This window comes from Cibotium barometz, chromosome 30 (genome assembly GCF_041138505.1).
Source record: "Cibotium barometz isolate CiBa-2024 chromosome 30, ASM4113850v1, whole genome shotgun sequence".
NCBI classification, from domain to species: domain Eukaryota; kingdom Viridiplantae; phylum Streptophyta; class Polypodiopsida; order Cyatheales; family Cibotiaceae; genus Cibotium; species Cibotium barometz.
This window is the reverse complement of record NC_141075.1, coordinates 23,133,980-23,206,068: the sequence shown is the minus strand read 5'-3', so window position 1 is coordinate 23,206,068 and position 72,089 is coordinate 23,133,980. Positions and strand designations below refer to the sequence as shown.

Here is a 72,089-nt window from a genome sequence, read left to right as displayed (position 1 = left end):
GGGCTTTCATTATGCAATGTAGTTATGAACCTTTGCATAGGGATGTATGCATGGCTGTTATAGATGTAAATGTTTGGTATTTTGATAGTGGTGCTACTTATTAGTAAGCACATCACTTCTCATCACACTTTGTTCTCATCGCTTGAATCTACTCCACAGGAAAACACTATAACATGTGCAAACAACTGCTCATATTATGTAAAAGGAGTTGGTAAAATTATTTTTACTGCTACAAATGGTGAAAGAATCATGCCCTCAAATTTATCATATGTACCAGGGATCAAGAAGAACTTGTTATCTATCTTTGCCATTACTAAGGTTGGCTTAGTGGTTCAGTTTATGGATGACAGATGTATTATTCATGATCACAGTGATGGCAAGATAATTGTTGCTTTTGGTACTTTGTCTCATGGCCTTTACAGACTAGATACATATGAAAGACAAGTGCATGTTGCATGTATAGTTTCTACCACAAAGGCAATGGGTGATGCTAAGCTATGGTATGCACGCTTTAATCACTTAAACTTTGGCAGTTTGTTGCATTTGCATAAACATGACATGGTGTCTAAGCTACCACATCTTAAAGCCTCTATCAAACATGTTTGTGAGGGCTGTATTCTTAGAAAAATGCAGCGGGCATCATTTTCCAAAGATGGTTCAGTTAGAGCTATCCAAAAATTACAACTTATACATAGTGATATATGTGGTCCTATGAGAACACCATCTACCTCTATTTTGTCACATTCATTATGATTATTCCAAATATACCTGGGTATATCCTTTGAAAAACAGAAATCAGAGGTTTTATATGCTTTAAGCACTTTGTTTTGCTATGGTTGAAAATGTTTCGACATATAATATTGATACCCTGCGTACTGATCAAGGGGGGAGTATATGTTTAAGGAGTTTCATGCATACATTGCTAATCATGGGATAAAGAGGGGATAAAACACCAATGTACTATGCCATATACATCTCAGCAAAATGGTGTAGTTGATCATAAAAACAGGGCTCTTATGGAGATGGCACGTTGTATGGTCAAAAGTTAGGAGTTATTTAGGGTATACTTATCATCTTTCTACAGTACACTATCATTATCTATCTATCATCTCATTGTGTGCTCCCTCATACTATTATACACCCACCTTAGGTTATACTTATCATCTTTCTACAGTACACACTCATTATCTATCTATCATCTCATTGTGTGCTCCCTTAAGCTTCTCCATTGTATGTGTGTGTGTGTGCATTTCTTAAAATCCTATTTCCAATAAAACAAGCATCTCTCTCTATAAAGCCATTAAATACAGCCACTAAAGGTATCAATGATAGCACGAATACCAAGGCCTTTGACCAACCTGGCACTATTCCTTGACACTAACCACATAAACCAAGAGCATAACTACTCTTACCTCTCATTGGAGACTTTGTGTTCAGTTAGAAGCCCGCTATATTGAAGAAGCCTAGAAAACAATCACATTTAGCCATTGATGAAAGGGATAATACTTGGAAGCCAGGAAGCCAATCGAACACAATTGTAGTTTGATGAGGACATGATGACCCTACCACAAGGATCTAGGCATGGCACCTACGAGACAAAGATTACCAAAACAAAGATTCTTAACAGGACCAAAATGTACCCCTTCTACCGACTGAAATGTGTCGATATACGATGGGGCCATGGGCATCCCAGATCACCTCATTTAATGGAATTATGTAAAAGGTCTTCCACATCGCCTTCAAAATGATTTGATGTCCATCGTCATACATGTTTACCCTCTTCTTTTTCAATATTTAACTTCGCTTTGGATGTCTTTGAGTTTCACCTTCCCTCCTAATTGTCTTTTGCAAGACATTATATAATAATTGAAGCAAAAGTCATTTTAGATAACAATCTTCCTCACTTCTTCTTTTTCTAGCTCATTGACATTAAGGAGCTACTATATCCAAGCTTTGTTGCTATCTAAAAAAAAACTTTTTCTTGGAATACTACCCCAACATCAAATAAAAGGGTTTTAACACCCTTCATATCCACTAACTTGGCTGTCGGAACACTGTACTTCTACAGGGCTAGATCATACTAGATCACCAAGCCATAATTAGCTGCACAAGTTTCTTGAGTCTCCAAAGACTTCAAATCAAAAGGCAACGTTTCTTCCACTATATGTTGTTCCCCAAGACACTCAAGGACACCCTCAACCTTATTGCCATCGTGTAAAACTCTCCACAGTCTAGGAAACATTATTAGAGGATTCACCCCAACATCATCCCCCATAATGAGCATGTGGCTGGTGTTGAGACACCACAATGGTCCTTTAGAGACTTCCCATCATCCTTGACTGCTTGGGAGCTCACCCTTGTCCATGTTTTATTCCTTAACCAAATTCAAGTCATCTTCAGGCCTCAACGTTCATGTAAAACTCTCCATAATCTGTAAAACACTATAAGAGGAGGCCACCCCATCCTCATCCACCACCACATCGAAGCCTGTTAATGATTAGATGCCATAACTGTCGTGGTGGGAAAACTTCCCATCATCCCTGACTAGTTGGGAGCTTACTATTCTACATGTTTTATTCCTTAACAGATTTAAGCCATCTTCATTTATATTTGGAAACTAGGGGCCACTTTTTCGTGATGCTTTACAACTGGTGTCCTTCTCCTTAACATCCACTTCTTCCTTCTTCTTTGCAACCGTTTCCTTCTTCTTAGCATCCACTTCTTCCTTCTTCTTTGCAACCATGTCCTTATTCTTGACATCTAGGTTTACCATGCAATCTGACCAAAGTTCATCACATTAGAAGCCACATCAGAGGCGAATGCTCTAATCTTATGCACAATTACCAATCTTTCTGCATCTATAACAAGCATCGGGAAAAGAGGAGAAAGCTTCTACAAATGCCTAGATTTTTCTATCCATGCTCCCAAAAATGCAGACTTTCATATCATCTCCCTCACACATAGTTGCCTAGGAACAGCCAACACCCTGCCAAAGAACCATTGTAATCCTAAGGATGTGGTCTCTAAGAAACACTGACAAAGCTAAAAGTTACCCAAAACAGATAGATAGAGAGGAGTTCCTCTCATAGATTGAAGTAGGGGGACTAAGTCTCCTTAGCAAAGACCCCTAGAGAATGTCCTTGGAAGCACACTTGGCCAATTAAAACCACTTCCCAAGGGCAATAAAGCTATCTACTACCTGTAGATCTAGATCTAAGGGCACCCAACACCCAAGCTCTCAATGAAGCTTTAGATACCTAGTTCCACAAGCTTTTCTAGGTTGCCAAGAGCCAAATCAACATCAAGCTTCATGTTCATTGCCCTACCCACTCATTAGGGGCCCCTTGGAGGTCCTTAAAAGGGTCTCCTAAGAAAATTCTTATTTTTACCTTTTGGTGCCAAGGTGAAAATTTCAGCTACGTTATTTTTACCCAAAAATTAAGCATGCCATTGTTTTTGGCTTTTGGTAGTAGCGATTGAAATTCTTTCTTAAAAGACACTTCACTATGTTAAAACTAATAAAAATTTATTACCATATATGTAATGTTTCAGGAACAAAGTTTTAACCATTATAACACAAAATGTTAAAAGTTTATGAGGGAGAACATGAACCATCTTGCCCATTTTGTGTATCTCAAAATATGTTATGGGAACAAAACCACAAACAAGAAAACTCAAATTATTTCAATGTGGAAGCATCACAAACAACCCAATCAACTCTTGAATTATCCTCAAAATATATTCTACATGTCTAATAAGAAAGAGAATATGGTCAACCTAGGCATCTCATTGGTAGAAGAAAGTTAGAAGCAGAAGAAGTGATGCAACTTAGACGTGAGGGATCTAAAATTTTATCTTTTTAGTGGTGATGGTTCTCTCTATCCACACGATAAAATTTCAAAATCCTATACACAATTAAATAACCCAACATCATTACTACAACATAGACAATGGGGACTTAGGCTTTCTTGGATACAATAGGTGATTAAGATAAGAAGCTATTATTGAAAGATAACAAAATAGTTTTTTAAAACAATTAATATCATCAACTCCATATTCATGTTCAGTCATTGTTGCAAAATTTTTAATATCATCAACTCCATATTTTAGAATTCAAAAAAACCATATAAAATCAAGATACAAAAGTATCTAAACTATCAAGACTACAAAACTAGACAAATGTTCTTCAAAGGGAGAATCATAACTTGTAGAAAAACTGTTAATCCCATTTTAGATTAACAAAGATACTCCTCCAATTGAGGACATTAGTAAGTATCATGTAAAGGCACTATAAAAGTTATACATTTTGAAATACCCAAGGCCTTAGTTAGTAAGTTTTGGGCACCCAAGTGTGAATACGGGCCAGTTGTATAAAAGGTAAATTCTCATAATAAAAATACATAATCCCCCTTTGTGATATGAGAGCTCTTGCTTTGTCTTGTGAGTGAGTGAGAGAGAGAGAGAGAGAGTGAGAGTCTACTCTAGTGCATGCTCCTTTTCTATGCATGTGGGTATGGAAGAGTGAGAGGTAAATTGCCTTGCATTATGGTGTGAGCGACTCTGTGGTGACAACGTGGAGGTGGAGGTGGAGGAGTGAAGCTTCCAAAAGCAAGCTTGGGGAGCCTCAAGGGATGTGAGCTTGAAGCATTGGTAAGTACCCAAAAATGGTTGTTGTCTATTGCTTCTTCCGATTGTGAATGGGTAGAGTTCTCTCTTGGGAGGTGTGGTAGCTTATAACAATAACTCTCAAGACTTAAGGCAAACAAAATTGTACTATAAAACTAGATAAATGTTATTCAAAAGTAGAATCACAACTTGTAGAATAACTCTCAATACTTAAGTAAACAAGACTACAAAACTAGACAAATGAGGAGAATCATGAAAACTTGCACAATAACTCTCAAGATTTAAGCAAACATCACTGGAAATTCAAAGTAGACGTAAGAACTTTCAAATTATTCATCAATTATCAATCCAAGAAGGTGCAATAAAAAATAAATTCAAGCAATAAATTAAGTAAAATGAATATTATGTCCTTTGTAAGTTCATTATAATATTGATCTTGTTCTTGGGTGTAGGATAATAGCACCATCATCTTATTCTTGTGTGTAGGAAAATAGCAACAGTATCTTATGCCAAAGATGATGCTGGATAGTCTAGGACTATAAACACAAGTCTTCCATTACAATTTTTACTGCATTACAAATTCTCACAGTCCTTAGAGACTCAAGCAAAAAGAGAGTATGAAAAATTGTGGTGAATGATGTACTCAAGGAGATTACAGAGTTGATGCTGCATAGAAATGATTTTGTTTAGGCCTGTGTGATAGAGCTAGAATGAGAGAAAAAAGGATATGATGCTATTTATTCTATCATAAGAGAGACATTGCATTCTCAAGGATATTATTAATATTTGCTTTTGATGTCAAAAGAGGTATCTATGTCCCTTTATAAATCCCATTAAATTTATATGTATTCTTTATCTTAGATATTCTTAGTGTGATAGGTTCAAAACAAAAAGAAACTCTGCACAAATATAGTTTAAGCTAAACTTGGAGAAAATTTTTACGTAATGTCTCAAAAGGTCAGTCAAGTAGAGAAACATGTTTTCAAGCTTTCAAAGTAGAATAACCTCTTTCTTAATATTGAGAAACTACAAGAGCAGATAGTAGGCTTCTATAACATCACTCCACAATATTGTTTCTTACCATGTCATAAGGAATTGTCCTAAGGAATTAATTGAGACTAGCTTATTACCATCAATATAGGGCATAAGAGGTTACAATTTTGTATCAAAATGGATGAATCCGAATTGAAGAAAGGTCAAAATCTTGCGTGGTAAGTGAACTTTATCTTGATGAATGATGGATCAATGGAGGTGCAATTTTGTATCAAATTGGATGAATCCAAATTCAAGAAGGTCAAAAGATTAAGTGGGTGGGCCTTATCTTAATGAATGATGGATTGATGGATGTTACAAATAAATGCTCAAGGTTGATCCTACACTTTTCAGTGTTCAATATAAGGAAGGAAGGTACATGATGGTTATTTGGTTTTCAAGTTTCAAAAAGGAGAGCTATGATGTTTGATATTGGGTGGTTTTCTCCCTCTTTGATATCCCTTTGGTCATTCCAAGAGAATCAAGTGGTGATAATCTTACGATCTTAAACATAGGAGTCAACCATAAAACTATCAAATGTTTTAATGGTTGTGAGCAAGGAGCCAAGGTAAAATTTTATTACCCATTTTTCAAGATAAAGTGCATAATACATGAGTAAAATCAAGAAATAAGGTGGGTTGATACTGTTATTGAACATGATTATGAGAACCACCAGAAGAATTCATGATGATAATCCAGAATATAAGTGAAATCCCATCTTACAAATAGAGCTCAAATAATGTATTCTGTATGCGAAGTCTAGACAAACTACATATACATTATGCAAATACAATGCCAAATAGAAATTAGAAATTAGGCTTTCATGGACATAGAAACCATCACATAGAAGCTATACTCAATGAGATAGGTATTCATGGAAAAAATACAAAATAGGTAAATACATTAAGTTTTAGATAGTCTTTATAAGGTGTCCATAGGTGACTCAAAGGGAAGGAGATTCCTTTCAACACCATTTGGCAAGTCAATCACAAAGTATGAGTATTGGAAGCCATTATGTGATGCTACAATGTCGCAGGTCAAGATAGCAAGAGAGGAACTTTATCTAAAGCAATTTGGATAGAGTTTGACAAGTTGGAAAATTTCTTAAGAAAGTATGTGGAAGGAAACTATGTCATTTCAAAAAGTAGTCACGAAATTCTCAAAAAAATCATTAAGGTTTAGGGAGAATCTAAAGCAATCAAGAAGCCAATGTCTGAAAATAATTTAAGAACATGGGTTGCAAGAGGTTCAAAAATAACTTTCAATCACTATATTAGAGTTAGAGAGGGGAGAAATGGGAACCAATGATTTAATAGGAACAAAATGATTGTACAAGGATTTGGTGTTCAATTAAAGAAATGCTCGGTCTAAACCAATTCTTATGCACACACACAAATAAACATAATCTCCTCTCTCTCTCTCTCTCTCTCTCTCTCTCTCTCTCTCTCTCTCTCTCTCTCTCTCTCTCTCTCTCTCTCTCTCTCTCTCTCTCTCTCTCTCTCTATGTGGATATAGCAAGCGAGGTTGAAACTAAGATTCAATACTACCAAAATGATTTTACAAGAAGTTAAAGTTGGTTTTTAGCAATCTATCTAGCTTAAAAGAATATTACTTATACATGCCCTTCGGATAAATTCACGTGTCCTGCATGGAGGGAGTTTGTTAACACCAGTCCCAACAAGCATAAAGGAAGAATAAGTTGTTTAGTACGCGGGGAGCTCTCTATTATTATCTATAAAGAAACATAATACTCTTAAATCTATATTCTTTTCTATTAAGATAACTTTAATATGAGCATTTGTATTGATCTCAAAGCCTCCCATAATTCTTGACAGCTATATTGAGATATTTCCCCACAGCTTCACCCTCTTGATTATACGTGCAATGGAAGACAACTCGTTGATCGTCTCTTGAATGGTCTTTTACCATGCTTCCGTCACCCTTTACTTGATATGGGTAGAAGCATGCCAAAGTGGACCTTAAAGTGGTGTCAAATTTTTTTTGAAACATATGAGATAATTTGATTTCAGCTAATTTGTAATGACACTAATGCCAACACTTTTTTAATGGTAATAATAATGTGTCCAAATGGATTTCAATTACTTCTTTGCTCGACTATGACAACCTTTAATTCTTATGTTTATCATTTTTTAAGGCTCCCTATCTTTGCTCTTGTATTTCTAACTATTCTCTCCTCTTTTCTTAGGAGCTTTTTATTCTCAACCTTTAATTCTTTTGTTTATTATTTTTTAAGGCTCCCTGTCTTTGCTTTTGTATTTCTAACTATTCTCTCCTCTTTTCTTCGGAGCTTGTTATTCTCAACCTTTCTTCTATTCTTATTTAGTAACCATCATTCAACCTATAATACTTTTGTATTTCTAATTATTCTCTCCTCTTTTCTTCGGAGCTTGTTATTCTCAACCTTTCTTCTATGCTTATTTAGTAACCATCATTCAACCTATAATTCTTTTGTTTATCATTTTTTAAGGCTCCTTGTCTTTGCTCTTGTATTTCTAACTTTTCTCTCCTCTTTGCTTATTAGTAGCTTGTTATTCTCAACCTTTCTTCTATTCTTATTTAACAGCCATCATTCTATTGTTTTCAACTTACACAAGGATCCCCATCTAGGAATTCGCAAAAAATAGTTGCTCAAGAAAATAATTATTTAACAATTTAACTTAAGCTATTGCTACAAATTCAGCATAAACTAAGCTTTAAAATTTAATGCATAAAAATAATTAGCTCTTGTACGACACAAACATTAGGTGTAATCTTCCCCCCTCACATGTGTTGCCTATTCCCCACACATGAGTATTTTGAGCATTCAATTGCCAAAATAGGTAAAAGTTGTGCTTTTTCTTGCATGGTGCTCTCTCTTAACCCAAAATAGAGAGCTCTTAAACAATAAATTACATGGGGCTAGGGGAAAGCTTTTAAGATTTACAAAATAAATGTTTGAAAGTCTATGATTCAAGTCTAAGCTTGTAGAAATAAATAAATGGATGTGCACAAGCTAGCACCTAAATATAACCAAAATTATATATAAGCCTTCCAAAAATAATAACTTGTATGCTTTCATCTCAATCTTCTAAGTCCTCTTCACTTATAAAATATCAAACAATAAATTGGTAAACAATTATAACATAGATATACAAACCATCACCATACGTATGTTCATAAGGTGTGAATACTCCAGGAATCACCCTGCCATAAAACCAATTGTAATACAAACATAGAAATCTGCAAGCATACATCAATGTGCATCACCCATAATATTAACATAATTTGACATGATGCAAAGACAATCTAGGCATCCCCAAATTATCTAAGAGAGTAGAATAATGTTTTTAAGAGAGCTTAAAATACATTCTCATAACATTCCCTCTTGCTTGAGTTTGCAATTGCCTGGTTTGTTGCAAAGAACGGAGGATCTTAGGGAAGGCACGGAAATATTTCTCAGGTACTCATCCATCTTCATGAGAATGATTTTTAAAAGTCAACAAATATTTAAATATTGATTACCACCAATACGGCTCGATGTAATTTGCTAGCCAATGATAGTATCTGGAATCAAAACTTCTTCCTCACCCTCAATAAGAGGTGGATCCTCATAGACACAATGACTGGGAAGTGATCCAATGAAATTTTTAAGCAAACTAACATGAAATGAATTATGAATCTGGCAATGAGAAGATAATTATAATCTATAAATAACATCATTTATTTTGTGAATCACCTTAAAAGATCTGTAAAATCTTGGGGCTAAGGAATTTTTCAACACTCTTAAGTCAACATTTCTCAATTCTTAAAAGTACATAATCTCCAATTTTAAAAGATATAGCTTTATATTTGTGGTTTTCTATCTTAACATATTGTTCTTGAGTGTGTGTAATAAAGTGTCTTACCTCACTTAAAATGCAACTAAAATCAATAGTGAATTGATCAGCAACTTTGATTTTGTGGGAAAGTCTTGTAACTCGAATAGGCAAAGCTTTTTCATACACAATCTCGAAAGGTGCTCGACCAATGTCGAATGAGTATTATTGTATGAAAATTGTAGATGATGAATGTACTTATCCCATGAGCTAGGTTGTTGGGCAACATAGGCTCTAAGTAAATCCAAGATAGTGCTATTGGTAAGCTCAGTCTATCTATTCATGTTGTTGGGCAACATAGGCTCTAAGTAAAAGTGGTGGAGAAGTCTTAGTGAAGTTGGAGAAAAGAGTGATCCATAAATTACTACAGAATTTAGAGTCTCTATCAGAAATAATGACTTTTGGCAAACCATGATACACAAAATTTTTCTTAAGAAACATGATCACGGCTTCCTAAGAAGTCAATGTTTTTTGATAAGGTAAGAAATATGCTTTCTTACTTAGACGGTCCACTATAGTCTAAATCATGTCATTATAATCAGATGTAGTAGGTAAACTTGTAATGAAGTCCATTGATATATATTGTAAAGGTGTGAGAAACTTGGGTCTTGCATTTATATTTTCTGACCAATAGAACATTCAGCCACAAATTTTGTTACATCTTATTTAAGATAGGGCCAAAAGAATTCTCTAGACATTAAGTAGTAGAAACACCTCTATGACCCATGTATGGTGGTTGATCCATTTCCTCTAATACAAATTGTCCAAAAGGTTAACGCATAATCCCTTTTGAAAGAAGAGGTAACCTTCATGACACGAGTAATCACCAATAGGGTTCCAATTATTATCTCTAAGCTTGATCCAAACTTCAAAGAAATTAGGGTCATGCTCATAGGATTTCCTCATAGGACTCAAGGGTTCACTCTCAATCACATAAATGTTATGGACCCTAGGACGTCTATTTAAAGCATCTATCCATAACATTTTCCTTCCTTGGCTAATATTGGATCATGGGTTAGAAACTCTAGATAAATGAAGCCCATTTGATATGGCGATCAAAAAGAAAAGGTTGGGTCACCAAGTGATGATGATCTAGTGGTAAATTTTGATTACAAATTCAGATCCCATTAAATAATGTTTCCAAAGTCTCAAAGCATGTACAATAGCATCTAATTCTTTGTCATATGTACTACAATTTCTTTCTACTGTCTGCTGATAATGGGATATCTATCCTGCATGAGAATAGCATCGATACCTTCCGCACTTGCATTAGTAACTACTATAAAGAATGGTCATTGAAAATCAGGTAATGTAAGAATTGGTGCATGAGTCAAAGCTTTATTAAACTTGAAAAGGAATGGTCTTGTCTACTAGCCTAGTCATTGACAAGGTGTCTAACTTTCTTAAGAAGTTTGGTTAAAGGATGTGTAATATATGTAAAATTTCTAACAAACTTCCTATAGTAGCTACACAAGCCAAGAAAAGAATGAAGTTCGTGAAAATCATACGGTTTGGACTAATTAACAATGCTTTCAATCTTTTTAGGATCTACTCGAATACCATCAACAGATATAAAATGTCCTAAGTATTCAATTTCCTCTTGAAAGCATTTTCTCTTATTAGAATTAACATAGATTTGAGTCTCTCAAAGAAGTCAGAACACTTTTTCTAAATGATATTCGTGCTCTTAACGATTCTTACTAAAAACTAAGATATCATCAAAAAAATACTACAACAAAATTTTGATTCTTTAAGAATATTAGATTCATCATTCTGTTAAAAGTATCTAGAGCATTAGTCAAACCAATTGGCATAACTAAAAACTCATAGTGGTCGGTTCGGGTTCTAAAAGCAGTCTTAAAAATATCTCCTTCATCCATATGAATCTGATGTGGTAACTAGACTTCAGGTTAATTTTGCTAAAGACTTGTTCTCCCTTGAGCTTGTCTATTATCCACTCATGGTATCAGATATCAATAATCTTGTTTAATGCATGATAATAATCAATACATATTCAATATGTGTCATTCTTCTTTTTGACGAGAAGAACTAGAGCACCAAATGGAGAACTCTTGGGTCTAATCAGTGCTTTCTTTAATAATTCTTTGACTTGTTTTTGAATCTCTTTCTGCTTAAGTATGCTAACTTGATAAGGAGTTCTACATGGCAGAGAGCTTCCAAGGATTATCTCAATTTTATGATCTTCAAATGGGATTTGGAGTTAGGGAATTTCTCTGGATTATGTCTAACATGATCTCTTTTAAAGCAATCCACCTATTAAAGGAGTGAATTGACCATGTTGTTTCCTTTTTCATGCTTTCTTGGATAAGAAGTTTGATTTCTTGGATAAGAAGTTTGCCGAAGAGATTTATAGGACATGCTCAACCATGTTTTCATTGATGAAAATTGTGATATTACCACATAATAAAGCTCCCTCTTTCACATCCACTCTGCTCAGAGTAGCAAAAACATTATTAAAGTCTAAAGGGTTCGGTGTGTTGATTATGTGTATATATAGTTTTTTTTTAATGAACTGAGAATTGTTAAGGTATGTGAATAAATGTGTGTGCGTGTGTGTGCATGCCTCACCATCCTCCAAGAAAAGATCACCACAAGGTGGAGCAATAGGCTAGGTCACCAAGTGGAAACCTTATCCCCCCATTGAGTAATGAAAAGTTAATGTAAATATGGGGTGCTAGTCTTAAAATTGTAAGGAAGTAAGGGTATTTCTCCCATATTTGGGTTCATAATGGACTTCCATAGTGGATGTCCCTTTTTTTTCAAGAAGTTATAAGGGTAGTAATTAAGTAGAAGAGTTATTCAATTTGTAGATAACGTTTGCAACATCATGTAGATTTGGGCCATCCCAACTAAAGGTCAATGGGGAAAATTTGGTGTTTGTGTGTGTAGATTAGGGCCAACCCAACTAAAGGTCAATGGGGAAAATTTGGTGTTTGTGTGTGTAGATTAGGGCCAACCCAGCTAAAGGTTGATGGAAAAACCTTGGTGTGTATGTTAAACCCTAATACCCCAAGGGAAACTAGACTATACATTTGTATATAGTAGTTATATAATAATAGAGTTTGAAAAATTATATAATGATAATTTTTGACCTAGATTTGGTCAAAGCTTAGAGAGTTACAACCAATTTATTTGAAATGTCCAATGCGTTATTATCATTAGAACTAGAAGTCTTAAAGTATTGCTAACATGGGGAATGCCCAAACTAGACATCATGCCACCAAGCCCAAAAATAAATGTTTACTAACACCCTACTCCCCTTATTATTGGTTTTATAAGTTCATAGATTATTTGATAATAGTGGTAAACATAACATCATACTTAAGTATCAAGATATAAGATTACGTGAATATAAAGAAACCCAGTTGAACATGTAAGCACTTGATATGGGTAGAAGCAGCTAAAATGGACCTAAAAGTGGTGTCTCAGAGACATGTGTACTTGATAAGACAAATCAAAGGTTTTTTTAAGAGGGGGAGTAATTTAATTTAACTTATTTGTAATGACACTATCACACACTCTTTTTAAATTGCAAGTCGAGTACTATGGCTACTTGGATCCTCTGCTATCACTATGGCAGCCATCAATTCTTAGCTTTATCATTTTTTGAAGCTTTTTCTCATGTTTGCAACCTTACCTATGGAGGATTCATAGTTGGATGCTAGGTTGCAATGAGTGAGGATTGAACTCAAGGTCTCCTGATCGAGAATCCACTATCCTCACCACTATGCTAGGTTACAATGAGTGAGGATAGAACTCAAGATGTCCTACTCGAGACTCCAATATCCTCAACACTATGCTAGCCACCATAAATCTTTAATTGTCATAATTAATTAACAATTTCTATTAAAGTTAACATAAAGCTAATTGATCATTTACACCAACAATACAATTCAAACACAACATTTTGCTTGGGAGGATGAGAAATGAGTGGATTAACAAGATCCAATGATTTTATATTCACGTGATCACAAATTTTTTTTTTAATAACATGTGTTAACATGTTATTAACATGTTAACATGTTAACATGTTTCCAAAAAAGCCGGTGGGAGGTTCCCTGATAACCGGCTAAAATCCCGTCGGGATTTTGCAATACCCGGCGGTCCCGCCGGGAAAATTAAAAACCCGACGGGTCCTGCCGGGGTCGTCATCTAGCCCGGCGGGCTACAATTTTGTATATATATGGGCCCGGGGGCCCTTTGGGAGTTCATTGCTGACAGTATACACAGGCAATGATAGTTGTGGGTGTGTGTGTTTGTGTGGGTGTGTGTTCATGCGGGCAGCCGCCCATTGTCGCAATGCGCGGCAGGATGTGGGTGGTTCGCCACACGAGGGATGTGTGTAAGGCCATTCTTCGGAATGGTGCTTATCCTGGGGCACTTAGTCGGTAACGCGGCTGGTCTGTGTCCTATGGTAAGTATGGCACGCCGTAGCGGTACTAGTCGGTAACGCGGCAAGCATAGTATCGTTATGGCGATGTCACCTTCCCTTCCCTTCCCTTTGTCAAATGCGGGCATATGGTCGGTAACGCGGCCAGTGTATGTCCGTATCCTATTCGTATTCCCATAGAATCAGGCGGCATTTTGTCGTTAACGCGGCAAGTTGGTGTCGTCCGCTAGTGCATATATTGTTTTTTGGCATATTGCGGCATCTGATCGTTAACGCAGTCGGAAAAATGTCGTAAATTTGCTTGATTTGACTTGTATTGTTTTTATTGTGTGTGATCCATGCGATACTTGGTTGGTAATGCGGCATGAGTATTTCATGGATCAAAGTTTACATCATATTATCTTTAAGTTTAATTTCATAATATCGTGACTTGAAAAAATGAATATCTCTCTCTCTCTTCCTCCCCCCCTCTCTCTCTCTCATGATACACTTCACAACTCTCTCTCTCTCTCTCTCTCTCGATACACTTCACAACTCTTTCTCTCTCTCTCTCTCTCTCTCTCTCTCTCTCTCTCTCTCTCTCTCTCTCTCTCTCGATACACTTCACAACACGATAGATGTGTAGATGAGGAGTTCTTTCTCTCTCTCTCTCTCTCTCTCTCTCTCTCTCTCTCTCTCTCATGATACACTTCACAACACGATAGATGTGTAGATGAGGAGTTCTTTTTTTTTCTCTTAAAATATACATAATCCCTAATAAATTCCTTTTTCTCCCTCTATTTTCTTAAAATATAAAATAGTACATTATTTTCCTCTCTTTAAGAACTCACAAAACTATTGAAAATGTCATCTAATGTTTCTTCTCTCTCTATCTGTCACAACTCTCTCTCTTCCTCCCCCTCTCTCTCTAATGATACACTTCACAATTCTCTCTCTCTCTCTCTCTCTCTCTCTCTCTCTCTCTCTCTCTCTCTCTCTCTCTCACGATAGGTGTGTAGATGAGGAGTGCTTTAAGAATACAAAACATTATTTTCCTCTCTTTAGGAACTCACAAAACTATTAAAAATGTCATCTAATGTTCCCTCTCCGTCTATCTGTCACACCTCTCTCTCTTCCTCCCCTCTCTCTCTCTCTCTCTCTCTCTCTCTCATGATACACTTCACAACTCTCTCTATCTCTCTCTCTGTCATGGTAGGTGTGTAGATGAGGAGTGCAACATGTATACACTTGATAAGTAATGATAAGTAATGATGCACTTGTTGCGGTTGTCTCACGTTCGATAATGTATTGCATGATGTTGAGTTCAATAATATTGTTTGATATTCCGTTTTTGTTTGATCATTGATAAGTAATGATACACTTGTTGCGGTTGTCTCATGTTTGATGATGTATTGGATGATGTTGATTTCAGTAATATTATTTGATATTCTGTTTTTGTTTGATCATTGATAAGTAATGATACACTTGTTGCGGTTGTCTCATGTTTGATGATGTATTGGATGATGTTGATTTCAGTAATATTATTTGATATTCTGTTTTTGTTTGATCATTGATAAGTAATGATACACTTGTTGCTGTTCTCTCACGTTTGATGATGTATTGCTTGATGTTGATTTTAGTAATGTTGTTTAATATTCTGTTTTTATTGTGTTTAGTGATATTTGCTAGATTTACAAAGACGACCAACATGCTTTCCCCTGAAGAGCGTAAAATCGTTCTACGAGCAATTCGCATTGAAGCAGTCATCGCAGTGTCACAATGTGCAGAAGACGTCGTCAAAACGATCAATGAGTCTGAGATACTCATGCGAGATCTATTAGAGCAGATATGGGAAAATGCACAGCGTCGACTTCAAAGCGGAGGCAACGCTGAGTTGCCTGATAGACAAAAGATAGTAGACTTCAACCATCAACATATAACACGAACTATTTTGGGGAGCATGCGTGTAGCATGCAATGATCTTAGAGATGCTGCCCCGCCTGAAGCTAATATGTATCGTCTACAGTTATGGGACACTGTATGGAGCGAGCAAAGAGCCAAGAGCAAGCACATGAAGGCGCTAGATGCAGAGTCACTCCCCAAAAGAGTGTGCATTGCCCAGGATGTCACTGCAACGTCCAGCCAGCCAGGCAGATGCGAGTGGGACGGGTGCCATTAATCGTACAATCTACAACTCTATGTGCACACACCTCATTGGCGTCCCGCACGAGGCTTTGCTCGAAGGGCGAACAATAGGCTCTGGTGTTTTTGGCACAGTAAAAGAGTATATAGTTAGAGGTATATCATTTTTGCCAGAGCACATTACTTTTTGTGGAAAGCAATACAAAGGAGAAGGCAGCGCCAAGTTTGAGAGCTTCCAGGCAGAGCAGGGCATGCAGGTTCTACACCCATCAATTGTCAGGTGTATTGCCTTCACAAAAGAATCTCCTTGGATCACTATTTTCCCATACTATAATGGCAGCTCACTTGGTGATACTCTTCTAAAGGTCCCCTTCAGATTCAGTGAGTTCACCAGAGCAATTTTCCGTTTGGATCGAGGATGGAGAAAACCCCTGCCCGATAATATTCCTTTAAATCATCTAGAACTTTCTAAAATAAAATAAATAGTAATAACCATGCCACATATTATGCATGCCCTGGTGGAAGGCCTAGCGGCAGCACATTTGGCAGGAATTGTACATACCGACCTACATCCATTCAATGTAGTGTTGGATTTTACAAAAGAGTTGAAGCCACGTGTAGGTATTATCGATTGGGGGTTATTGCTGAGAGTGCCCAAAAAATGGATGTCTCTCAATTTTGTATTTGAAGCAGACAAGAACCCTGAGAAGGTGGCACAGGCGGTCTCCTACGCAGACAAAGAGCGAAATAAACGGCCGTGGATAGCCCCGAAAATTTATGATCCGTTTTTGGCAGACGCATATACTCCTACATCTGATGTTTTTGCTTTAGGGTATTTATTACAAATTTTATATGACTTTTGGCAGAAAGTACAAGAGTTGTGGATGGACAATAGTTCCTATGACAAAGTTACCATGGATACTATTATTTATAGAGTCAAAAATTGGATGTGTCTGCCTAATCGTGACGAGCGAAAATCTGTTTTGCAAGTAGTGGAATTTTTTAGATCACTAAATACTGACCCAACGAGGGCACAACATCCTCTTGTAGAGCTATCGGTGTCATTCACCCCAATTTTGTAATGATACAGTATCAGGAGATTAAGTTTCAAGAATGGCTCTTTGTTTGTCTCTCTTCAAAATTTGATATGTGCCCATTGTTTGAAATATTTTCTCATTGAGTCTTTGCAATATCTCTCTCCTCTTGTGGTGTTTAAGTTTATGTTTTCTCTTCAAAATTTGATGTGCCCGCATTGTTTGAAGTATTTTTTGAGTCAAGTGGATATTTCTCATTAAGTCTTTGCAATACATATCTCATCTCGTGGTGTTAAACTTTAAGTTTTTGAGAGTAATGGTCAATTTATCTTACGTTGATCTTTACAGTTCATTAAAATCCTAAAGTCATTTACGTTCATGTAGATATGGCAGAAGCGCAAGCAAACGAGCATCAAGAGTTAGCCAAGAAGGCATATGAGCGAATGAAGGCCCTTGCACATGGATTGACAAGCCCGCGAAGCTACGAGAACATCATGAGGTTGTCGAAATGGACAAATCCTACTTATGTCCAATGGAAAGACATAAATAAACGCGTAACCACAGAAATGATAAAGGAAATATGGCCATGTCCAGATGGCGAGATTAAGAAGGGAAGATGGAAGATTTCGCGTTGCACTCATAATGATATCAAAATTAATGCCGAGCGCATTTTCTTGGAGGTGTACGGTTGTCCTCTCCATAACGCCGACGCTCCACTCTATTTTGCTAAGATGCTATATGCACAATTTATCCTAGAAACTCCAGTGGACTTCGCCTCCAGAGAGGCCACTGTCAACACCCATGACATACGTGAAGAGACAGTGACATTCACAAGGGAGGAACTTGCTCTCATGGTGGAGGGCACTGGATTGGAGTTAAACAAGGTCAAAGAAAGCTTAGGGGCATAGCTAGCAGAGAAGGAGAAAGAAGCTGTACGATTATCTCAAGCGTCAACTCCTCCCCTGGCCAATAGAGGGATTCAAGAGCAGCTCACAAAGATCAGCCAAGATGTACAGACCATCTCTTCACGTATAGCTCCTGTGTGCCAAGGGAACCACATCTCTCATTTTTTGATACATCCTGACTTGTGGGAGTTTCTGCTGAGGCTACTAGTTCCTCCACCCCCCAATGTCCTGTATGTTACAAAGTATTCGATGGGTGGAGCGGCCAGTATATACTACCCTGTGGACACTACTACCACTTAATATGTTTAGTGAGGCAAATGCAAAATATTTCCACATGTGCATTGTGCAGTGTCCGAATAAATCAAGGTATTTATACAGTGTTCGGCATGGCTAGCGAATATAAACCACCAGGACCTTTAGATGCAACTCCTAGTGCAATTCGCAATTTATTTCAAGATGAAAGCTAAGAAAGACATAAATCCTACTTTTGTATTGATAATTTCTCCAAATACAATCATTTGTACAAGTACTTTTTATGAAATTAATGAAATGACTTCTTCCTCTATGTCAGTATCTTGCTCCAAAATTCTTTCACCGTTTACCCTCTCGTCTACTAAATTAAGCTCATCTAAGTCAATGTCCAAATTGTCTTCTATCTTAAGGGTAGTGCACGACGTACGTCCAACAACAAAGTTCTGGTCTACTACATCATCACAATCGTACATCCATCTGGGCATATCTTCTTCATACTCTTCGCTTTCAATGTCTCGCAAGATCTTTTCATTGCAATACATGTAAACAAGTTTATCTGCTCGATCTGCAAGAAGTCGATTGCGAATAGTACTGTGAATATATTTGTACATGCTCCAGTTTCTTTCTGAGCCTGAGTTTGAAGAGCACTGACTTAGAACCTTCAATCGCAAGGTTGCGCAATAAAGCATAATGCTCACCACCATTCATTCACCACTTCCATGCAGGTTGCTCTTTAGCCATTTGTTGAACAAGGGAGTTGGAAAATAAACCCTCTTTCAATCGAAATGAGGTCATCTCCTTTATGCTATTTACACGATCATCAACATTATTATAAAAAGTGTTTACCACTTTATAAAAATCTTGCACCACCTCAACGTTGGACATCAAATCCATATTCCAATATTCAGGATCTAACATGTAAGCAGCACTGTGTAGTGGTGAATGCACTCCAATCCATCTAGCATGGAAGTACTTCAATAGGACTTTTCTTTGTCTACTGGAGAATGGTACACGCCATTGCTTTTCCACCACTGAATGCTCTAATTTCTCAGGACACTCCAAACTCCGCTGGACAGTCCACCATTGCATCCATGCTTTCCCGAGATTAGGCGCTCTTTGATCAAGACTTTGTACATAGCAGGCATCATTACATGGTATGCATCCATCACACTGTTCCACCAACTTCTTCTTGTAAGCGCTGCCTTCAAGACTTTGATTTTCTCTTTCACTTTTTCAGGCTGAGTGCTCTCCCAGTCATGAAATGCCATGCATGTAAATGTTTCGCAAACTGCATCTTTATTTCGAAGAAGAGACTCAAAAGTGTAAAAGTGAGTGTAAAACCTAGTCTCCGCTGGAAGCTTTAACATAACTGACATGCGAGGTCGAAAAATATCTAACACTCTCTGTCTCTTGAGCATGAATCTCACAAGCTGGTGAGCAATGTCGACGATTGAGGCAAACCATTTGGTATCATCACTTTTATACCAATCTTTTAATACAAGATTCAAACTATGAGTATTACAGCCTACCGAAAAAACATGTGGATAGTGTCGCTTTAGGATTTTGGATGCATTCTTGCAATTCTTTGCATTGTCCATGATAATTTGGACTACATTTTTGGCACCCACTTCCTCTATCACACAGAGCCAATGACTTGAGCAATGTAAGCCCCAGTTTTGATTGAACCAGCAGAATCCACGGCACGGATGAAAGTCTCACCTCTAGGTGAAATAACCATTATATTAATTAATGGTTTTCTTTGTACATTAGACCATCCATCACTTACTATACTACATCCAAAAAGCTCTATATTGCTAAGAATTATTCTTTGTACACGTTCTTTTACTTGCGCATAACATTTCTCTAATAGATCATTTTGCATAGCATGGTACGTAGGCGGTGAAAACCCTGGTCCAAACTCACCAATTTTCTTTCATGCTCTCTTTCAATGCTCAATGTCCACCATCATCATAGCACTCCCAGAAAAGTAAATCGCTTCAGTAAGGGCGAGTTGTGCATCATCGAGCCGACCTTGACGTAGGCTTTCTTGCAATGAAGTTTGACGCATGGGTATATTTCCTACGTCAAAGTTCCACTTTTGCAGGAAGATGCACTGGGTAGATTACTTTCTGGTTACACATTGACGTTCGGAGTACAAGCAGGCGATGTAGCGGGAGTTTGATGATTAGAACAACAGTGTTCTTGCTGCCTTGATACATTAACGGTAGGAGTGTAATGTTTTCTTGAATCTTTCTTTTGAATTTCTTCTCTTATGCGTTTGGCCACTGCAGGTGCAAAGGGGTGGGGTACATGACTTTTTCTTCGCTCCGCCTAAAAAGTGTTCTCTTAGTCGAGGCGCCCCACCTGATTTTACTGCGTGGCATAGCTTACACTCCCAATCTATGAATCGATCACCAACGTTAATTGCATATTGCCACTCTATCCCAGGTGCCTTTTTTTTTCTACTGTTTGGACTTTGGACTCTATTGGAGGTATCACTGGATCCAACTTTGTCCTCCATCTCAAATAACCTATTCAACCAAGCATATAATAATGAATACACAAATGAAAAAACAACAAAGTCACTCACGTATTACAAAACATACATTAGTAGACAAACTACTTCGAAACTATCTTGACAAACACAAAAGATCATCACATAACACAAAACTACTTCGAAACTATCTTGCAAGGTCTGACTACAAAACTACTTTGAAACTATCATGCACATTGCACCCCCAATGAAGGATGACTTTTATACCCAATTAAGGATACTTTACACAATCAAAGATCTATGCTTGCCCAATACTCTAGAATAGGACAATGGACCTTCTCTAACATTCACAAAGAAAATCAAAGATCTATGCTTGCCCAATACTCTAGTATAGGACAATAGACCCTTGTCTACTCTAAACTATATCAAGTATCAAGAACCAATACAAGCCCCTAAGCAGGACTCTTGGCTCCATCAAACCATTCATAAAGCAGAATGAGGTAGATTTCCTACGTAGCTCAAATGCAAAGCTGAATGACTCTAACTTTGTCCCTAAATCTCCGCAAGTATTAGCTACGAACCACACCCTGGTCCTAATTCAAAGAACTAAGAACGAGTGGCTCAATAGCCTTAGGAGTGCCTACAAGGAAAGACGACAGCCCCTAAGATAAGGACGTTCTTCCCAAGAGGACACTTTTAGCAACTCGAGAGCTCTACAAGTACTTTGAGGAGAGATATCACGCCTCCAAAACAAGGACTATCTCCCCAAAAGTTGCATGATGGGTGTCGTGTTTATAAACATGGCAGAAGCCCGCCGGGCTTCTTTTGTTTTCATGACGGGCCCACCGGGATATCTAATATCCCAGCGGGCCCTCCGAGAAAACAAAAGAAGCCCGGCAGGGTTACGGGACTAGTAGGTTCTGGCAGGTCATTGCTCAGGTCATGTGAATATAAAATGTGATCACAAGTTTTAATATGTTAACAACAGGTTTTGTTAACGTGATCACGAAATTGTGAAGACGTTAATGAAATCCTGCCAAGATCTCTTCAAAGGACGAGCAACGAGTGGATTCATAGTAAACAAAGGCTTTAAAATATTCATGGTAAACAAAGGCTTTAAAATATTCATAGTAAACAAAGGCTTTAAAATATTCATGGTAAACAAAGGCTAACTGGGGTGGAGAAAAAAAGGCTTCAAAATATTCATGGTAAATAAAGGTTTCACATATTCTTGGATTAAAAAGGTTTTAACATATTCTTGGACTTCAAAATTAAGTGTTGGCATTACTTGAAAGGATAGTTTCATGCATATTTTTTTAAGAAGTCATTTTGTTTAGGCTTTTTTAAAAAGGAAATGGGTTTTTAAAGGATAAGGTCTTTCATGAGGATTATACTATGATCCAATTCTTGAAAATTATGACTGTCGTTCTTGTATCGATTGGTTGCTTAGAAAGGTGATTGTTTAATCCTCTACACAATTTCGAGTAAATCTATGGCTATGGTAAAAGAGGGATGAAAGTGTGTTTGCACAAACACGATTTAATCATCGTATGTACTATTGACCATATTACACCACAAAAGGTAATTAAATGCACACATACTTAGCCACCCTCTATATTGACCATCACACTAATTCCAACAAGCATTAATTACTTGATCTATGCTACATGATCCTCCATTTAATTCCATGTCAATCTACTCAACTACATATATGAAGAGGCATAACATGATCTATACTACATGATCCGCAATTCCATGTCAATCTACTCAACCACATATATGAGGAGGCATAACATGGGTTGCATGATATGGTTGTTGCCTACCTCTGGCATTGTTCAAAGGACCTGGACCTGATGAAAGGACTTGCCCCCTTCTTATATGGAGGGGGCTCATACTAGTTCTGTCCCTTGGCTGGACCCTTGCAATTTTCATCATGAAGGGATGGCATGGTGGTATTCCACACCTAGGCCTAGCACGCAAGGCCATGATTACCCAACAACTATGGTAGCAACTAGAGTGATTTCAGCCTCACGACTTCCACTCTTTTACTCTTTCAAGAGAACATCATGGGCAATTCCAGGACCTCGCATCAACATAAAGTGCACCATCTCATCTAGCAGAGAAGAAGAACCCAACAACATGAACAAGGTGGAGAGCATGCAGAGCATCCTGAAAGACACCAGTAAGCAAAACCTTCAACCTTATGCCCAGGGCCCTTTAGGGTTTCGGGATAGGGTTAGGGTTTGGTCTCTAGGGTTGGTTCTTCACAATAAAGCCCGCAATGCCTTTGAATTGAAACATTTTTAATTGATTTGCACACAGATTCTTGGGAGAAATGCTGGTCGGAGGATGTAACGCCATGGGACCTTGGACGAGTTACGCCCGTTATTGCAGACCTTGTGCAGAGAAATGATCTGCCCACTGGCCGAGCTCTTGTTCCTGGCTGTGGCTCGGTATGTCAAATTTGTTCTCTATTTAAATTTCAATTCAAATTCCTTGCTAGCTGGGGTGGAGAAAAAAAGGGTTCATGGTAAACAAAGGTTTCACATATTCTTGGATTAAAAAGGTTTCAACATATTCTTGGACTTCAAAATTATGTGCTGGCATTACCTGAAAGGATACTTTCATTCACATTTTTTCAGAAGTCATTTTGTTTAGACAGGGTCTTTCATGATGAGGATGATCCAATTCAGGATTGAAAATTATGACTGTCTTTCTTGTAGTTGCTTAGAAAGGTGATTGTTTTAGCATTGGGATTTTTGGCCTTGTTTTGGGGAAGAAATGCTCCCTTATTTTGGCCAATTTCTCCCACACAGGGCTATGATGTTGTCGTCTTGGTGTCTCCTGCAAGACATGTTGTTGGATTAGACATATCCTCGACTGCAATCGACCAATTCAGGATTGAAAATTATGACTGTCTTTCTTGTAGTTGCTTAGAAAGGTGATTGTTTTAGCATTGGGATTTTTGGCCTTGTTTTGGGGGAAAAAATGCTCCCTTATTTTGGCCAATTTCTCCCACACAGGGCTATGATGTTGTCGCCTTGGCGTCTCCTGCAAGACATGTTGTTGGATTAGACATATCCTCGACTGCAATTGAACGGGCTTATCAGGTATGAGGCACGTGTTCAGTGCTATGTCTAATAGAGGATGACTGTTCAGAAAAAAGTTAAGAACATAGCAATAAGATTTGCCCAAACATTCTATGTATTATCAACTGATAATTTGAAATTTTGTGGTTTCTATGTCCATCGTGTAGCTGATGAAAGCTTTTTTTTTTGGGTGCTGCTTGTATTGTACAGTTCTTGAAAAAGACCGATGCAAGTTTGGTGAAATTTGTTTGCACGGACTTTTTCACTTATGAACCAGGCGCTCCATTTGATCTTATCTTGGATTACACGTGAGGGCTTGTTTTTGAATACTTAAGGTTCATGATGATATGCCAACACTTGCAGCCCTGATCTCGACATTTTATGAAGGGCTTGCATGCCGCTGGCCTGTCTCTAGAATGAAGTCTGCTCTTCCGCTTCAATGGATCACATTTGATTAGACTGCTTTATATAAATGTGTGTGTGTGTGTGTGAGAGAGAGAGAGAGAGAGAGAGAGAGAGAGAGAGAGAGAGAGAGATTCATTAATTTCTGTGGAAGGTTGGAGTTGCCCATGGGCACAAAGTGGTACAAAATATTTATATCTGTAGAAGGTCAGAACGGCCCACGAAACCAAAGTGGTACAATATGCAACCTTTAAAAAATAAAGAACCCTATAGCATCCTCTAGAGCTATTAAGACAAAAGGAGGACGGATTGAATGTGAGATGTGGTGAGCATGTGAATTCACATGTTGGGGAACCTTGGCTATAAACTTCTTTGTTAGGATTGTGAGCTTGCTCACAATAGGGTTACAAAGACGTGTGAGAATTTTGTCATTCAAGGGACTATGTGCTCATGTCTAATGAACATGTGTAACATTCGGAAGCTTAAGGAAACTTTTACTTGTGAGTACAAAGGGGGAACTGGTACGTTAACTTGCAAGAGAAGGAGAGAAGATAGAGAGAGAGAAGTACACCGTACACGAGATGGGGTCCCAATATCCAATAAAGGACCCCCTCTATAGATGGAGTATCTACTTTAGTGCTGCAGTTATGAATCAGTACAACAGGGCTGATGTTAGAATTTATGCTTCTCAGTGTTTTGGGGATCTACCATTTATTTGGTAGAATTTATGCTTCTCAGTGTTTTGGGGATCTACCATTTATTTGGTATTTTATGTATTTTCTCCTATTTATTTTGTCCAGGTCCAATCGGCCAGCCCTAGAGGCAATCGGCCAGGTCTTTCTTGCACTATATAAGGAGCTCCCCCATTATTCACTCAATTTATCCACTTCCCTTGCACAAGTTCAACACTCAATTGCTGGCTATTGCCATTATAAAGCTTTACTGCTGTTATAAAAGGTGATCTTGTCCAACTCTCTCAATCTCCTTTGCACTCTCTCATAAGTTTTATTGTTTATGCTTCCGCCTGTGCATTCTCCATCATGGTATCATACCCTTAGGTCCAGGTTGCTCCAGGCTGTACAAATCTCCTCACCTTTCTCTTCTTTGCTGTGCATTTTCCTCCATCACTCCTCCGGCTGCAGATCCAAGACAACAGTGGCTGTGTTTCCCAACTGTGCTGCGTTTTCAGGTCCAGCCAGCCTGCTGTTTGCTGTCGGCCAGCCCTTAAAGGCTGCGTTTTCTTCTACAAAGGCAAGAGGTGGAGTTGTGGCTGTGTTTTCTGCACCGGCATCTGTTTTTGGTGAGTTCTTTGCATTTGGTGGTGCTAGACAAGCGGCCCTGCATTGTCTTCTTCCTCCACGAGTCCCTGCCCTTTTGGTAGGAGGGTCATGGTGGATCTTGGACTGTTTTTCTGCTGTCCAGCCTCTTGCTCTCTCAGGTTTGAGAGGGGGCTGATTGTTCCTGGTGCCTCGCTTCGTTGGAAAGCACTTGAGAGAAGTGTTTGAGAGCTTAGATTTTTGTTCTTTGTTGTCGTGGATATGGCTCCCCCCTGTACGAACAAGGATGACAAGCTGAAAGGACCCAACTTTGCTCATTGGAAGCTTCAGATGCAGATTTGGTTCATCCACAAGAGTTTGTGGGACATTGTTCAAGGCATTGAAAGAAAGCTTGAGCATCCTCAAAACTCTTGGCGGTGGACTTAGGATCAGGAGGATGAATTTACTACGGAATTACAAGACTGGGAGAAACAAGACTCGAAGGCGCATTCTGTTTTTGTGTGTGGACCATCACAGAGGAGGTCTCACTGGCAGTGCAAACTCTCACCAATGCTCATCAGGTATGGTCTAAATTGGAGGATCTCTTTGCTCGAGATTCATCGATTAGGGTAGTTACCTTGCAAGGGCAGCTCTACGGTTTGTTATTCCCTGAAGGCAGTTCCATGCAGTCGTTCCTTATGAAGGGCAAGGTTACCCATGATCAGTTACTGGCTATGGGTGCTACTTTGTCCCCTGCTCAGCTGGCTACACTTATCCTCATTAAGCTTCCTTTGGACTATGATGTGATTTCTCGATCTTTGTGGTGCCAGGTCACATCCACTCAGTTGGATTTTGACGATCTTAGCTCCTTACTCTTGGATCAACAGTTTTGACCAGCCACTTTTCTCAGTTCAGATCTCAGTTCAGAAGAAAGGTCGGAGTCGCTGCTTTACTTGTGGAAAAAGAGGCCATCTGTCCAGAGATTGTTTGTCCGAGAAGAAGGACAAGACCAAGGGTAAGGTTTCATCTCAGAGAAGAGGCAAAGACACGACATAGGATAGTGATACAGATTCTAGTACCACTTCTAGGGCTCCCAGGGCGCTTCCGGTTGAGGAGAACCCAGATGGTGTACTTCTCTAGTATACATGCAGTTTTCCCCCATGTGCTTCTAGTCAGAGGAGGCTTGTGGGTAGAAGAGGGGGCTGATCGCATCTCCACTTACTGGTACATGGGGACCGTGATTCGGAGTTCCAAGCATTAGATATTTGGCAGGACATGGTTATCTTTGGTACATCAGAGATTATAAACCGGATCTCTTCCGAGTTCATTGTTCGAGGCTTTTGGGACGTGATGTGTTCCGTCCATTGTTGGGGGTTATGGGTGCGGTGTGTCCATTAGCTCATCATCTATTCTTGGAGTTCACTGCACACTTGTGTAGGAACTCGTGGCCAAGCAAAGTTCCTTGCTGTTCGTGGTGGCATCTTGTTTTGAGGAAACAGGTTGGCGGGTTCTCTCTTTGAGGTGATTCCAGTATTCGCGATGCTGGAGGGTCCATGGTTGCATCTTCATCGACTTATCTTCTTTCGACTGCTGCTGCACACCTTGAACGGGAGAGGGGGTGTTAGAATTTATGCATCTCAGTGTTTTGGGGATCTACCAATTATTTGGTATTTTATGTATTTTCTCCTATTTATTTTGTCCAGGTCCAGTCGGCCAGCCCTAGAGGCAATCGGCCACGTCTCTCTTGCACTATATAAGGAGCTCCCCCATTATTCAGTCAATTCATCCACTTCACTTGCACCCTTGCACAAGTTCAACACTCAGTTGTTGGCTATTGCCATTGTAAAGCTTTACTGCCTTTATAAAAGGTGATCTTGTCCAACTCTGTCAATCTCCTTTGCACTCTCTCATAAGTTTTATTGTTTATGCTTCCCATTCTCCATCATGGTATCATACGCTTAGGTCCAGGTTGCTCCAGGCTCTACAAATCTGCTCACCTTTCCCTTCTTTGCTGTGCATTTTTCTCCATCACTCTTCGGGCTGCAGATCCAAAACAACAGTGACTGTGGTTCCCAACTGTGCTGCGTTTTCAGGTCCAGCCAGCCTGCTGTTTGCTGTCGGCCAGCCCTTACAGGCTGTGTTTTCTTCTACAGAGGCAAGAGGTGGAGTTGTGGCTGTGTTTTCTGCACCGGCATCGGTTTTTGGTGAGTTCTTTGCAATTGGTGCTGCCAGACAAGCGGCCCTGCATTGTCTTCTTCCTCTATGAGTCCCTGCCCTTCCGGTAGGAGGTTCACGGTGGATCTTTGACTGTTTTGTGCTGTCCAGCATCTTGCTCTCTCAGGTTTGAAAGGGGGCTGATTGTTCCTGGTGCCTCGCTTCGTTGGAAAGCACTTGAGAGAAGTGTTTGAGAGGTGAGGTTTGTTCTTTGTTGTCGTGGATATGGCCCCCCCCTGTACGAACAAGGATGACAAGTTGAAAGGACCCAACTCTGCTCATTGGAAGCTTCAGATGCGAATTTGGTTCATCCACAAGAGTTTGTGGGACATTGTTCAGGGCACTGAAAGGAAGCTTGAGCATCCTCAAAACTCTTGGTGGTGGACTTAGGATCAGGAGGATGAATCTACTACGGAATTACAAGACTGGGAGAAACAAGACTCGAAGGCGCATTCTGTGTTTGTGTGCGGACCATCACAGAGGAGGTCTCACTGGCAGTGCAAACTCTCACCAATGCTCATTAGGTATGGTCTAAATTGGAGGATCTCTTTGCTCGAGATGCATCGATGAGGGTAGTTACCTTGCATTGGCAGCTTTACGGTTTGCTATTCCCTAACGGCAATTCCATGTAGTCGTTCCTTATTTTGAAAGCCAAGGTTATCCATGATCAGTTTTTGGCTATGGGTGCTACTGTGTCCTCTGCGCAGCTGGCTGCACTTATCCTCACCAAGCTTCCTATGGACTATGATGTGATTTCTCGATCTTTGCGGTGCCAGGTCACATCCACTCAGTTGGATTTTGAAGATCTTAGCTCCCTACTTTTGGAGGAGTCGTCTGTTCTTGTCTCACAGGGTATGTTGAAGGTGTTAGTCAACAGTTTTGACCAGGCACTTGCGTTAGTTTAGAAGAAAGGTCGGAGTCGCTGCTTTACTTGTGGAAAAAGAGGCCGTCTGTCCAAAGATTGTTTGTCCAAGAAGAAGGACAAGACCAAGGGTAAGGTTTCATCTCAGAGAAAAGGCAAAGACACGACATAGGATAGTGATACAGATTCTAGTACCACTTCTAGGGCTCCCAGGGCGCTTCCGGCTCAGGAGAACCCAGATGGTGTACTTCTCTAGTATACATGCAGTTCTCCCCCATGTGCTTCGAGTCAGAGGAGGCTTGTGGGCACGAGAGGGGGCTGATTGCATCTCCACTAATTGGTACATGGGGACCGTGATTCGGAGTTCCAAGCATTGGATATCTGGCAGGACATGGTTATCTTTGTTACATTAGAGATTATAAACCGGATCTGTTCCGAGTTCATTGTTCGAGGCTTTTGGGACGTGATGTGTTCCATCCATTGTTGGGGATTATGGGTGCGGTGTGTCCATTAGCTCATCATCTATTCTTGGAGTTCACTGCACACTTGTGTAGGAACTCGTGGCCAAGCAAAGTTCCCTGCTGTTGGTGGTGGCATCTTGTTTTGAGGAAATAGGTTGGCGGGTTCTCTCTCTGAGGTGATTCCAGTATTCGCGATGCTGGAGGGTCCATGGTTGCATCTATGTCGACTTATCTTCTTCCGACTCTTGCACACTATGAACCGCAGAGGGGGTGTTAGAAATTATGTATCTCAGTGTTTTGGGGATCTACCATTTATTTGGTATTTGTATGTTCTCCTATTTATTTTGTCCAGGTCCAGTCGGCCAGCCCTAGAGGCAATCGGCAAGGTCTCTCTTGCACTATATAAGGAGCTCCCCCATTATTCACTCAATTCATCCACTTCCCTTGCACAAGTTCAACACTCAGTTGCTGGCTATTGCGATTGTAAAGCTTTATTGCTGTTATAAATGGTGATGTTGTCCAACTCTTTAAATCTCCTTTGCACTCTCTCATAAGTTTTATTGTTTATGCTTCCGCCTGGGCATTCTCCATCATGGTATCATACGCTTAGGTCCACGTTGCTCTAGGCTCTACAAATCTGCTCACCTTTCTCTTCTTTGCTGTGCATTTTCCTCCATCACTCTTCCGGCTGCAGATCCAAGACAACAGTGGCTGTGTTTCCCAATTGTGTTGCGTTTTCAGGTCCAGCCAGCTTGCTGTTTGCTGTTGGCCAGCCCTTTTAGGCTGCGTTTTCTTCTATAGAGGCAAGAGGTGGAGTTGTGGCTGCGTTTTCTGCACCGGCATGTGTTTTTGGTGAGTTCTTTGCAATTGGTGCTGCCAGCCAAGCGGCCCTGCATTGTCTTCCTCCTCCACGAGTCCCTGCCCTTGCGGTAGGAGGTTCACGGTGGATCTTGGACTGTTTTGCTGCTGTCCAGCCTCTTGCTCTCAATTTGTTCTTTGTTGTCGTGGATATAGCTCCCCCCTGTACGAACAAGGATGACAAGTTGAAAGGACCCAACTCTGCTCATTGGAAGCTTCAGATGCGGATCTGGTTCATCCACAAGAGTTTGTGGGACATTGTTCAGGGCAGTGAAAGGAAGCTTGAGCATCCTCAAAACTCTTGGCGGTGGACTTAGGATCAGGAGGATGAATTTACTACGGAATTACAAAACTGGGAGAAACAAGACTGGAAGGCGCATTCTGTGTTTGTGTGCGGACCATCATAGAGGAGGTCTCAATGGTAGTGAAAACTCTCACCAATGCTCATTAGGTCTGGTCTAAATTGGAGGATCTCTTTGCTCGAGATGCATCGATGAGGGTAGTTACCTTGCAAGGGCAGCTCTATGGTTTGTTATTCCCTGAAGGCAGTTCCATGCAGTTGTTCCTTATGAAGGCCAAGGTTATCCATGATTAGTTACTGGCTATGGGTGCTACTTTGTCCTCTGCTCAGCTGGTTGCACTATCCTCACCAAGCTTCCTCTGGACTATGATGTGATTTCGTGATCTTTGCTGTGCCAGTTCACATCCACTGACTTGGATTTTGATGATCTTAGCTCCCTACTTTTGGAGGAGTCCTCTATTATTGTCTCACAGGGTAAGTTAAGGTGTCTGTCAACAGTTTTGACCAGGGACTTTCCTCAGTTCAGAAGAAAGGTCGGAGTCGCTGCTTTACTTGTGGAAAAAGAGGCCATCTGTCCAAAGATTGTTTGTCCAAGAAGAAGGATAAGACCAAGGGTAAGGTTTCATCTCAGAAAAAAGGTAAAGGCACGACATAAGATAGTGATACAGATTCTAGTACCACTTCTAGGGCTCCCAGGGCGCTTCCGGCTCAGGAGAACCCAGATGGTGTACTTCTCTAGTATACATGCAGTTTTTCCCCATGTGCTTCCAGTCAGAGGAGGCTTGTGGGCGGGAGAGGGGGCGGATTGCATCTCAATTTATTGGTACATGTGGACCATGATTCGGAGTTCCAAGCATTAGATATCTCGCAGGACATGGTTATCTTTGGTACATCAGAGATTATGAACGGGATCTGTTTCGAGTTCAGTGTTCGAGGGACGTGCTGTGTTCCGTCCATTGTTGGGGATTATGGGTGCGGTGTATCCATTAGGTCATCTATTCTTGGAGTTCACTACACACTTGTGTAGGAACTCGTGGCCAAGCAAAGTTCCTTGCAGTTCGTGGTGGCATCATGTTTTGAGGAAACAGGTTGGCGGGTTATCTCTTTGAGGTGATTCCAGTATTCGCGATACGGGAGGGTCCATGGTTGCATCTTCATCGACTTATCTTCTTCCGACTCTTGCACACTATGAACCACAGAGGGGGTGTTAGAATTTATGCATCTCACTGTTTTGGGGATCTACCATTTATTTGGTATTTTATGTATTTTCTCCTATTTATTTTGTCCAGGTCGAGTTGGCGAGTCCTAGAGGCAATCGACCAGGTCTCTCTTGCACTATTTAAAGAGCTCCTCCATTATTCACTCCATTCATCCACTTCCCTTGCACTAGTTCAACACTCAGTTGCTGGCTATTGCCATTGTAAAGCATTACTGCTGTTATAAAAGGTGATCTTGTCCAACTCTCTCAATCGCCCAAATCTGCTCACCTTTCTCTTCTTTGCTGTGCATTTTCCTCCATTCCTCTGGCTGCAGATCCAAGACAACAGTGGCTGTGTTTCCCAACTGTGCTGCGTTTTTAGGTCCAGCCAGCCTGCTGTTTGCTGTCGGCCAGCCCTTACAGGCTGTGTTTTCTTCTACAGAGGCAAGAGGTGGAGTTGTGGCTGTGTTTTCTGCACCGGCATCTGTTTTTGGTGAATTCTTTGCATTTGGTGCTGCCAGACAAGCGGCCCTGCATTGTCTTCTTCCTCCACGAGTCCCTGCCCTTTTGGTAGGAGGGTCATGGTGGATCTTGGACTGTTTTGCTGCTGTCCAGCCTCTTGCTCTCTCAGGTTTGAGAGGGGGCTGATTGTTCATGGTGCCTGGCTTCGTTGGAAAGCACTTGAGAGAAGTGTTTGAGAGCTGAGATTTGTTCTTTGTTGTCGTGGATATGGCTCCCCCCTGTACGAACAAGGATGACAAGTTGAAAGGACCCAACTTTGCTCATTGGAAGCTTCAGATGGGGATTTGGTTCATCCACAAGAGTTTGTGGGACATTGTTCAGGGCACTGAAAGGAAGCTTGAGCATCGTCAAAACTCTTGGCGGTGGACTTAGGATCAGGAGGATGAATTTACCACGGAATTACAAGACTTGGACAAACAAGACTCGAAGGCGCATTCTGTGTTTGTGTGCGGACCATCACAGAGGAGGTCTCACTGGCAGTGCAAACTCTCACCAATGCTCATCAGGTATGGTCTAAATTGGAGGATCTCTTTGCTCGAGATTCATCAAATAGGGTAGTTACCTTGCAAGGGCAGCTCTACGGTTTGTTATTCCCTGAAGGCAGTTCCATGCGGTCGTTCCTTATGAAGGCCAAGGTTATCCATGATCAGTTACTAGCTATGGGTGCTACTTTGTCCTTTGCTCAGCTGGCTGCACTTATCCTCACTAGCTTCCTCTGGACTATGATGTGATTTCTCGATCTTTGCGGTGCCAGGTCACATCCACTCAGTTGGATTTTGATGATCTTAGCTCCCTACTATTGGAGGAGTCGTCTGTTCTTGTCTCACAGGGTAAGTTGAAGGTGCTAGTCAACAGTTTTGACCAGGCACTTTCGTCAGTTCAGAAGAAAGGTCGGAGTCGCTGCTTTACTTGTGGAAAAAGAGGCCATCTGTCCAAAGATTGTTTGTCCAAGAAGAAGGACAAGACCAAGGGTAAGGTTTCATCTCAAAGAAAAGGCAAAGACACGACATAGGATAGTGATACAGATTCTAGTACCACTTCTAGGGCTCCCAGGGGGCTCCCAGGGGACTCCCAGGGCCGGCTGAGGAGAACCCGGATGGTGTACTTCTCTAGTATACATACAGTTTTCCCCCATGTGCTTCTAGTCAGAGGAGGCTTGTCGGCGCGAGAGGGGGCTGATCGCATCTCCACTTATTGGTACATGGGGACCGTGATTCGGAGTTGCAAGCATTAGATATTTGGCAGGACATGGTTATCTTTGGTACATCAAAGATTATAAACCGGATCTGTTCCGAGTTCATTGTTCGAGGCTTTTGGGACGTGATGTGTTCCGTCCATTGTTGGGGATTATGGGTGCGGTGTGTCCATTAGCTCATCATCTATTCTTGGAGTTCACTGCACACTTGTGTAGGAACTCGTGGCCAAGCAAAGTTCCTTGCTGTTCGTGGTGGCATCTTGTTTTGAGGACACAGGTTGGCGGGTTCTCTCTTTGAGGTGATTCCAGTATTCGCGATGCTGGAGGGTCCATGGTTGCATCTCCATCGACTTATCTTCTTCCGACTCTTGCACACTATGAACCGCAAAGGGGGTGTTAGAATTTATGCATCTCAGTGTTTTGGGGATCTACCATTTATTTGGTATTTTATTTATTTTCTCCTATTTATTTTGTCTAGGTCCAGTCGGCCAGCCCTAGCGGCAAACGGCCAGGTCTCTCTTGCACTATATAAGGAGCTCCCCCAATATTCACTCAATTTATCCAGTTCCCTTGCACAAGTTCAACACTCAGTTGCTGGCTATTGCCATTGTAAAGCTTTACTGCTATTATAAAAGGTGATCTTGTCCAACTCTCTCAATCTCCTTTGCACTCTCTCATAAGTTCTACTGTTTTTGCTTCCGCCTATGCATTTTCCATCATGGTATCATACGTTTAGGTCCAGGTTGCTCTAGGCTCTACAAATCTGCTCACCTTTCTCTTCTTTGCTGTGCATTTTCCTCCATCACTCTTTCGGCTGTAGATCCAAGACAACAGTGGTTGTGTTTCCCAACTGAGCTGCGTTTTCAGGTCCAGCCAGCCTGCTGTTTGCTGTCGGCCAGCCCTTACAGGCTGCGTTTTCTTCTACAGAGGCAAGAGGTGGAGTTGTGGCTGTGTTTTCTGCACCGGCATCTGTTTTTGGTAAGTTCTTTGCATTTGGTGCTGCGAGACAAGCGGCCCTGCATTGTCTTCTTCCTCTATGAGTCCTTGCCCTTCCGGTAGGAGGTTCACGGTGGATCTCGGACTGTTTTGCTGCTGTCCAGCCTCTTGCTCTGTCTCAGGTTTGAGAGGGGGCTGATTGTTCCTGGTGCCTCGCTTCGTTGGAAAGCACTTGAGAGAAGTGTTTGAGAGGTGAGATTTGTTCTTTGTTGTCGTGGATATCGCTCTCCCCTGTACGAACAAGGATGACAAGTTGAAAGGACCCAACTCTGCTCATTGGAAGCTTCAGATGCGGATTTGGTTCATCCACACGAGTTTGTGGGACATTGTTTAGGGCAGTGAAAGGAAGCTTGAGGTGCCCTTCCGGTAGGAGGTTCACGGTGGATCTTGGACTGTTTTGCTGCTGTCCAGCCTCTTGCTCTCTCAGGTTTGAGAGGGGGCTGATTGTTCCTGGTGCCTCGCTTCGTTGGAAAGCACTTGAGAGAAGTGTTTGAGAGGTGAGATTTGTTCTTTGTTGTCGTGGATATCTCTCCCCCCTGTACGAACAAGGATGACAAGTTGAAAGGACCCAACTCTGCTCATTGGAAGCTTCAGATGCGGATTTGGTTCATCCACACGAGTTTGTGGGACATTGTTCAGGGCAGTGAAAGGAAGCTTGAGCATCCTCAAAACTCTTGGCGGTGGAGTTAGGATCAGGAGGATGAATTTACTACGGAATTACAAGACTGGGAGAAACAAGACTCGAAGGCGCATTCTGTGTTTGTGTGCGGACCATCACAGCGGAGGTCTTACTGGCAGTGCAAACTCTCACCAATGCTCATCAGGTATGGTCTAAATTGGAGGATCTCTTTGCTCGAGATGCATCGATGAGGGTAGCTACCTTGCAAGGATAGTTCTATGGTTTGTTATTCCCTGAAGGCAGTTCCATGGAGTCGTTCCTTATGAAGGCCAAGGTTATCCATGATCTGTTACTGGCTATGGGGGCTACTGTGTGCTCTGCTCAGCTGGGTGCACTTATCGTCACCAAGCTTCCTTTGGACTATGATGTGATTTCTTGAGCTTTGCTGTGCCAGGTCACATCCACTCCGTTGGATTTTGATGATGTTAGCTCCCTACTTTTGGAGGAGTCGTCTGTTCTTGTCTCCCAGGGTAAGTTGAAGGTGTTAGTCAATAGTTTTGACCAGGCACTTTCCTCAGTTCAGAAGAAAGGTGGGAGTCGCTGCTTTACTTGTGGAAAAAGAGGCCATCTGTCCAAAGATTCTTTGTCCGAGAAGGACATGGTTATCTTTGGTACATCAGAGATTATGAATGGGATCTGTTCCGAGTTGAGTGTTCGAGGCTTTTGGGACGTGATGTGTTCCGTCCATTGTTGGGGATTATGGGTGTGGTGTGTCCATTAGGTCATCATCTATTCGTGGAGTTCACTGCACACTTGTGTAGGAACTCGTGGCCAAGCAAAGTTCCTTGCTGTTCGTGGTGGCATCTTGTTTTGAGGAAATAGTTTGGCGGGTTCTCTCTTTGAGGTGATTCCAATATTCGCGATGCTGGAGGGTCCATGGTTGCTTCTTCATCTACTTATCTTCTTCTGACTCTTGCTGCACACCTTGAACGGGAGAGGGGGTGTTAGAATTTATGCATCTCAGTGTTTTGGGGATCTACCAAGTATTAGGTATTTTATGTATTTCCTCCTATTTATTTTGTCCAGGTCCAGTTGGCCAGCCCTAGAGGCAATCGGCCAAGTCTCTCTTGCACTATATAAGGAGCTCCCCCATTATTCACTCCATTCATCCACTTCCCTTGCACAAGTTCAACACTGAGTTGTTGGCTATTGCCATTGTAAAGCTTTATTGCTGTTATGAAAGGTGATCTTGTCCAACTCTCTCAATCTCCTTTGCACTCTCTCATAAGTTTTATTGTTTATGTTTCCGCCTGTACATTCTCCATCATGGTATCATACGCTTAGGTCCACGTTGCTCCAGGCTTTACAAATCTGCTCACCTTTCTCTTCTTTGCTGTGCATTTTCCTCCATCACTCTTCCGGCTGCAGATCCAAGACATGTGTTTCCCAACTGTGCTGCGTTTTCAGGTCCAGCCAACCTGCTGTTTGCTGTCGGCCAGCCCTTACAGGCTGCGTTTTCTTCTACAGAGGCAAGAGGTGGAGTTGTGGCTGTGTTTTCTACACCCGCATGTGTTTTTGGTCAGTTCTTTGCAATTGGTGCTGCCAGACAAGCGGCCCTGCACTGTCTTCTTCCTCCACGAGTCCCTGCCCTTGCGGTAGGAGGTTCACGGTGGATCTTGGACTGTTTTGCTGCTGTCCAGCATCTTGCTCTCTCAGGTTTGACAGCGGGCTGATTGTTCCTGGTGCCTCGCTTCGTTGGAAAGCACTTGAGAGAAGTGTTTGAGAGGTGAGATTTGTTCTTTGTTGTCGTGGATATGGCTCCCCCCTGTATGAACAAGAATGACAAGTTGAAAGGACCCAACTCTGCTCAATGGAAGCTTTAGATGCGGATCTGGTTCATCCACAAGAGTTTGTGGGACATTGTTTAGGGCACTGAAAGGAAGCTTGAGCATCCTCAAAACTCTTGGTGGTGGACTTATGATCAGGAGGATGAATTTACTACGGAATTACAAGATTGGGAGAAACAAGACTCGAAGGCGCATTCTGTGTTTGTGTGTGGACCATTACAGAGGAGGTCTCACTGGCAGTGCGAACTCTCACCAATGCTCATCAGGTATGGTCTGAATTGGAGGATCTCTTTGCTTGAGATGCATCGATGAGGGTAGTTACCTTGCCAAGGCAGCTCTACGGTTTGTTATTCCCTAAAGGCAGTTCCATGCAGTCGTTCCTTATGAAGGGCAAGGTTATCCATGATCAGTTACTTGCTATGGGTTTCTACTTTGTTCTCTGCTCAACTGGTTGCACTTATCCTCACCAAGCTTTCTTTGGACTATGATGTGATTTCTCGATCTTTGTGGTGCCAGGTCACATCCAGAGAGTTGGATTTTGATGATCTTAGCTCCCTACTTTTGGAGGAGTCGTCTGTTCGTGTCTCACAAGGTAAGTTGAAGCTGTCAGTCAACAGTTTTGACCAGGCACTTTCCTCAGTTCAGAAGAATGGTCGGAGTTGCTGCTTTACTTGTGGGAAAAGAGGCCATCTGTCCAAAGATTGTTTGTCCAAGAAGAAGGACAAGACCAAGGGTAAGGTTTCATCTCAGAGAAAAGGCAAAGACACGACATAGGATAGTGATACAGATTCTAGTACCACTTCTAGGGCTCCCAGGGCGCTTCCGGCTGAGGAGAACCCAGATGGTGTACTTCTCTAGTATACATGCAGTTTTCCCCCATGTGCTTCGAGTCAGAGGAGGCTTGTGGGCGGGAGAGGGGGCTGATCGCATCTCCACTTATTGGTACATGGGGACCGTGATTCGGAGTTCCAAGCATTAGATATCAAGCAGGACATGGTTATCTTTGGTACATCAGAGATTATGAACCGGATCTGTTCCGAGTTCATTGTTCGAGGCTTTTGGAACGTGATGTGTTCCGTCCATTGTTGTGGATTATGGGTGCGGTGTGTCCATTAGCTCATCATCTATTCTTGGAGTTCACTGCACACTTGTGTAGGAATCGTGGCCAAGCAAAGTTCCTTGCTGTTCGTGGTGGCATCTTGTTTTGAGGAAACAGGTTGGCGGGTTCTCTCTTTGAGGTGATTCGAGTATTCGCGATGCTGGAGGGTCCATGGTTGCATCTTCATCGACTTATCTTCTTCCGACTCTTGCACACTATGAACCGCAGAGGGGGTGTTAGAATTTATGCATCTCAGTGTTTTGAGGATCTACCAATTATTTGGTATTTTATGTATTTTCTCCTATTTATTTTGTCTAGGTCGAGTCGGCCAGCCCTAGAGGGAATCGGCTAGGTCTCTCTTGCACTATATAAGGACCTCCCCCATTATTTAGTTTATTCATCCACTTCCCTTGCACTAGTTCAACACTCAATCGCTGGCTATTGCCATTGTAAAGCTTTATTGCTGTTATAAAAGGTGATCTTGTCCAACTTTCTCAATCTCCTTTGCACTCTCTCATAAGTTTTACTGTTTTTGCTTCCGCCTGTGCATTCTCCATCATGGTATCATACCCTTAGGTCCAGGTTGCTCCAGGCTCTACAAATCTGCTCACCTCTCTTCTTTGCTATGCATTTTCCTCCATCACTCTTCCGGCTGCAGATCCAAGACAACAGTGGCTGTGTTTCCCAACTGTGCTGCGTTTTCAGGTCCAGCCAGCCTGCTGTTTGCTGTTGGCCAGCCCTTACAGGCTGCGTTTTCTTCTATAGAGGCAAGAGGTGGAGTTGTGGCTGTGTTTTCTACACTGGCATGTGTTTTTGCTGAGTTCTTTGCATTTGGTGCTGCCAGACAAGCGGCCCTGCATTGTCTTCTTCCTCCATGAGTCCCTGCCCTTCCGGTAGGAGGTTCACGGTGGATCTTGGACTGTTTTTCTGCTGTCCAGCCTCTTGCTCTCTCAGGTTTGAGAGGGGGCTGATTGTTCCTGGTGCGTCGCTTCGTTGGAAAGGACTTGAGAGAAGTGTTTGAGAGCGGAGATTTGTTCTTTGTTGTCGTGGGTATGGCTCCCCCGTGTACGAACAAGGATGACAAGTTGAAAGGACCCAACTCTGCTCATTGGAAGCTTCAGATGCGGATTTGGTTCATCCACAAGAGTTTGTGGGACATTGTTCAGGGTAGTGAAAGGAAGCTTGAGCATCCTCAAAACTCTTGGCGGTGGAGTTAGGATCAGGAGGATGAATTTACTACCGAATTACAAGACTGGGAGAAACAAGACTGGAAGGCGAATTCTGCGTTTGTGTGTGGACCATCACAGAGGAGGTCTCAATGGCAGTGCAAACTCTCACCAATGCTCATCAGGTATGGTCTAAATTGGAGGATCTCTTTGCTCGAGATGCATCGATGAGGGTAGTTACCTTTTAAGGGCAGCTCTATGGTTTGTGATTCCCTGAAGGTAGTTTCATGCTGTCGTTCCTTATGAAGGCCAAGGTTAACCATGATCAGTTACTGGCTATGGGTGCTAGTGTGTCCTCTGCTCAGCTGGCTGCACTTATCCTCACCAAGCTGCCTTTGGACTATGATGTGATTTCTCGATCTTTGCGGTGCCAGGTCACATCCACTCAGTTGGATTTTGATGATCTTAGCTCCCTACTCTTGGAGGCGTCGTCTGTTCTTGTCTAACAGGGTAAGTTAAAGGTGTTAGTCAATAGTTTTGACCAGGCACTTTCCTCAGTTTAGAAGAAAGGTCGGAGTCGCTGCTTTAGTTGTGGAAAAAGATGCCATCTGTCCAAAGATTGTTTGTCCAAGAAGAAGGACAAGACCAAGGGTATGGTTTCATCTCAGAGAAAAGGCAAAGACACGACATAGGATAGTGATACAGATTCTAGTATCACTTCTAGGGCTCCCAGGGCGCTTTCGGCTCAAGAGAACCCAGATGGTGTACTTCTCTAGTATACATGCAGTTTTCCCCCATGTGCTTCTAGTTAGAGGAGGCTTGTGGGTGCGAGAGGGGGCTGATCGCATCTCTACTTATTGGTACATGGGGAGCATTAGATATCTGGGAGGACATGGTTATCTTTGGTACATCAGGGATTATGAACCGGATCTGTTCCGAGTTCATTGTTCGAGGCTTTTGGGACGTGATGTGTTCCGTCCATTGTTGGGGATTATGGGTGCGGTTCATCTATTCTTGGAGTTCAGTGCTGTCACCAATTGGCCGACCATTTGGTCCATCTCCAGATTTGTGTCTTGTTCACTTGAGGCCAGGTTGGTGTCTCATGTGAAGGGGCCAATATTTTGCATAACATGGACGGGAGCCAGACTGGTGCTACCCGTGTGTTAGGAGGATGGTGTTGTATGGACTTGGTGCCACCCGTGTATGACCTGGACTGCGTTCTATCCATGGGATTGTCACGCCATGGAAGAGCCAGTATTTGTGCCGTGTCTTGCCTATGGGACTGTCACTCCATAGGGAGGCTCGTGCCTGGATCTGTGTCTTACCTATGGGACTATCACTCCATAGGAAGACCGGGATTTATACTTTCTGTCGTGCCATCACTGTGCCCGATAGGAATGTCTAGTACTTGTTCCATGAATGGGAGATATGTCCATGATACTGTTTGCACATGCATTCATGTTTGCATGCCTGGAACTGTTTTCGCGTGACTTGTATTCTTGTGTTTGCCTGCCTGATGTGCCACTTACTGAGCGGGGACGCCTCCCAGTGAGTCGTGAAGTTTGCTCTGTCTTCTGACGAGTTTTGTTGCGTGTGAACAGGTGGTAAGTGTATTGCATTTGTTTATTTTATAGCATTATTTCTAACCTTTGTTTTTTATAAGGTTGCAGGTTCACACTCATTTATGTGTGGGCGGCCTCCTCAATATTTTATGGTGTCCTTTTGTAGGGTGGGCACCCACACATGGGCCATGGTGGGGAGAGAAGCCCTCCCTTAATCGTGTGTGTGGGGGTGGGTGCATGGCCACCTACCCACCCCCCCTTGGGAGCCTTCGAACTGGCTGCCCCCCATGCAAAGGGTGGGTCGGCTAGCTGTACGTGGTTCCGCCACCATCGCTTGGCGCCTCTCTCTCTTGCACACAAGCGGGCTGCAACAGGGACTACTCCTCCATCGCTTCGAGCTTCTCTCCTATGCAAGCGGGCAGCTATAGGCATCTCTCTCGCGCCCACGCAAGAGGGCTGCAACACAGGCGACTCTCTCTCTCCTAAGCTATCGAGCAGCTGCAGGCGACCCCCTCTCTACTAAGCTATCGAGCAGCTGCAGGCGACCCCCTCTCTACTACGCAAGCGGGCTGCAACAGCAGCTATCGGGCCTTCTCCTCTCATGCGTGGGTGCCCAGGACACAACAACAACTGTAGCTGAACTTCCTTTTTGAAGCATGTGTGCAACAGCAGCCGTTTCAGTTCTTGCAGCTCTATTTGAGGCCATATTCATGCCCAGGTCCTTGGTGTAAATCTTTCGAGGGATATTCACTGTTGCTAACACCCGTTCGGTGCCGGGTAGTCCAAGCTTTTGGAGAACCACGGTCCGTGGGTGCCGAGATCGGGAGAGCCAGGCGTTAGTACGGGAGCGCCTGTTTGTGCGTGGTCGTGGAACACCAATGGGGCACTCTCTGCAGATTCTAGTGAAGGCACGGGACCATAAAGACTGGGCTTCTTCAAGTGGTTCGCTCTACTTTGAACGTCTACTTCAAGACTATTGTTTGGTAACTGTATTGATTTCAGTTGTACATGGACATCATCTGGTTCATTGAACCCATGGAACATTGTACCCCTTAAATACTCCCAATAATATATTATATATTGAGGGGAGGGGGTCGGCCTGTTCCGGCCCCAGTGCTGGTGTCCATTGATCATTATTTCATTTCAGTTTTTCAGTTGTCATTGTGTTGTTCATTCATATTGTGATTTTTTAAGTTGTGCTATTAGTGGGTGTCCAACGGAATCTACTCCCACTCGACGGGATTGGTTTCATTGGTATCAGAGCAGGGTCATTTCCCTCTTCTTAGTGGGGAAACGAACTTGTGTCTTGGACACCCCGCTTCTAGCACACTTACCACAATGGACAGCCAAGGCAATCCTCTGGAAGTGCCTAATTTGAGGGGCCCATCAAGTGCCTCGCGTGGTTCTGATGCTTTGCAGGGAAGGCACAAGTCCCTTGAGAGGGTGAATGATAGTGATTTGAGGGGACAACCGTCTGGTGGAAAGACGGTTATGCAAGTAGAGGAGCCTAATGCATTGAGGGCTGAATTGGAGCATATGAGAAAGCTTTTGTAGGCAAAAGAGCAAGAGCTGAAATTCTTGCATGAAGATCCCCATGTACAAAGTGCCATTGAAGCAAGGAAAGCCGATGCAATGGTGGACATGACTTTTGAGTCTATGGCACGAGAAGTGGGCAAGCTGCCAAGGGAGTTGGCACTCTCCTACCTCCTCTGCAAAGGTGATATCAAAGAGGGGGAAGATGGGGAGCTGAAATTCAGAAATCCACCTCGCTTGAAGCGTGGAGATCCCGTATCTCAAAGGTTGAGGTCATTTATGCAAAGGGAAGAGGTGACAACCACCTCTCGTCATGCATCTTCTCCACAAGGCACAAAGGGTGACAGGTATATGTATGCTAGTGCTCGTGGAGGGCATGATGGTCACATGTATTCAAGGCATGTATCCCATGGAGGGGGTGATAGGTCTGCAAATAGAAGAGCTTTGCCTACTGAGTTGTCTCATGGAGAGACATTGCCTTATGCAGGAAGGTCACATGCATCTGATTTTCAGGTTTGTGGAGCACATGTCACCGTGCTTCATGAAACCTCCATGATGGCCCATGGAGCCCATGTAGATAGGGCTGCCCGGTTGGATAAGGGGAAAAGAAAAAGAGAAGACCATGAGCCTCATGTCAGAAAGCTCAAGGAATTCAAAGTAGGTGACAAGTCCGTTAAGTTTGATGCCTTTCATGGAGAATATGATGCCTCTAAAGTGCTAGCTTTTGTGGCACAGTTTGATATTGCTTTTAGTGATGAGGACTTCACTGAGAATTCCAAAATTCATCATGCAAGCATGTTCTTGAAGGGGACAGCTGCCTATTGGTGGATCACTGAAAAGACCCATTTGCACTTGGAAAGAGTTTAAGGACAGATTTTATGCCCAATTCTTGCCACCTAATGCGGAGTAAACTCTCACCCAAAAGTGGGATAGACTTGAGCAAAAAGATAATGAAAGTGTGCAGCAGTATGTCAATAAGTTTTGGAAAGTGTTGCTTGAAGTAACTCCTTTTATGCAAATCGCTGAGGATGAAAGAAAGAGGAAGTTTCGCTTCGGATTGCAACCAGCTTATCGTTCAGGCATTGAATTGTATCCGAAACACACTTTGCAACAGCTTATAGCCTCTGCTCTTGCTACGGAGCAATTGGTGCTCAAAATTAAGCAAGATCAAGGGGGTTCTAAGGGCAAAGATAAGGTTGTCCCAAACCTGCAAAAAGGTTGGACAGCCACCTAAAAAGAGCTTCCGGGAGGTCCAGAAGGGAGGTAAAGCTGAAAATACCTCATCTAAGGATCATGGAACAAATTTGGCTTGACCCCCGAGCAAAGGGAGCAATATGCCAAGGAGGGGAAATGTTTTTCTTGTGGCAGCAAAAAGCATATGTTTAGACAATGCCCTAACCGCAAACCAAAGCATGAGGACAAGCAAACCAAGGCAAATGTGCATGTAGTTCCCAATGTGCAGGGAAACACAAAGCATGATGGAAAAGAGAGGATGGTATGCAAAGCATGGGGTCAAATCAAGGATCAGCCCGCCCTATTTATGTTTGATGATTGTGCAACAGATAACTTCATCTCTATTCAGATGGCAGCCGCCTTGGGTATTGAGGTTGAGAACATGGGGCCTCAAATTGAAGCAGAAGCTGCCTTTGTTGGTAAAGAGGTGCAGGTTACCCCACGTATAGGGAAGTTGCGCATACATATCCAGGGTTACCTTGATCATGAGCATTTCTTGGTTGCATCACTTAATGGATGTGATGTATTGCTTGGCAAGCCATGGCATCATAGGCTTGAGCCCCGCAAAGAGTACAAGACAAACATGATTTCCTTTATGCATAGAGACCGCATGCATGTTATTGATGCTGGAAGGGGATTCTATCCCACATGTATCTTACATCCAGATTAATAAAGCAATGAAAAAGAGTCTTTCTGCTTACTTGGTTTTTATTCGTGATAGCATTGAACCAAGTCATCAAAATGTGGATATTTTGACTCAGGATAGGCTGAATTTTCTTCATGTATACAAAGATTGTTTTGTTGATGCATTGCCTGGTGAACTACCTCCTCAAAGGCCCGAGGATCATCGCAAAGATCTTGTGCCAGGTAGTTCTCCACCTAACAAACCTGCATATCGTGTGAGTGCCGCACAACAAGAAGAGATCATGAAGCAGGTTAATGAGCTTTTGGAGAAAGGTTTGGTTCAACCAAGTTCCTCACCTTATTACTCTCCCGTGCTTCTTGTTCAAAAGAAAGACGGGTCATTCCGCATGTGTGTGGATTATAGAGCTCTAAATAAGCTCACCATCAAGAACAGATTTCCAATCCTGCATATTGATGACATTTTGGATAAGCTTGATGGCTCGGCTTGTTTCAGCCGTATTGATTTGAAGAGTGGTTATCACCAGGTACGAGTGGTGCCACAGGATGTCCAGAAAACTGCATTCAGGACAGCTTTTGGATTGTATGAATTTTTGGTGATGCCTTTTGGTCTCACCAATGCCCCAGCCACATTCAATCGTATGATGGATAGGATATTCCGACCCCATTGAAAATTCACAGGTGTATTCTTTGATGACATCTTGGTTTTCTCCAAGGATGAGCAGGAGCATAGAACTCATTTGGCCACAGTGTTTGAAGAGTTGCGGAAGCATAAACTCTTCATTAATGCCAAGAAAAGTGAGTTCTTTCTTTCAGAGATACACTATTTGGATCACATTGTATCCAAGGATGGAGTAAGAATGGATCCTACCAAGATAGAAACCATTCGGAATTGGCCAGAGTTGCAAAATGTACATCAAGTACGTAGTTTTCTGGATTATGTTCATACTATAGGCGTTTCATAAGGCATTTTGATATGATAGCCACCCCTCTGCATGATCTCACAAAGAGGAAAGCCACTTTTAAATGGACTTCAAAGGAGCAGGATGCCTTCTTGCAACTCAAGCATGCTATCATATGTCGACCCGTATTGATTGTTCCCGACTTGCAAAGGTCATTTATAGTGGAATGTGATGCTTGTGGCGATTGTATAGGGGATGTCCTAAATCAAGGACATGCAATGATACAGCTTCTAGTACCACTTCTAGGGCTCCCAGGGCGCTTCCGGCTCAAGAGAACCCAGATGGTGTACTTCTCTAGTATACATGCAGCTTGTATCACTCCCATGCCAAGAAACATAACCAAATGACCTTGTACTTGTAGCCGGAAACCCAAGTACATAGCTGAATTTGCAGCCAAGCAAAAACAGCCCATAAACTGTCCTGTTTCCACCCTCTGAACTGCCAAACCCTTCCTCTCACAAAGGGCTAGAGAGAACCACTCTGGAACAAACAGTCTTGAGCCAGTGAAAAGAGAGACTCCGAAAGACATCACCTGCAGTCCCACTTGCTCACAAAGAAAGAGAGACTTACAGTCTTTATGTCGCTTTCCACAAAAGAGAAAAAGACACGAGGAAAAGCCCCGTTGTGTCTTGCCTTCTTGTCTTGCAGCTGCCTGCAGTCCAGCACCTGATTCGACGTGCGAGAGAGAGAAAACTTGTGGGTAAACTTGCTGTCTAGCCCTGCGCTCCCTCCTATAGTCCACGCCTTTGTGTCCAGCTGTGCCTGTATGGACAGCAGCGCAGCCAACCAGCTTCTTGCTAAAAGCAAAGGGGAAAGAGAGATTCAATAGGCGCCTGTGTGTACTGTTGCGCAGCAGCCAGACAACCTCCTTCCAAAAGCCACGAGAGAGAGAGGTTTAGTCTGCGCCTGTGCTTTCTGTAGCGCAGCAGCCAGCCAGTCTTCTCTCCCCAAAAAGCATGCGTGTGTGTGATATTCAGGCAGTGTATAATCCAGCGCAGCCCGCTAGCATCTCCTCTTTTCTCCAAAAAGCACACATGTGGCCCCAAAATAGCATATGGGCCACGTTTTCTCCAAAAAAGGGGTTCTTTTATTTTTAAGGGCTTTTAAACTTTTGTCCCCTCCAAACCCCTTTGTCCCCATGAGTTATGAGAGAAGACTTTAATCACTTGGCCCCCTTCACACTTGGGGTTGTCCACACATGGACTCCCTTTTTGACTCCCAACCTGATGCCATTCACACTGTCCACCATGTCCCCGTGCACACTTGTATACTGTCCAGAGAAAAACACAGGGTCGTGACATAACCCCCTCTTGAAAAATGGCAAGCGTCCTCGATTGCACTCAATGGCACAGTAAGGCATCTTATGAGCAATGACACCCCATATGGCAAAAACAATGGCCTTCCAATGCATCTGGGTGATAAAACAATCATCCTGCACAATAGGCCACACTGTCACGCCAAAGTGACAAACACCTCTTGCTTGTTCCTTCAGAACCTACAGCAAAAGTCTAAAATCAAATGGAAACACGTTAACTGTGTTAGCCAAAACAAAACCATGCATCATTCTACATATGGCACACATATGCATGACACACATATGCATTCGCAAATAATATGCTCCTCAAAATGCTCTACCTACTCCAAAGTAACAGTCTAAGGGCTGCTCGCAAGCCTTACGCCCATGGGCATCCTGCAGGACCCACGACTGATGGTACAACATGAGCATATGCAAGCACTCAATGCATCCAAACACTACATCCAGTAAGTACTTTCCCACATATGTCTCATGGCCATCCCGCAAGAGTCACACCCAGTGGTGCATCCATGAACATAATAAAGCACTTGATGTATCATACCAACATACATGTAGCATATGACACAATGCAGAGTATTTTCCCAATGTATTCTCAATGATACCAGGATCCAATGGCACCAGAATACAAAAATACCTCTACCTCAAAAAGTGTATGCATACATGCACAAATAGAGTTCGATCCATATTTCCATGAACCAACTAACTCTAGGACTGCTCGCAAGACTTATGCCCTCCATAGAGTTATCCATAGTTGCAGTTATAGTTCAAGGTGCGCGCGACTGTGAACCATACTCAACCACCATCTCCTGTGACTAGTATACAATATCATAGAAGTCCCATAAGCAGATGTACTGTCAGCCTCAGTACCTTCGGGTGAATACAAACATGTCACCAAGCGACTCCTAGATGACAACTGAGCCTGTCTGTAACAAGGGAGCGGAGGTGCTACCCCCCTCTTGAGCATCAGGCTATGCTCCAGACCCATGCTCTGCTGAACCTGAATGAGCCGTAACAAGAGTCGACTCCAACTCAAAGGCATCAAGATAAAGCTGCAACTCCTGAGGTGAATCTGCTAAGTCACCCTCCTCCATCCACTTCGCATCCATTAGTGAACCTCCTCCATCCACTTCGTATCCATCAGTGAACAGCTCTTGAACTTCACAGGATAGTGACCCCTTTGAAACTTCTGTCCTGTTTCCATACAGAACCATTCATGGTACCATTCAACAACAGTGCCAAACACGGCATACATCTAGTTACCTGTTCCCTCATGAAACATCTGGAAACATAGAGATGCCCGTAACTGTAGGTCCCTCTGTTCCTTTCTAGCAGGAAGAAAACAATCTGCTCCATGAGCACGCAGCCATGCGAGCTTGCATCACTCCCATGCCAAGAAACATAACCAAATGACCTTGTACTTGTAGCCGGAAACCCAAGTACATAGCTGAATTTGCAGCCAAGCAAAAACAGCCCATAAACTGTCCTGTTTCCACCCTCTGAACTGCCAAACCCTTCCTCTCACAAAGGGCTAGAGAGAACCACTCTGGAACAGTCTTGAGCCAGTGAAAAGAGAGACTCCGAAAGACATCACCTGCAGTCCCACTTGCTCACAAAGAAAGAGAGACTTACAGTCTTTATGTCGCTTTCCACAAAAGAGAAAAAGACACGAGGAAAAGCCCCGTTGTGTCCTGCCTTCTTGTCCTGCAGCTGCAGTCGAGCACCTGATTCGACGTGAGAGAGAGAGAGAGAAAACTTGTGGGTAAACTTGCTGTCTAAGCCCTGCGCTCCCTCCTACAGTCCACGCCTTTGTTGCCAGCTCTGCCTGTATAGACAGCAGCGCAGCCAACCAGCTTCTTGCTAAAAGCAAAGGGGAAAGAGAGATTCAATAGGCGCTTGTGTGTACTGTTGCGCAGCAGCCAGACAACCTCCTTCCAAAAGCCACGAGAGAGAGAGGTTTAGTCTGCGCCTGTGCTTTCTGTAGCGCAGCAGCCAGCCAGTCTTCTCTCCCCAAAAAGCATGCGTGTGTGTGATATTCAGGCAGTGTATAATCCAGCGCAGCCCGCCAGCATCTCCTCTTTTCTCCAAAAGCACACACGTGGCCCCAAAATAGCATATGGGCCACGTTTTCTCCAAAAAAGGGGTTCTTTTATTTTTAAGGACTTTTAAACTTTTGTCCCCTCCAAACCCCTTTGTCCCCATGAGTTATGAGAGAAGACTTTAATCACTTGGCTCCCTTCACACTTGGGGTTGTCCACACATGGACTCCCTTTTTGCTCCAACCTGATGCCATTCACACTGTCCACCATGTCTCCGTGCACACCTGTATACTGTCCAGAGAAAAAACACAGGGTCGTGACAATATCCATGACACAGCACCTCCTGTGAATGTAAACGGATAACCGGTAGTAGACTTCCGGTTATCTGGATGACCGGCATAATCCGAATCCGTGTAACCATGCACTAATGCATCCTGTTTGCCAAAGAAGATGCACATATCCTGTGTGCCCTTGAGGTATCTCATGACACCTTTCACTGCTTCCCAATGCTTCTTGCCAGGTTTGGCCATGTATCTAGAAACCACTCCCACTGCAAATGCAATGTCCGGCCTGGTAGCACCCATGGCATACATGAGACTGCCACAAGCTGAAGCATACGAAATCTTGGCCATATCAGTCCTGTCACTATCCGACTGTGGGCTGTCCATAGCACTGAGTTTCACATATGGAGGCAAAGGAGTACTAGTCTTCTTCCCCCCATCCATATTGAACCTCTGCAAAACTTTGCCAATGTATTCCTTCTGAGACAAATACAACACATGCTGATTTCTGTCCCGAAGTATCCGCATACCCAAAATGTGATTTGCATCACCCAAATCCTTGATATCAAAGGTCTGATGCAGCCTCTTCTTCAAGGCATCCATCTCTTTACGAGATTTCCCGGCAATCAACATATCATCAACATACAAAATGAGGATCAATAGATTGCCATCCAAAGCTTTCTTGGTGTATAAGCAGTGATCTATGTCACTTCTCCTGAAATCCTGGGATTTCATGAATGTATCAAATTTATGATACCATTCCCTTGGTGCCTGTTTGAGCCCATAAAGACTCTTTTTCAGCTTGCATACAAGCTTCTCCTTTCCATTCACTGCATAACCCTCTGGCTGTTGCATATATATCTCCTCATGGAGATCACCGTGAAGAAAAGCAGTCTTCACATCCATCTGAATCAAATCCAGATCATCATGAGTAACCAAAGCTAATACAGCTCTAAGTGTGGTCATTTTGACCACTGGAGAGAAGATCTCATCAAAGTCCACACCATATTCCTGCTTGAAGCCCTTAGCCACTAACCTGGCTTTGTATCTTGGCTTTGCATCAGGTGCAACTTTGAGCCTGTAAACCCACTTGCATGGCAAAACCTTCTTGCCTGTAGGCAAATGCACCAACTTCCATGTTCCATTTTTGTGCAGAGAATCCATCTCTCACTTCATAGCACGCTCCCAAAGAGCCTTGTCTGCCCTCTGTAAAGCCTCCTTATAACATGAGGGCTCCCCACAGTCAGTGAGCATCAAGTAGTCAACCCCTGGAACAAACTTGTCAGGGGCTCTGGAGGGTCTTGTGGACTTCCGTACCCAATGACCATCATGGTCTAGATGGCCTACATGCATATGGGATGAATGCTATGCATAAATGCACACGTCCTTATGCAAACTCTAAGGCTTCTACTAACTCTACATGCATGAATGCATCTCTTCAAGTGGGTTAAGGGACTTGGCTGACTCACTCACTCACTATGGCTGAGGAATGACTTACGTAGCTCGTGCCTGACTTATCCTGGAGGCTGAGGATTACAATGGGGTCAACGTACGACAAATATCATCCTAAAGGGTACTAATAATGTACAATGTTGCATTGATTATGATGAGCCATCTTGTCACCATGCACTACAGTGTAGAATGCATGTGACACCACTCCAAACTGGGCCATGGATTCACAACCAGGTTCCACACATACTCCACGATCTCCTTCAATCTTCAATGATCTTGTTCATGGTACTACAAGAGAAGTCCAATCCTTTTTATACTTGTAAGAGACCCTGCTTTTTGCCAAAAAGCCTTCATGCTTTTGTGGTGCTTTGCTTTTCTAGCTTTAAGGCCTTAGAGTTGCTTTTTGAGAAAGCGCCTTTTAGCTTTTTGGTCCGGCTCAGTCTCCTCTTTCCAATGGTGCCCTTGGCTCGCGGTCAACCTTGTTTGACTTTTTGCTTTTTCCCTGCTTTTTGACCAAGAATGGTGCTTTTTCTTAATCAATCCTTATGGACCCTGTTCCCATGTTGTCATGTGCACACACATGTACATGCTTCTCACAGAGGCTAACCCTAAGGAGGCAACAAGATAAAGAAGAGAAGATCAGAACAGAACTAGATTTTTGGAGCATTTTCTGTGGAGCTTCTTGTGGAGGGACACATCATTGTGTGAATTATTTGTCCAAGAGCTGGCGGACCAGCAATCGGCCAGTCCATGGGATATTCTCCAGCCTATAAAAGGCGAGTTTGCTCATTGTTTTAATCATTCAGTCCCTTGTTGGCTAGGTCATAGAACTAGGAGTTTGTTTAGGTATTTTACTACCTTTTCAAGGCAGCCAAGGATTTATGTACCTTTTTGTATCATTTGAATATATTGAATTTCCAGCCATCTCTCTCTCTCTCACTACTCTCTTCTGTCTACGTTTTTGCATTAGCATGTTCTAAGTGGTGTTTAGGGCTGAAAGAAGACTCTCAGAGCTTTCACATGTAACATTGGTATCAGAGCATCAGGCTCAGCAAGGCTAAACCCTGATTCAGTCCCATATGAAGGTGTACAGTTCCAAGGTACAGGAAAGTGCACAGGTACGAAGCCCAAGGCAAGGAACACAAGACCAGGAAGAGCTCCCAAGAGGTTGGTTGGTGGTGTTCCACAAAGCCCAAAGGGGATGGCAGTCCTGTGAGCCAGGAAAGGCTTTCGGGCAACGGTTCCAAGGGAGGATGATCCTCCAAGGGGTGGAGTGAGAGTGCCAAACTCATTTCTTAGGAATGAAGACCAAGACAGTGTTTAGAGACAGGGCAGGAACGGATTGGGGACTGGATGGAACAGATGCACAAATCATTCAGAGTTAGAGTGGATTTGGGACCGGGCCAGGCATTCAGTGAAAAGGTTGCCAGAGTAGGAAGGATGACAGAGGGACTCCGGGAAGAGAATGGGATGATGACAGTCATCCAAGAAGTAGATTGGAATCCCGTCATCATGTTTAGCTGTCATGTGCACACACATGTACATACTTCTCACGGAGACTAACCCTAAGGAGGCAACAAGATAAAGAAGAGAAGATCAGAACAGAACCAGATTTTTGGAGCATTTTCTATGGAGTGTCTTGTGGAGGGACATATCATTGTGTGAATTATTTGTCCAGGAGCTGGCCGACGAGCAGTCGGCCAGTCCATGGGATATTCTCCAGCCTATAAAAGGCAAGTTTGCTCATTGTTTTAATCATTAAGCCCCTTGTTGGCTGGGTCATAGAACTAGGAGTTTGTTTAGGTATTTTACTACCTTTTCAAGGCAGCCATGGTGGCTGCAAGGATTTATGTACCTTTTTGTACCATATGAATATATTGAATTTCCAGCCATTTCTCTCTCTCTCTCTCTCTCTCTCTCTCTCTCTCTCTCTCTCTCTCTCTCTCTGTCTACTCTCTCTTTTATCTGCGTTTTTGCATCAGCATGTTCTAAGTGGTGTTTAGGGCTGAAAGAAGACTCTCAGAGCTTTCGCATGTAACATTGGTATCAGAGCATTAGGCTCAGCAAGGCTAAACCCTGAATCAGTCCCATATGAAGGTGTATAGGTCCAAGGTACAGGAAAGTGCACAGGTATGAAGCCCAAGGCAAGGAACACAAGACCGGGAAGAGCTCCCTAGAGGTTGGTTGGTGGTGCTTCACAAAGCCCGAAGAGGATGGCAGTCCTGTGAGCCAGGAAAGGCTTTCGGGCAACGGTTCCAAGGGAGAAGGATCCTCCAAGGGGTGGAGAAAGAGTGCCAGACTCATTTCTTAGGAATGAAGACCAAGACGGTGTTCAGAGACAAGGCAGGTACGGATTGGGGAGTGGATGGAACAGATGCACAGATCTTATTATTCAGAGCTGGAGTGGATTTGAGACCGGGCCGGGCATTCAGTGAAAAGGTTGCCAGAGTAGGAAGGATGACAGAGGGACTCTGAGGAGAATGGGACGATGACAATCATCCAAGAAGCAGATTGGAATCCCGTCATCAAGTTTAGCAAAGGGGGATGTCATGTGCACACACATGTACATGCTTCTCAGAGGCTAAACCTAAGGAGGCAACAAGATAAAGAAGAGAAGATCAGAACAGAACCAGATTTTTGGAGCATTTTCTGTGGAGTGTCTTGTGGAGGGACACATCATTGTGTGAATTATTTGTCCAGGAGCTGGCCGACCAGCAGTCAGCCAGTCCATGGGATATTCTCCAGCCTATAAAAGGCAAGTTTGCTCATTGTTTTAATCATTCAGCCCCTTGTTGGCTGGGTCATAGAACTAGGAGTTTGTTTAGGTATTTTACTTTTCCAGGCAGCAAGGATTTATGTACCTTTTTGTACCATATGAATATACTGAATTTCCAGCCATCTCTCTCTCTCTCTCTCTCTACTCTCTCTTATGTCTGCGTTTTTGCATCAACATGTTCTAAGTGGTGTTTAGGGCTGAAAGAAGACTCTCAGAGCTTCCGCATGTAACATTCTAGTGTCCAGGCATGGATTTCATCAAGTGAAATAGAGCTAGGAGGACCAAATAGTTACAGGATCCTTAATTACGAATACTTCCGCTGCATGTTACAAGTGGTCTTGCCAAAAGCGTGTATGGCCCATGTGGCATAAGTTCCCTATCACTCTGTCCACTCACTCAACCAGGAGATGGGTGTAATTGTTTTCTTTGACCAACTTGGGGTGAGAACTTGGACTGGTTGAAAATCTGGGCTACAAATGGTGTGACTGGTCTTACAATTGTGAATGAAAACTTTGCTTGTAGCTCCTCGTGATTGTTGTGTTAACCGATGTGGCGGGTTGGAGTATGTGTTTGACATGAATGGTGTGTTGGCTTGATGCATGGCTGGGGCTGATTTACTTTCTAGAAAGCAAAGCTTAAAACTCTTGAAGTTACTACTATAGAGGGAGTACACACTTGCTCTTTTTTTAAAGAAACTCTTGCTTTTTGTGTTGAATGAGAAGCATACACCTTATCTCTATTGGTGGGCATGTGGATGATGATAGTGGATTTCATTATTCCACTCTTTGCTGTATGGATTGCTTGACTAAGAAGGGATTTATCTTATTTGAGTGTAGAAAGCCTTGTGATTCGGCTAGAAGAGTTGGTAGGGTTATGGGAAAAATGATTGTGATTGTAAACTTGAAAGGTGTGGATTGAGTGCTACTAGAGGTTTTGTGACTGAAATTCGTCTTCTTGCATAAGTGTGAAGATATGAAAACTGGGCATGTTCGAGATCAAAGAGGGTGACTACAAGTAAACTGTGTGACATACCCATCTCAAGTAGGTGTCTTGTGTCCATCCCATATGGCATCATTGCACCAAGGATGAATGCGTCGTCCCAAAAGTCTTAGCATTTTTGCTTGTTTCTCTGTTGTCTGTGCATTGACATTCCCCATGTGTTATAGTATTCTGTCCAGGAGGGAGAGATCATCCATGTTCTAGTATAGTGCATGATATGGGCATCCTAGTCCCCTTCTAGGAAGATTTTCTAAATACGCGGAGTTTTGCATAGTGCCATACATCCTGGGGCTACGTGCAGTCGAGGGGTATCACAGTGCAAACCAAAAAATACAGTCATATGACAATACAAGAGTTTGGTGGTTTCAAATAGGCAGCACACCTCTATTCGGCATCCTGTTTCTTTGCAATGAAGACTCTTACATCTTGGTATACTACCCATTTGTTTTGATCCCTAGATTTCTGCACCTGTTGAAGGCATTCCCTTCTATGTTCAACTTGCATGGGTGTTAGATTCTCTTACATTGTGATCGTTCCTGTGGTGTTACCCTCTTTTTTGGATTGTGTGGATGGGGGGATTGGGGGGTGCGAGAGAGAGAGAGAGAGATTCATGAGATTTTCTGCAGGTTTTTTTGTGCGTTAGAGCCTGCATTGAGGCCTCTTTGGGCATCCAAAGTGGCAGAACTGCTGTCTCCTGATGGTGAGCTGATTACAATCATGTACCCAGTAAGCTCCATAACCTCGTGGAGTGCATTATGCCTGATTCTTGATAACAGGAAAGAGGGCTTTATGGTTTAATTGTATCCAATGTTCTGTTTCTTGCCTAGCTTTTTCTCTCTTGCTTATTGCTTACAAAGGGGATGTTTTGATTTTGATAGATGGATGATTATGAAGGTGGGCCTCCCTATGCAGTCTCTTTGGAAGCGTAAGCTCTCCTCTCTTTAGCATTAACTGCTAATCAGACCCTTTTATGTATAGTGAGCTATTTTGCACCATTCTTGCTTCTGTGCTGTATGCAGCATCTGATCTCTTATCTTTCTAATGGTTGTTTTCAGGTATGAGAAAACTCTCCGTCCGCAGGGTTTTCAATGCAATCTCTTTCAAGAGAATGCCCTTGCGGTTGATAGACGCAAGGTATGAAATTTCATTGCATATAACTTACTGAATCACACTTACATATTTTTTAAAAATAAAATTGGGAGCGATACATTACCACGCAGTGTGTGTTTGCGGTATATTCCATAAGTAACTACCTACCTACCGATATACATACATACGTGCTGACGATAGGTGATGAGGTTCCCCAGCTTAGTGTGTTAGCTACTCAGTCAAGGGGCCTAGAAAACATAAGAAATGCACCCCTTCATGAGCAGTTTTTCTGCTATGGTCTTAATGTATTCTTCCGTTTTCTTTTTTGTGGCTTTTGTATTTCCATTCTGTCCATCAGTTTTGAGGAATGCAACAAAGTATGTGCATGGTGGTTCAACCTCTCTTTTGTTCTAATGAGCAGGGCCGAGAGTTTTTGGGAAGGTGGAAAAGGACCACTCCAAAGCTCTAATATAATATCTACTGTTTGTGAAGAGACAGGAGTCAGTGTTCTTTCAAAGTGGCAGGGACATTCTTTCTTTGGTGCCAGTCTACATTTGGATTCACAAATGTGGCTATTAATATTCTTCTCATTTATAGTCATGTGGGTGTAATAATAAGATATCGAAGCTTTACTAAACCGAGAGAGTTCACATACTCAAGCATGAGCATGTATTACTCGTATTGGCAATATATATATATATATATATATATGTGCGTGTGTGTGTGTGTGTGTGTATTCTAGAGGGAAAGGAGCCATTATATATTATATAGGGAAGGGAGCATGTATTATTCTAGAGGGAAGGGAGAGGGCTGTGAGAGAGAGAAGTGGGGATGTTGCTTAAGAGGAAGAGGGAGGGATATGGTGATTTGTAAGAAGTCATGCCCCCATAATGACAAGTTATGGACCCTATTTGCTTCCCACTAACTAATGGCTTTGCTTCTTTTTTTAAAAAATTAAAACCAAAACTCTTAAATTATATGTGTTTTCTAAGATCTCTTTTCATACATATTTTTTAAATTGCACAGACAAACAACAAAGGGTAGCGACGAAATGTAGGGTGGTGGTTAAGCGATGTTTGACAACCTTCCAAACCAATGCTAAAAACCGTACAACCATCTTGGAAAAAAAAATCATATCCTTCACTAATTAATCCATTTTTGTTTCCACTTGTAGGCCCCCATTGACATCAGCAATTTTTGATGGGTTGCCATTATGACCACCTCCCAAGGTTGATAAGGTACAAGAGACCATAGCGATAAGGTGCAAGAGACAATAGTCTATGAAAGGGTTTTCGAAATGAGCATTAGTGAGATTTTAAAGAGGCCATTGAAATGTTGAGAAAAAGTAACACAATTTTGTCGAATAGTAATTGAGCCCGCTAATTCTCAAAAAATTAAATGAGCCTTAAAGAGTACTCAAAGAATTAATGAGTCAATACTAGTAGATCTACAAAAGATCTCTTGTAACCTCTAGTGCTCCATTGTTTGCATGCTTCATAAGACGAGTCTTTTGTGAAATATAGAATATGGATATATTGAATATGCTAGAAAATGAAGACATTGTAAGAGCTAGAAGAAAATAATTATATAATGTGTAGGTTACATTTATGGAATCATGCATTGCCATGTAATGATCTTTATCCTTTGTGAACTTCACATGCTCTTCATGTATAAACCTATATTTGATAAAATCTCTTCTAATTTGGCAATACATTAAACTCCTCTCTCAAATGGTTGCATATTTTATGCATAGCTTTAAAAGCTATTTTAATATCGTGAGCCTTGTATGAAGGAAACATAGATAGACATAATGAAGAGAATCCTTTTTATGCCAAGTGGAAGACAGGCTTTTGTTGCTCATGTTTTGATTTTGTAGTGTTCATCTGAATGTTGGCTTTAGTGTGATAAGAGTAAAGTAACGATTGTCCTATCCCCCATCTTGTAACTGTGCGTACATTTGAAGGTCTTCAAGTCAATTGCCAAGTGGCACTTACTTGCGAATTTCCGTACTCCCAAGCAAGGTCAGAGACAGGTCTTGGTGATGTCGTTTGATGAAAAATTATTTTGAGGCCTCTCAAACTAAATCAATAAGTGAGTTAAATTACTTGTTGGATATTCATGAAAGAAAAAGGAGAAACTATACTATGATTGAGTTAAAAAAAGGGAATATTTTAAAAAAGAAAACATGATGTCATTTCAAATAGCATGCACGTGGGCACACAGACACACACAAGGGGGGGAAGGAAGAGAGAGAGAGAGAGAGAGAGAGAGAGAGAGAAGACGAAGAAGAAGGCTCAAACAAGTCATCTTTAACGGTCACCTTGGAGTTCATAATGGCTTAAAAATTACACTCCTTAATGAATCTTACTGTCATCTTTTGAAACAAATTCACAATCTTGCATGTAGTTCTCCTTCTCTTCACAATATCATCATTGTGCTTGTTGGTTTTCATTTCTATATCTCTTTGCAATTTAAGTCTTCTTAATTATTCTCATTTTCTTGAAGTTTCATACTTCTTATTAAATGAAAATCCAAATCAAGTGCATAGCTAGTGCTACATGTGATATTTTGAGTGCCATGATGTTTTGAGATGGAATTGTTATCCCCATTGAAATCTCTAGCTTATTTTATCCTTAAAAAAAAGCTTGGAAGGAACCAAGAAAGCAAGATATGCTAAGGAAAGAAAACAAGGTAAGCTAAACAAGAACTCATTTTAAGAAGTACAAACAAAAGAAATCCACCTACTTTATAATTATTATCCTAGACATGGGCAACTACTATTTGACAAACTGAAATTTGGACCACCTTACATAAGAAATACATGCATAACGTTTCAAAATTTATTTCATCCCCACTAAAAACACGTTATACTATAATAGCACACACGTCTAAACACCGCTTTTTGGTCCATTTTGCCATGTGTACACCCATGCACATTTTGCCCAATTGTTGTGGTAATGTATCATAGTATGTCTAGTATTCTTTTATTTATGGGGGGTTCAATCCATAGATAAACTATATAATGTTTGTTCAAGGAGTATTGGGTGGTTACAAAATAAGGGTCCTCACTTTAGTACACCGTCTAAGCTTTTTTGTAACAAAAACAATCATTTTTTCACTAAAAATAGCTAATCTTAACTAGTTGGCCAAGGAGTTTAACATTGAGTTCTTCTAATGAAACATCACACCCTTAGTGTACCTAAACATATGGTCCAATTAAGAATCAAAAATTTCAAATGCCAAATTTCACGTGTCACAAATATAGTGTATACAACATGTCACAAATTTGAACAAGTAGAGTATGATCTTAAAATATTAATAACTTTCTTGTTTTAACTCCAATGCCATACCCATTTTGCATGCGTGAAAACATATAATGATGATCTTAACTTGATTTATTTAGTAACTTTTACATGTTTACATGTAAGATCTATTTTAAACTAATTATTATATAGTTTGAAGGTATACAAAAAGAGTAGTTTTTTTTTTGTACAACACATCTTTATCACATTGATTAAATGAAACAAGGATAGATAATTATGAGGACAATATGGCCATATGGTCAATTTTGTTTTTAAATAGTTAGGATTTTCAAGATCTCTATTGAAAATTTACTTTAAAGTCTGTGTAATTGAATATAATTAGTAAATTTATTAGATAGATTTTTTAAATGATCATGCCATAATTTTATGTGAGACAATAGGTCTAATCATGGTGAGTATATGAAAAAAATTGGTTGAACTTGAGGAAGAAAATATATATTTTCATCCATTTTTAAAAATTGCTCTACTTGAGTAGTTTCTTCCCTTGCTCTACTTGAGTAGTTTCTTCCATTCCAAGCCTAAACCCAAGCCTAAGTAGGCTTGGTAAGCTAGGTTAGGTGATGTACCAAGCCTAGGTAGCCATGTATATGTCTACGTGTTTGCTAACAATGCCAACTACACATGGCATGTATTCCACCTCAATGTGCCACCTCATCATTAATGAGATGACATGGCATGCCACCTCATTTGATGCAATGTCACATGCATTGACATATCATCAAGGAGGGATAGTTGACACCTCACTGTAATTGCCACATCATTTGTCTATGTCATCAAAATATCCCCACCATGTGGACATACCACATCATCATGGAGTGATGCCACATGTCACGTGTGCCACGTCAGTAATCCACCTTGCCACATCATCAACTCGAGTTGCCATGTCATCATCACACCATGTATGGATACATCTATTCACATAGTTTCACATGCATATAATATTTTTGAAAAGAAGCCTATGTATTTAATTTATAAATAATCCATATATGTGTATGTAAAATACTCTTATGAGATTTTTTAAAAATATACATAAATTAAATAATATGTTATTTATACATATGTGATTTTTTTAAAATAACTATTCATATATATATATATATATATATATATATATATATATATAGTATAATATAATATAAAGGTATATTTTTTAAATTAAAATTTTAAGTAAACATATAAATTTTAATTTAAAAAGCTTGAAGAATATACGCAAATTGAATAATATTAGCAGGAAGAAATATTTTTTTAATAATTTTTATTTCTAAAATATATGTTCTTTTAAAATATCTAATGTATAAAAAAAATTTCATTTTAAAAATCTAGCCAAAGACATCATGTATTAAAAAAAAATCAAATCTATCAATCCGTAATCATCCAATTGAACAAGAAAAATCTTATCTTATATGAATGAGAATATCTAGTATAATGCAAAATAAGAGTGTTCTTTCCTACAAAAGCACACACTTTCATGCTCATTTCATTCAATCATAGCTTGGTGTGTGCAGTCTTTATAGCATTTTAGAGAATGGTCTCACAAAGTCGTAGGAATAATAAATCTAATAGGAATAGAAAAATCCTTACCCATGGGGGCAAGAAGTTGAGAGGAAGAGAATAGCTCGCGAATGAAAAAGAGAGTGGACAGTATGCTATTAACGGGTGTATTTTTTTGTGAGTATTTTTCACAGTGCTTTTTGGTTTTAAGGTGAGCGGTTTCTCTCTCTCTCTCTCTCTCTCTCTCTCTCTCTCTCTCTCTCTCTCTCTCTCTCTCTCTCTCAATTTAAGGTGAGCGGTTTCTCTCTCTCTTTCTCTCTCTCTCTCTCTCTCTCTCTCTCTCTCTCTCAATTTACTCCAATTTCATAGCATGCTTTTTTTTAAAAAGACACCTTCCAAAGATGAAACTTCCAATATATTCCAATATGTTTCAAGAATTTTGCATATCATGACTACCACTTACGAGATGTTGAGCACAAGCAACAATACAAGAAAGCATTTAAGACCTTGTAATACTATTAGGACTTAGCTATCATCTTTCTCTCTCTATCTCTTCTCTCAATTTACTATAACTTCATTGCTACTTTTTTATAAAGACACCATAGAAAGATGAAACTTCCATTATATTCCAAAGCAAAATTACAAGATTCCATCATAATATGATAAACACCTACAAGATGTTGAACACAAGAAACAATATATGAAAGCATGTGGGACCTTATAATACTATTGGGCCTCAACTATCATCTTGGACTACTTTGATTACCCCAAATTTTCAATCAAGGTGGCAACTTCTCCTCGAAGAGGAGCCTCTTTTGCCTCTTCAATGATGCCAAAGTCTTTCCACATCCCAATGGCTGTTGCCACTTTCACCTCTAGCATGTTCTTGTCAAGATCTACCACGGTCTCTATTTGTGAGTTTCTTGTAGAGCTCCTGCACTTCGAACGTTGTTGTCCATGCCTCCAAAAGGGCATCTGATCTTGGTTCTTATTCTTTGAGGTGCATGAAAGATGCAAGATCTTTAATTAAGATACTGGAAATGTTATATTATTAGAGGGATTGGTGGATGAACCCATGAAAATAGAGTTTATGTCCAACCTATGTCAATATAAAGAAATAAGGGGTGGGTGGGGTGGGATGGGATGTATCCCTCAAATAAGAGCAGTGGAACATGACAATCTCTATTCTATTTAAAAGGTCTTAAAAATATAATATCAAAATATGTTTTGAAAGCATATAAAAACATCAAATGTCTATGCACGTGCTTACAGCATACAAAGACAATAACACAGTCTCCCTCTCACTCAAAATTTCTCTCTTTCACTCAATCTCTCTCTCTTTCTCTCCATCTCTCTCCATCTTACTCCATCTCTCTCAGGTAATTATCTAGAATGTTACATCAATACCAAAAAAAATGTCATAGCACCAAGTTAAGTGTACAAAATTACATCAAAATAATGTGAAAATCAATAATTTATTGTCATTACAAGAGATGGATTACATCAAAGAGGGTGCCACAGTTCATGATGGAAGTAAGGTGGCAGACGAGGTCCCACGTCTCTCTGCTTCTCCTGCTTCTCTGATGATGCCACCCTTGAAATACTATTGCCTTAAATCAGAGAATGTGTAAAAGAGGTCATATATAAGAACTAAAGCACACCTCATCCCACTCCTTGCTGATGTAGTCCCTTGCATGCTCTAGCAAGAGTCCCATTTCCAGAAAAGCAATCTAGAATTGCATCCCCTCGATCAATGAACGTCCTGAGTAACCAACTGCCATATACACTTCTTTCATTTACGTATATATATATGAGCAAACAACAATATAAAAGATAATGAATATAGAACGATTACTCTATAAAACAAAGTGCAATGAAGTGAATGCCACAGATGAAGATCTAGTCATAGATTACAAAAGCCTCACTATGCTGCAACGTATCAAATGGGATTCCTGTCCGCATCCAATAGTATGGGTGGGTTCCTACGGTTCAGGCTCTATGAAGACATCGTCATCCACCTCAAAACTTGGATGTTCAACAGCTACTACCTCATGTCCCCACCTATCATATTTTGGTCGACTAAATGTAGTGTGATGGGGTGTAAAGATGGCGATGCCCAAAATAAATACCTACATGCACACACATGTAACTATGTTAGGGAAATCATGGTGGTTCACATAGAATATAAAATTAGCACAATCCACTCTTTCACTCACCTCTTCTCGTCCATCTTCTGACATGAGATACATGTATTGCGGGAGGCGCATGAACGAAGTCCTACACAATGTTAAGTTGTAAGTTTCTACCTCTCGCACTATTGCGATCCCCAAGTACTCTGTACTAGGTAGAGTACAAACCATAGTGCCATTGGAATGTAGAAACTCTACAGAGCGAGTACAAAGGCTGACTCTACAAGGACCTCCCTAAGTATATTCCATTGGGGAACTGCATGCTTGGCCTTGGAGAGAGAGCAAGATTTGTAGAAAAATATGCCCACAGGCCTCCAAGGTTATCACATAAGCATCCATGGTTCCCATCCTCGTCTCAACGATCCCATGAATCGTTGGGGCAATAGTGCAAGATTCCTGGAACAACACAACATATAAGTTCTTTACAAAACTATATAACCACGATGAATGGGGAGAGTAACTGACATGGGGGAGAGATCATACCTGTGTTTTTGCTTTCCCAAAAGCGTGAGACGGAGTTTATGAATGTTGGAGTTGAGACCCAAGTGGAGAGGGTCCACCACTTTTGGAGTTGAAGTCTTCATTTTGACAAGAAAAATCACATATTATTCCCAATGTACAAATAATAAACTTATGCTAAAATAGAAAGATGTTGAGAACACTTACTACATCCCAATAGGTCTATGTCATCTTCCTTTGGACTCTCTGTCCCTTGCTCTTTTGCTAAGCCTCGCTAAGAGACGAAACTCTCCCTCTCAGGGTAGTCTATCCACCTAGGCAAGATTTCCATGTGTCCTTGGCCCGTAGCTCGTCAATCTCTTTCTTAGAGTACAATCCCGTCTCCTCTCTCTTGGACTACACACCCATGTGTTTGACGGGTGCTTAGGAATACATACCCAATTACACACACAATTTCTCCACCATCTAATACAAAAATATTTGAATACTCTTTCGATACGATAGAATAACAATAAAATGAGACACACAGTATTGATTATGCTACTACATACCTGCACAATAGGCGATGTGATGTGTACGGCAAGTGTGGTTACTGGGTCAAGTCCAGGGTAGCGCTCATTTGCCCTTTCCACCTTAGGAATACCTTTTCAAAGTGTGTCTTCCTAAAAGCTTTTAGGGCATCCATGATACCCACCCCAGAGTCGCATGCGGCTCTCTCGTGCATGCCTGCTGTGATGACGGGTGAGTTCTCCTCCAACTTCGCATAGAGCTGTAGCGTGTACTTGGTCAATTGGAACTAGTACACATGGCGATATCCACCCAAAGAATGGTCTATCCAAAGAAGGAATCTAAGTGTCTCTCATTAGGAACTCGCCACCGCCAATATGTCCATGAGCCTACATTTCCACATTGTGAACCAACTTTATGTGTCTCACTACATATAAAAAAAGTTTAATGTGTCGAGAGAAAATGTGTGATCTTACTTTGCATTTCGAATATGTGCACGAGCAATCTCTACTATATTGGGAGTAGTGAATCGGCTCGCTCATCATCAATATCAATGACCACAGTGGTGGGCTGGTCTCTTGTGAAGTGTAGTTTCTTTGTTACTAGTTAGGGGAATATGCACCTTATACATGGGTGTTCCTTTAATTGTCAGATTGACTATTTGAGCCACTTGGGCTGGGCTTGTAGACATCTGTTCTGTTAGTTTCTCCAAGCTTGGTCCTCTCCCTATGTGCTTGCCTCTTGAGGGTACGAGACTACCTTCTCTTTTCAAAATGGCATTTGCCATATCAGTAGTACATGCATCATAAAGAAGAATCTTGTGTTTATATTCTTCCCCTACGAGCCAACTCCTATGCTTGCTCTCTTCTTGGCATATTTGGACGATCATTACTTCTCTCTACTGTTGTCATGAGACTGAACCCCAATGTGCTATGCACACCTCCCACTAGCTCAACCAAGATTCCATTTGCTGAAACATTCCTATCCATTACATGACCATTGTGCCACCATTAACGTGTTAATCAAGCCTCTATTGATGCAACTTCACTAGTAAGAGCCATGCACTAGTTCTTGCACATTGCTTTGTGCTCACCTTGAGATGTACACACATACTTTATTGTGTGGACAACCACGCTCTGCTCCCAATGAAATAGGCCAATGCTTCGATTAAGAAGAATAATTTTGGATTATCTAGCTTGGAAGAAGAACTTGGCAAAGGCTATAAAACTTATGGTGAACCAATGTTGCATGTTTATGCACCAAACACATTTCAAGCAAGTGGACCACAAGATGGTGAGCCTTTTGTGGGTTCAACACGTGTGAATACATGACATGCTCTTCAAGCTAGTATGTATTATGGTGATCAAAGTCATGGGCCTATGCTTGGAAACGGGAACTTACCTACATATTCAATGCAACAAGGTGGGGCAAATTTATTTGGTATGCCTATGCATCAAGTTGATACATATGGATCAAGTATGTCTATGTATGGTTCTTCTTCAATGCATATGTGTAATCAAAGATACCCTTCACCCTTGTCTATCAATGATCCACATTGTCAAACACTCTTCTCTTCAAAAGGAGTGATTAAAGAAAGGCAATTCACAATGTTTGTGATAAGTGACTACAAGTGAAGCGACTACAAGGGAAGCCAAGATAAGGAGGATCAATGTATGTGAATTGTTGGTGCCGACTCTTGGTTTCCCTATTGCTTTGAGTGGGGATAGAAGGAAATGGAGGATCTATGTTCACTTTTACATTTGACCAATGTATGGAGTGTGACTATGTGGGCCTCTATGCACACATTATGGGTGTTGAATTGGAGGTCATGCTTGTTGTAATTTCTGGACAGCAAGAAGATGAAGATACTTTGTTGCCGAACCTTTCTCGACAAGTCACCAATGTATTCGTGGGAAAAGGGGGTATGCAAGCTGAACATGGGTGTGATTGGACAACTTTCATAAGTGCTTTGATTGAGGAATTTTTGGCTCATGACATGATGCCACAAGGTTGTGAGAACATGGTCATTGATGACATTTTGGATTAGTACTTGTTTGTTGGTGATGAATGGAATGATGACTCATTTGTTAGTGATACATGTGATGACCGATGATCATCCAATGGGAGAGACGCATTGAGTGGTTTTTCATGAAGGTTTATGAGAATGCATTGTATGATCCATGTTCGAGTCCGGTTTGGAAGACATATGATTGTCAATTATTTGACTATGAAGGCTTAGAGGATGTGGATCATGATGTGATTTTTCTCATGATTAAATTGTTTACACATGTGTTGATGATATGTTGGTGGTTGATGACGATAATCATGGTACTACCATTCATCATCATGAGGACAAGGATGTCTATGAAGATGCAGATGATGTTGGTAAGAGGATGCATGTTATATGCATTGTGGTGGAGATCTCCAAGGGGATTTTGAGTATGACAATAAAGTTCATACAGACATGGAGTTTGAGGTGTACATATATATATATATATATATATATATATATATATATATATATATATATATATATATATATATATATATGTACACATACACACACACACATTGTGTGTGTGTGTGTGTGTGTACATAAATATATATATTTATTTATGTACACACACACACACACACACACACACACACACACACACATTGTGTGTGTGGTGTACATAAAAATATATATTTATTTATGTACACACACACACACACACACATTTATATATGTACACACATATCTATCTGTGTACATATATATATGTGTGTGTGTGTGCGCGCGTGCGTGTGTGTGTGTGTCGTTTCGCAGATTGGTCAGGAATTATATTAAAATAAAGTTTTATAAAAGATCTTTCTTTTTAGTCATAAGGAGCATAACCACAGAGTCCTAAGCTAAACCATTTTGCAGATTGGTCAATTTTATAAAATATATTATATGTGGTTTTGGTAAATCAAGGTGTCCATACTTGGTACATATTAGCATATTCATGCAAAAATGCTCTCAAACTCAAGTTTAGCTAGTGATAAAGGGACAACATAGTTAAACTACATTATGTGAAGCTTGCTCAAGAGAAAAGTGCTGACATTATTTTTTGTCGTTATGTACTTCTTTTTACTCCTCTTTTACTGAGCTACACAATCTCCTTCCCATCTTCCAAGAAGAATCTATGTTTCACCACCGGTCTAGTTACAAGGGTTCTTACAAGAGCAAGTAGCCCCATGTCATTCTCTAGATTGCAAGAAATAGTAAATATTGGGTCCCAAGAGTTGTGTGTCCCTTTAGAGCCTACCTTATCAAGGAGAGGAGTTCTGTATACCTGAAGACTCTCTTTTATCCAATTATTCTACAATAGTTGATGCTTCGTTAATCTCAAGCCCACAACCAATAGCCATCTTAGATATCTTGCCCAGACCAACTCAATCAAACATGGTAGATTTATGTAGCCCTCTACAAGATAACAACAAAACTAGTGCATCAACCTCATCCATAGTTACAAGAGGAGAGGGTAAGTGAATCTTGGAATACCTTTGGAGCATGAAGAAGGGAAACACATTAACAAGGGTTTTGTTAAATGTCAAAGAGGTTATCAAGGTCCTAGAGATTCCTAGGAAATATAATGGTGATAGAGTTCCCACCAAACATGGGATCACGTGCAGAAATGAATTTCATGGAGCATAATTATGATCCCCACTAGTGGTCAAAGCCATAAACCTCCAGCATTGCCTTCGCTAGTGATGCAACATGGTAGCGTAGTCTACAAATATCTAGTAGCATAGTCTAAGAACTTCCGCTATTAGAGTGCTCTCCAGTACATTAGCTTCTGTGCTAATGACATGATGCAAAATCAAGGCACTAAATTTGCCTTGGGGTTTTGGTTGAAATACCAAATCACGGCTTGCATGAGTACTACTAGACATTTGCTTACCAATGACTTCCCCAGTACGTCGGATTGTCCGTAGTGGCGGTCGAGCTCGACCAGACACGTGGGAGAAATATGCTAATTACTCCATTGATGACGGGTACTTACTTTACAAGGGTAGAGTATTTGTACCAAATATTGGTGACTTTCGGGCCCAAATTCTTAAAGAAATGATAGTCCAAGTGCGGGTCATCCTGGGATTCAGAAGACCTATGCACTAGTAAAAAACAGTTTTATTGGCCTAGTTTGTTTAAGGATGTCCAGACTTATGTGCTGAAATGCAGTAAGTGCCAGGTCAATAAACATGAATGTCTTAAGGTTGGAGGACTACTCCATCCGCTGGAGATTCCTCAAGAGAAATGGGAAAGCATTTCCATGGATTTCATTACCAGTTTACCCAAGACGAGTCGAGGGAATGACTCGGTATGGGTGGTAGTGGACAGGTTAACTAAAATGGCAAAGTTTATCGCCACGAAGAAAACTGTAAAAACGACGGAGTTAGCAAAACTCTTTATTGAACATCTCTACAAGCTATATGGCCTGCCCGCCGCAGATATAGTGTTGGATAGAGATAGAAAGTTCAACAGTCATTTTTGAAGGGAAATCTTCAAAAAGCTGGATACTACTCTGAGTATGAGTACGGCGGACGATACGGAGTCTGATGGTCAAACGGAAAGGGTTAACCAAATACTCAAGGATATGTTGCGTTCTTATGTAAGTAAGAAGCAATCAAATTGGGAAAAGTACTTGCCCATATTGGAGTTTGCTTATAACAGCTCCAAGCATTCAACAATTGGCTTTACACCATTCATGTTGATATATGGTGTTCAGCCGAGATCTCCGATGGCTGTAGGCCTAGAAAAGGAGAAGATTCAATCTGTCAAGGATTTCCTTGAAGATATGAATGATATGCTCAGAGCCGCACGTGAGAGCATTCGTAGCGCTTAGGATCATGCTAAAACTTATGCGGATAAAGGACGTAGAAAGGTGACCTTTGCAGAAGGTGACTTTGTATTCCTCAAGGTTCCTGCGCAGTCAAAAACCATGAAAACTTTCTCCGAGATATTGTGGTCCTTTTAAAATCCTTAAGAAGATTGGGGACAGCATATAAACTTGAGTTACCGGAGAGTTCTCAAGTCCATCCTGTCTTCCATGTCAGTAAACTAAAGAAATCAGTTCACGGGTTAGAGAACGTAGTTTCTCCAGAGATTTTGGTGGACTTGATAGAGCCACCAAAGATACCACATGAACCTGAAAAGATTCTAGAGTATCGTGACAGACAAACCCAATATAAAGTGTACCAAGAGGTACTTGTTAAATGGACAGATAGGGATGAGGAGGTGGCAACCTGGGAACGCCGTAGTGCAATTTCTAAAAGGTTTCCCTAGTTTGTTTTCGAGGACGAAAACTCTTCTTAAGGGGGGGGTAATGTCACGCAGGCTGTAATGCCTGTGGTGGTGACCGACGACAGACTGGATGGCCATGTCCGCCGGGGGTTCAGTGGGAGAGGACGCCCATGCGGAGTCATGGGCGACCAGGCTAGTGTGGACGGCAGGCCACACACTATATAGCTTGGGGGATGAGGGGCAATCCTCATTCTTCCTCTATGGCTGGGTGGTGAGCCAGAAGCCGTCCCCTCTTGTGGTAATGCCTGTAGCGGTGTTATGAGTATCTAACAAACACTTTATGTACAATGTAGGTGAAAAGATCTACTCCGTTACCACCTATTTCCTTGTGTAGACTTGTGCCCAACCTCTCCATAAGGAGAGTGTACAAGAAGCTTGCAAGGAAATTATATACAAATGGCTATGTTGTTGATAGGTGGTGCAGATTCATATACTCCATCTCGTCATCCCATAATCCTATTAGTATCACATGATAATATTAATAGATGGGATGATATATGGAAAATGAAAAACGAGGATTTTTAGGATCAAATCAAGGATACAAAGTGGATATTCCTGGCAAAGAAGATGGCAACTATCGTGTTATAGCATGGATAGAGGAGATAGATAAATGTGAGTAGTCTTGACATGCCAACTCTTTGAATGTGGTGTTAAGTTTATGAAAATATCAATGAACTTATTTGGTTTATAATGAACGTACAATCAAGACATCCTTGTGTTGACACCATCCTAATTGAATTTAATGATGAGGATAGTGAGGGAGAGGTCCCTGTCATAACACGCTTAATGATGAGGATAGTGAGGGAGAGGTCCCTATCATAACATGCTTAATGATGAGGATAGTGAGGGAGAGGTCCCTGTCATAACACGCTTAAATAGGTAAGGTAACATATGAATTAGGATATCATTTATTTCAAATCTCTTTAACTTAGGATGTCTAAAGTGGGGTATTTTTTATTGTTCTTCATGGATAAGGTGTGCCTAACTCATAATCTTTTTGTCCTTAGGATGAATGAAGTGGGCTATGTTTCATCATCCCTCGTGGGATAAGGTGTGCCTCATTAGTAGGGCACTTGGATTGACAAACAAAGAAACAATTATGAAGCATTCAAAGAGTTATGAATAAGGCATGGATGGAGAAGCTTGTCACTTGGTTGTGAAGAAAAAAAAGGGTTGCCCATCTTGGTATAATTGTGAACTTTTAGAGCTCCCAAATGCATTCTGGGTACATTCTCTATATTTCTTGGTAGTGGAATAAATAATAATAACATTAAAAATATAAGATTAGTATCCCTATATTCTCATACTAATGAAGTAACTTATTAAATATAGGAGATGAGTTGCTACCACTAGAGAGATTGACCTCCTTATATCTATTATGCCTATAAAAGAGTTTAAAGATAAATGGAAAGCTGCTTTTTATAAAGATGAGTGAAAGTGGAGGTATGCTACTAGTAGATGGTTAGCCGTTGATTGCAAACCCTACCCAAAAGACCATATTAGGGATTTTGGGAAAATCCCAATTCCCATTTTGCAAGATCAAAAAAGGGGGAGATATGGTGAATCCTTTTAAGATTTTGTCAAAACCCCCTCATGTGACATATCCTTGGAAAGCTCTTGAAGAGTAGGTTCTAAATTCACATTCTTCGACAACTTTAGAATTGGTATGCTCAAGATACACCAAAAAGTAGATTGAGAAGAAAATTCCCAAAGTAATGGGATTTTCCCAAACTCCCTAATATGGTCCTCCAAGGAGATGATTTCTTTGAGTAAGAAAAATTATGTCCTTCTCTTTTATTTGTTTAGATAGGTAATGATGTAATGTTTTAAAGTGTTGTGGTTTGATTAATGTTATGTGATGTAGTTGACAAGTACAAGTAAATAGGGATAAGAGGCTAGATTGTTTGATGGAGGATAGGTTATATAGCTTGGCATCTAACACACTGCCAAATGACCAAAAAGCTATGATTTGGATGTCTTGATTGATGGAGATTCTGAGAGGCTTAAGGACTTGCCAATTTTCTTCATATATACAAAGCACCTTATCTTGTAATAATAAGAACACTTTCAATGGCCACGTAGCAAATGCAAGTTGATTCAAAGATTCAACGTAGCAAATGCAAGTCGATTCATGTAGCAAATGCAAGTCAATTCAAAGATTGGCTAATACGAGAAGTAATATGTCACAAATTGGAGAACAAGGTGTGAGTCTTTACAAAAATTACAGATAAGAACCAAATTTGATTTCCAGATACTTTTAAGGAAGAAATCTCTAAGCTCAGGAGATTGTATTTTGGCAAGTTATTTGAGAAAATGGTGGGGTCCCTAAAAAAACAAAGCATGGTAGCTTCACACCATACTATTATTAAAGCTATTAAGCATGCTATATTCAAGTGCACAACAATCTAGAAAGACCACTCATTGCTTTTTTATATTGTTGTATTCTTAACTTGAACAAAAACAATCATTATGTAGATGGATTCGTAAGTGCCATGTCAATAATTACATTGCAATTATGCCAGCCACCATCGTAACTAAGTGGTGGGATTCAGGACGAACACAATGTATACATAGTAGTAAGTTTAAGAAATTTGGGATGCAGGGGTGTATAAGAGATGTTTGCTATTCCTTAACTTTCCAAGTGGAAAATTTCCTAGGAGTGAGAGATATACACTTGGGCTTGTAAATCCAAGCAATCCAAGATAGTATGTACTATATATCTACTCATGATTGTAAATTAGATTTTTGGATAAATATCTAATACTATGTCCTATTGATTAGTGATTTTATATTGTGAGGACTTGAATTCTATGCAACCAATCAGATCTTAAAGAAGGAAAGGGCAAAGAGCTTATAGAAGCCTAGGGGATGATGAAGATAAAGAGGATGAAGGGGATGATGATGATGAAGTGGGAGAAGCGCTAGAGGAGGATGCCACAAATTGAAGAGAACAAAGCAAATGCAAGAGGGGACGAAGATGACTAGGATGTTGACATTATATCAGAGTACAATGATAGCGTAATTCGATTATGAGGATGACAATAGGCCCATGGAGTCAACACCAAAAATGAAGAAGTGGATCATGCTGCAACACAGGCAAGTCACTCTTCTAATTGTTGATTACTACTAACATACATGATTTGGTTCTAATTGTTGATTGATTATAGTTGGACTACTAACATACATGATTTGGTTATGGGTGTACATAAGCTTGGTTGGGGAGGTAAAGCATAAATGCACGAATACGACATAATAATCCACCTACCCCATAGTGCTTTGACACCAATCTAAATAAAAATTACCAAGTATGATTTTAATTATTAGTAATGACAATGTAACATATATTTGAAATGAATGTACTTACAAAATGTATGCTTTGTAGGAGTGTCTTGTGGTACGATAAGTACATTGTTAGTAAATACACTACATACACCTATAATAAAAACTACTAGTAAGTATGTATTTATGCCTTTATCACATTACTTTACAATCTATAAGATGAATTTTTTTTACTAATAAAAACATGTGTTACACATTAGTCCTTGGTGTTCCAAGCATGTTGCAACATCAAAGTGTAAGTTCCTCTATTGTTATACCTCTACGCTTATAGGTATACTAATTATTTATGACATATTATGTGTGTCTTTTATATTGTTCTTAACAAACTCTTCTTAACATGGTGCATCATTAGATACTTTTATAAAGGTGAGAACATTTATAGGAGATCCTATCAAGATAGGACATACAATTCAAAACTAGGAGAGTCCAAAGTAGCTAGCAAGAAATGTTACAAAGTGTTTAAGCACAAATCCAACCTTCAATATTAAAGGTATCACTACAAGAATAGGATGTGATTTTATTATATAATGGGGTTACCCATAGGAGGTTCTATTTATGGATTCCGTGATGATGTAATCCCACCATGGAATCTCTGTACATTTGAGTGTTTAAGAGAAATTATTTAACAATAAAACCTTACATGTTACTATTTAGGCTAAGGCACAAATTCTCATGTTTTCGTTAATGTCACGTAGATGGAGACAAGATATTATTGCTCAAGATTTATGAGACCATCGTTG

General features: G+C 41.1%; 1 protein-coding gene across 3 annotated transcripts; it reads left to right on the top strand.

The window, feature by feature from the left end:
• Window positions 1-22,588: 22,588 nt before the first annotated feature.
• On the top strand, window positions 22,589-56,104 carry LOC147621288 (putative thiol methyltransferase 2). Of its 3 annotated transcripts, none has more exons than XM_086823992.1 (8): window positions 22,589-22,932; window positions 23,073-23,203; window positions 23,774-23,860; window positions 24,050-24,147; window positions 54,253-54,352; window positions 54,505-54,551; window positions 54,682-54,760; window positions 55,137-55,425. In XM_086823992.1, the coding sequence occupies exons 1-8, from the start codon at window positions 22,629-22,631 to the stop codon at window positions 55,182-55,184; spliced, it is 894 nt and encodes a 297-aa protein (XP_086680118.1). In that variant the 5' UTR covers window positions 22,589-22,628; the 3' UTR covers window positions 55,185-55,425. The 3 variants fall into 3 exon arrangements, with proteins under 3 accessions (XP_086680118.1, XP_086680116.1, XP_086680117.1); XM_086823990.1 differs by lacking the exon at window positions 55,137-55,425 and adding an exon at window positions 55,890-56,104 and having other exon boundaries at window positions 22,595-22,932; XM_086823991.1 differs by having other exon boundaries at window positions 22,596-22,932; window positions 55,074-55,425.
• Window positions 56,105-72,089: the final 15,985 nt, after the last annotated feature.

Excerpts from the sequence above, each read along its gene's own strand:
- LOC147621288 (XM_086823992.1), top strand. The coding sequence starts at position 22,629 with ATGGAGGGGGCTCATACTAGTTCTGTCCCTTGGCTGGACCCTTGCAAT. Across the intron at positions 54,353-54,504 it reads TGATTACAATCATGTACCCA|ATGGATGATTATGAAGGTGG; the intron begins GTAAGCTCCATA and ends TGATTTTGATAG. Across the intron at positions 54,761-55,136 it reads TTGCGGTTGATAGACGCAAG|GGCCGAGAGTTTTTGGGAAG; the intron begins GTATGAAATTTC and ends TCTAATGAGCAG.